At 42.6% G+C, this 72,089-nt stretch overlaps 2 protein-coding genes across 2 annotated transcripts; both read right to left on the bottom strand.

Moving 5' to 3' along the window:
* Positions 1 to 19,927: 19,927 nt before the first annotated feature.
* LOC139549166 (zinc finger protein 436-like) lies at positions 19,928 to 36,278 on the bottom strand. Its single transcript, XM_071359331.1, has 2 exons — positions 35,557 to 36,278; positions 19,928 to 25,118 (listed from the first exon to the last, which is right to left on the bottom strand). Exons 1-2 carry the CDS (start codon positions 35,951 to 35,953, stop codon positions 24,331 to 24,333), a joined length of 1,185 nt encoding a protein of 394 aa, XP_071215432.1. The 5' UTR covers positions 35,954 to 36,278; the 3' UTR covers positions 19,928 to 24,330.
* Positions 36,279 to 39,839: 3,561 nt separating this feature from the next.
* LOC139542256 (zinc finger protein 585A-like) lies at positions 39,840 to 62,262 on the bottom strand. Its single transcript, XM_071347467.1, has 4 exons — positions 61,689 to 62,262; positions 51,049 to 52,294; positions 47,281 to 47,549; positions 39,840 to 44,664 (listed from the first exon to the last, which is right to left on the bottom strand). The coding sequence occupies exons 1-4, from the start codon at positions 62,014 to 62,016 to the stop codon at positions 43,631 to 43,633; spliced, it is 2,877 nt and encodes a 958-aa protein (XP_071203568.1). The 5' UTR covers positions 62,017 to 62,262; the 3' UTR covers positions 39,840 to 43,630.
* Between the last annotated feature and the right edge of the window lie 9,827 nt (positions 62,263 to 72,089).

Genomic DNA, 72,089 nt, shown 5'->3' with positions numbered 1-72,089 from the left:
TTGAATAACAGATAGTCCTTACTGCTATTAGCCAATAGAAACACATTAAATAACAGATAGTCCTTACTGCTATTAGCCAATAGCAACACATTGAATAACAGATAGTCCTTACTGCTATTAGCCAATAGAAACACATTGAATAACAGATAGTCCTTACTGCTATTAGCCAATAGAAACACATTGAATAACAGTCCTTACTGCTATTAGCCAATAGAAACACATTGAATAACAGATAGTCCTTACTGCTATTAGCCAATAGAAACACATTGAATAACAGACAGTCCTTACTGCTCTTAGCCAATAGAAACACATTGAATAACAGTCCTTACTGCTATTAGCCAATAGAAACACATTGAATAACAGATAGTCCTTACTGCTATTAGCCAATAGAAACACATCGAATAACAGACCTTCCTGCTATTAGCCAATAGAAACACATTGAATAACAGATAGTCCTTACTGCTATTAGCCAATAGAAACACATTAAATAACAGATAGTCCTTACTGCTATTAGCCAATAGAAACACATTGAATAACAGATAGTCCTTACTGCTATTAGCCAATAGAAACACATTGAATAACAGATAGTCCTTACTGCTATTAGCCAATAGAAACACATTGAATAACAGTCCTTACTGCTATTAGCCAATAGAAACACACTGAATAACAGATAGTCCTTACTGCTATTAGCCAATAGAAACACATTGAATAACAGATAGTCCTTACTGCTATTAGCCAATAGAAACACATTGAATAACAGATAGTCCTTACTGCTATTAGCCAATAGAAACACATTGAATAACAGATAGTCCTTACTGCTATTAGCCAATAGAAACACATTGCATAACAGATAGTCCTTACTGCTATTAGCCAATAGAAACACATTGAATAACAGATAGTCCTTACTGCTATTAGCCAATAGAAACACATTGAATAACAGACCTTCCTGCTATTAGCCAATAGAAACACATTGAATAACAGATAGTCCTTACTGCTATTAGCCAATAGAAACACATTAAATAACAGATAGTCCTTACTGCTATTAGCCAATAGAAACACATTGAATAACAGATAGTCCTTACTGCTATTAGCCAATAGAAACACATTGAATAACAGATAGTCCTTACTGCTATTAGCCAATAGAAACACATTGAATAACAGACAGTCCTTACTGCTATTAGCCAATAGAAACACATTGAATAACAGATAGTCCTTACTGCTATTAGCCAATAGAAACACATTGAATAACAGTCCTTACTGCTATTAGCCAATAGAAACACATTGAATAACAGTCCTTACTGCTATTAGCCAATAGAAACACATTGAATAACAGATAGTCCTTACTGCTATTAGCCAATAGAAACACATTGAATAACAGATATTCCTTACTGCTATTAGCCAATAGAAACACATTGAATAACAGACAGTCCTTACTGCTCTTAGCCAATAGAAACACATTGAATAACAGTCCTTACTGCTATTAGCCAATATAAACACATTGAATAACAGATAGTCCTTACTGCTATTAGCCAATAGAAACACATTGAATAACAGATAGTCCTTACTGCTATTAGCCAATAGAAACACATTGAATAACAGTCCTTACTGCTATTAGCCAATAGAAACACATTGAATAACAGACAGTCCTTACTGCTATTAGCCAATAGAAACACATTGAATAACAGATAGTCCTTACTGCTATTAGCCAATAGAAACACATTGAATAACAGATAGTCCTTACTGCTATTAGCCAATAGAAACACATTGAATAACAGTCCTTACTGCTATTAGCCAATATAAACACATTGAATAACAGATAGTCCTTACTGCTATTAGCCAATAGAAACACATTGAATAACAGACAGTCCTTACTGCTCTTAGCCAATAGAAACACATTGAATAACAGACAGTCCTTACTGCTCTTAGCCAATAGAAACACATTGAATAACAGTCCTTAATGCTATTAGCCAATAGAAACACATTGAATAACAGATAGTCCTTACTGCTATTAGCCAATAGAAACACATTGAATAACAGATAGTTCTTACTGCTATTAGCCAATAGAAACACATTGAATAACAGTCCTTACTGCTATTAGCCAATAGAAACACATTGAATAACAGATAGTCCTTCCTGCTATTAGCCAATAGAAACACATTGAATAACAGATAGTCCTTACTGCTATTAGCCAATAGAAACACATTCAATAACAGTCCTTACTGCTATTAGCCAATAGAAACACATTCAATAACAGTCCTTACTGCTATTAGCCAATAGAAACACATTGAATAACAGATAGTCCTTACTGCTATTAGCCAATAGAAACACATTGAATAACAGATAGTCCTTACTGCTATTAGCCAATAGAAACACATTGAATAACAGATAGTCCTTCCTGCTGTTAGCCAATAGAAACACATTGAATAACAGATAGTCCTTACTGCTATTAGCCAATAGAAACACATTGAATAACAGACAGTCCTTCCTGCTATTAGCCAATAGAAACACATTGAATAACAGATAGTCCTTACTGCTATTAGCCAATAGAAACACATTGAATAACAGATAGTCCTTACTGCTATTAGCCAATAGAAACACATTGAATAACAGATAGTCCTTACTGCTATTAGCCAATAGAAACACATTGAATAACAGACAGTCCTTACTGCTATTAGCCAATAGAAACACATTGAATAACAGTCCTTACTGCTATTAGCCAATAGAAACACATTGAATAACAGATAGTCCTTCCTGCTGTTAGCCAATAGAAACACATTGAATAACAGTCCTTACTGCTATTAGCCAATAGAAACACATTGAATAACAGTCCTTACTGCTATTAGCCAATAGAAACACATTGAATAACAGATAGTCCTTCCTGCTGTTAGCCAATAGAAACACATTGAATAACAGATAGTCCTTACTGCTATTAGCCAATAGAAACACATTGAATAACAGATAGTCCTTACTGCTATTAGCCAATAGAAACACATTGAATAACAGATAGTCCTTTCTGCTATTAGCCAATAGAAACACATTGAATAACAGATAGTCCTTCCTGCTGTTAGCCAATAGAAACACATTGAATAACAGATAGTACTTACTGCTATTAGCCAATAGAAACACATTGAATAACAGATAGTCCTTACTGCTATTAGCCAATAGAAACACATTGAATAACAGATAGTCCTTACTGCTATTAGCCAATAGAAACACATTGAATAACAGACAGTCCTTACTGCTATTAGCCAATAGAAACACATTGAATAACAGATAGTCCTTACTGCTATTAGCCAATAGAAACACATTGAATAACAGATAGTCCTTACTGCTATTAGCCAATAGAAACACATTGAATAACAGATAGTCCTTACTGCTGTTAGCCAATAGAAACACATTGAATAACAGATAGGCCTTACTGCTATTAGCCAATAGAAACACATTGAATAACAGTCCTTACTGCTATTAGCCAATAGAAACACATTGAATAACAGACAGTCCTTACTGCTATTAGCCAATAGAAACACATTGAATAACAGATAGTCCTTACTGCTATTAGCCAATAGAAACACATTGAATAACAGTCCTTACTGCTATTAGCCAATAGAAACACATTGAATAACAGTCCTTACTGCTATTAGCCAATAGAAACACATTGAATAACAGACAGTCCTTACTGCTATTAGCCAATAGAAACACATTGAATAACAGATAGTCCTTACTGCTATTAGCCAATAGAAACACATTGAATAACAGATAGTCCTTCCTGCTATTAGCCAAGAGAAACACATTGAATAACAGATAGTCCTTACTGCTATTAGCCAATAGAAACACATTGAATAACAGATAGTCCTTACTGCTATTAGCCAATAGAAACACATTGAATAACAGACAGTCCTTACTGCTATTAGCCAATAGAAACACATTGAATAACAGATAGTCCTTACTGCTATTAGCCAATAGAAACACATTGAATAACAGATAGTCCTTACTGCTATTAGCCAATAGAAACACATTGAATAACAGATAGTCCTTCCTGCTATTAGCCAATAGGAACACATTGAATAACAGATAGTCCTTCCTGCTATTAGCCAACAGAAACACACTGAATAACAGATAGTCCTTACTGCTATTAGCCAATAAAAACACATTGAATAACAGATAGTCCCTACTGCTATTAGCCAATAGAAACACATTGAATAACAGACAGTCCTTACTGCTATTAGCCAATAGAAACACATGAATAACAGACAGTCCTTACTGCTATTAGCCAATAGAAACACATTGAATAACAGATAGTCCTTCCTGCTGTTAGCCAATAGAAACACATTGAATAACAGTCCTTACTGCTATTAGCCAATAGAAACACATTGAATAACAGATAGTCCTTACTGCTATTAGCCAATAGAAACACATTGAATAACAGATGGTCCTTACTGCTATTAGCCAATAGAAACACATTGAATAACAGTCCTTACTGCTATTAGCCAATAGAAACACATTGAATAACAGACAGTCCTTACTGCTATTAGCCAATAGAAACACATTGAATAACAGACCTTACTGCTATTAGCCAATAGAAACACATTGAATAACAGATAGTCCTTCCTGCTATTAGCCAATAGAAACACATTAAATAACAGATAGTCCTTACTGCTATTAGCCAATAGAAACACATTGAATAACAGATAGTCCTTACTGCTATTAGCCAATAGAAACACATTGAATAACAGTCCTTACTGCTATTAGCCAATAGAAACACATTGAATAACAGATAGTCCTTACTGCTATTAGCCAATAGAAACACATTGAATAACAGACAGTCCTTACTGCTCTTAGCCAATAGAAACACATTGAATAACAGTCCTTACTGCTATTAGCCAATAGAAACACATTGAATAACAGATAGTCCTTACTGCTATTAGCCAATAGAAACACATTCAATAACAGTCCTTACTGCTATTAGCCAATAGAAACACATTGAATAACAGATAGTCCTTACTGCTATTAGCCAATAGAAACACATTGAATAACAGATAGTCCTTACTGCTATTAGCCAATAGAAACACATTGAATAACAGATAGTCCTTCCTGCTGTTAGCCAATAGAAACACATTGAATAACAGATAGTCCTTACTGCTATTAGCCAATAGAAACACATTGAATAACAGACAGTCCTTCCTGCTATTAGCCAATAGAAACACATTGAATAACAGATAGTCCTTACTGCTATTAGCCAATAGAAACACATTGAATAACAGATAGTCCTTACTGCTATTAGCCAATAGAAACACATTGAATAACAGATAGTCCTTACTGCTATTAGCCAATAGAAACACATTGAATAACAGACAGTCCTTACTGCTATTAGCCAATAGAAACACATTGAATAACAGATAGTCCTTACTGCTATTAGCCAATAGAAACACATTGAATAACAGTCCTTACTGCTATTAGCCAATAGAAACACATTGAATAACAGATAGTCCTTACTGCTATTAGCCAATAGAAACACATTGAATAACAGATAGTCCTTACTGCTATTAGCCAATAGAAACACATTGAATAACAGATAGTCCTTACTGCTATTAGCCAATAGAAACACATTGAATAACAGACAGTCCTTACTGCTCTTAGCCAATAGAAACACATTGAATAACAGTCCTTACTGCTATTAGCCAATATAAACACATTGAATAACAGATAGTCCTTACTGCTATTAGCCAATAGAAACACATTGAATAACAGATAGTCCTTACTGCTATTAGCCAATAGAAACACATTGAATAACAGATAGTCCTTCCTGCTATTAGCCAATAGAAACACATTGAATAACAGATAGTCCTTACTGCTATTAGCCAATAGAAACACATTGAACAACAGTCCTTACTGCTATTAGCCAATAGAAACACATTGAATAACAGACAGTCCTTACTGCTATTAGCCAATAGAAACACATTGAATAACAGATAGTCCTTACTGCTATTAGCCAATAGAAACACATTGAATAACAGATAGTCCTTACTGCTATTAGCCAATAGAAACACATTCAATAACAGTCCTTACTGCTATTAGCCAATAGAAACACATTGAATAACAGATAGTCCTTACTGCTATTAGCCAATAGAAACACATTGAATAACAGATAGTCCTTACTGCTATTAGCCAATAGAAACACATTGAATAACAGATAGTCCTTCCTGCTGTTAGCCAATAGAAACACATTGAATAACAGATAGTCCTTACTGCTATTAGCCAATAGAAACACATTGAATAACAGACAGTCCTTCCTGCTATTAGCCAATAGAAACACATTGAATAACAGATAGTCCTTACTGCTATTAGCCAATAGAAACACATTGAATAACAGATAGTCCTTACTGCTATTAGCCAATAGAAACACATTGAATAACAGATAGTCCTTACTGTTATTAGCCAATAGAAACACATTGAATAACAGACAGTCCTTACTGCTATTAGCCAATAGAAACACATTGAATAACAGACAGTCCTTACTGCTCTTAGCCAATAGAAACACATTGAATAACAGTCCTTACTGCTATTAGCCAATATAAACACATTGAATAACAGATAGTCCTTACTGCTATTAGCCAATAGAAACACATTGAATAACAGATAGTCCTTACTGCTATTAGCCAATAGAAACACATTGAATAACAGTCCTTACTGCTATTAGCCAATAGAAACACATTGAATAACAGACAGTCCTTACTGCTATTAGCCAATAGAAACACATTGAATAACAGATAGTCCTTACTGCTATTAGCCAATAGAAACACATTGAATAACAGATAGTCCTTACTGCTATTAGCCAATAGAAACACATTCAATAACAGTCCTTACTGCTATTAGCCAATAGAAACACATTGAATAACAGATAGTCCTTACTGCTATTAGCCAATAGAAACACATTGAATAACAGATAGTCCTTACTGCTATTAGCCAATAGAAACACATTGAATAACAGATAGTCCTTCCTGCTGTTAGCCAATAGAAACACATTGAATAACAGATAGTCCTTACTGCTATTAGCCAATAGAAACACATTGAATAACAGACAGTCCTTCCTGCTATTAGCCAATAGAAACACATTGAATAACAGATAGTCCTTACTGCTATTAGCCAATAGAAACACATTGAATAACAGATAGTCCTTACTGCTATTAGCCAATAGAAACACATTGAATAACAGATAGTCCTTACTGTTATTAGCCAATAGAAACACATTGAATAACAGACAGTCCTTACTGCTATTAGCCAATAGAAACACATTGAATAACAGTCCTTACTGCTATTAGCCAATAGAAACACATTGAATAACAGATAGTCCTTCCTGCTGTTAGCCAATAGAAACACATTGAATAACAGTCCTTACTGCTATTAGCCAATAGAAACACATTGAATAACAGATAGTCCTTACTGCTATTAGCCAATAGAAACACATTGAATAACAGATAGTCCTTCCTGCTGTTAGCCAATAGAAACACATTGAATAACAGATAGTACTTACTGCTATTAGCCAATAGAAACACATTGAATAACAGATAGTCCTTACTGCTATTAGCCAATAGAAACACATTGAATAACAGATAGTCCTTACTGCTATTAGCCAATAGAAACACATTGAATAACAGACAGTCCTTACTGCTATTAGCCAATAGAAACACATTGAATAACAGATAGTCCTTACTGCTATTAGCCAATAGAAACACATTGAATAACAGATAGTCCTTACTGCTATTAGCCAATAGAAACACATTGAATAACAGATAGTCCTTACTGCTGTTAGCCAATAGAAACACATTGAATAACAGATAGGCCTTACTGCTATTAGCCAATAGAAACACATTGAATAACAGTCCTTACTGCTATTAGCCAATAGAAACACATTGAATAACAGACAGTCCTTACTGCTATTAGCCAATAGAAACACATTGAATAACAGATAGTCCTTACTGCTATTGGCCAATAGAAACACATTGAATAACAGTCCTTACTGCTATTAGCCAATAGAAACACATTGAATAACAGATAGTCCTTACTGCTATTAGCCAATAGAAACACATTGAATAACAGATAGTCCTTACTGCTATTAGCCAATAGAAACACATTGAATAACAGATAGTCCTTACTGCTATTAGCCAATAGAAACACATTGAATAACAGATAGTCCTTACTGCTATTAGCCAATAGAAACACATTGAATAACAGATAGTCCTTCCTGCTATTAGCCAATAGAAACACATTGAATAACAGAGAGTCCTTACTGCTATTAGCCAATAGAAACACATTGAATAACAGATAGTCCTTCCTGCTGTTAGCCAATAGAAACACATTGAATAACAGATAGTCCTTACTGCTATTAGCCAATAGAAACACATTGAATAACAGACAGTCCTTCCTGCTATTAGCCAATAGAAACACATTGAATAACAGATAGTCCTTACTGCTATTAGCCAATAGAAACACATTGAATAACAGATAGTCCTTACTGCTATTAGCCAATAGAAACACATTGAATAACAGATAGTCCTTACTGCTATTAGCCAATAGAAACACATTGAATAACAGACAGTCCTTACTGCTATTAGCCAATAGAAACACATTGAATAACAGATAGTCCTTACTGCTATTAGCCAATAGAAACACATTGAATAACAGTCCTTACTGCTATTAGCCAATAGAAACACATTGAATAACAGATAGTCCTTACTGCTATTAGCCAATAGAAACACATTGAATAACAGATAGTCCTTACTGCTATTAGCCAATAGAAACACATTGAATAACAGATAGTCCTTACTGCTATTAGCCAATAGAAACACATTGAATAACAGACAGTCCTTACTGCTCTTAGCCAATAGAAACACATTGAATAACAGTCCTTACTGCTATTAGCCAATATAAACACATTGAATAACAGATAGTCCTTACTGCTATTAGCCAATAGAAACACATTGAATAACAGATAGTCCTTACTGCTATTAGCCAATAGAAACACATTGAATAACAGTCCTTACTGCTATTAGCCAATAGAAACACATTGAATAACAGACAGTCCTTACTGCTATTAGCCAATAGAAACACATTGAATAACAGATAGTCCTTACTGCTATTAGCCAATAGAAACACATTGAATAACAGATAGTCCTTACTGCTATTAGCCAATAGAAACACATTCAATAACAGTCCTTACTGCTATTAGCCAATAGAAACACATTGAATAACAGATAGTCCTTACTGCTATTAGCCAATAGAAACACATTGAATAACAGATAGTCCTTACTGCTATTAGCCAATAGAAACACATTGAATAACAGATAGTCCTTCCTGCTGTTAGCCAATAGAAACACATTGAATAACAGATAGTCCTTACTGCTATTAGCCAATAGAAACACATTGAATAACAGACAGTCCTTCCTGCTATTAGCCAATAGAAACACATTGAATAACAGATAGTCCTTACTGCTATTAGCCAATAGAAACACATTGAATAACAGATAGTCCTTACTGCTATTAGCCAATAGAAACACATTGAATAACAGATAGTCCTTACTGTTATTAGCCAATAGAAACACATTGAATAACAGACAGTCCTTACTGCTATTAGCCAATAGAAACACATTGAATAACAGTCCTTACTGCTATTAGCCAATAGAAACACATTGAATAACAGATAGTCCTTCCTGCTGTTAGCCAATAGAAACACATTGAATAACAGTCCTTACTGCTATTAGCCAATAGAAACACATTGAATAACAGATAGTCCTTACTGCTATTAGCCAATAGAAACACATTGAATAACAGATAGTCCTTCCTGCTGTTAGCCAATAGAAACACATTGAATAACAGATAGTACTTACTGCTATTAGCCAATAGAAACACATTGAATAACAGATAGTCCTTACTGCTATTAGCCAATAGAAACACATTGAATAACAGATAGTCCTTACTGCTATTAGCCAATAGAAACACATTGAATAACAGACAGTCCTTACTGCTATTAGCCAATAGAAACACATTGAATAACAGATAGTCCTTACTGCTATTAGCCAATAGAAACACATTGAATAACAGATAGTCCTTACTGCTATTAGCCAATAGAAACACATTGAATAACAGATAGTCCTTACTGCTGTTAGCCAATAGAAACACATTGAATAACAGATAGGCCTTACTGCTATTAGCCAATAGAAACACATTGAATAACAGTCCTTACTGCTATTAGCCAATAGAAACACATTGAATAACAGACAGTCCTTACTGCTATTAGCCAATAGAAACACATTGAATAACAGATAGTCCTTACTGCTATTGGCCAATAGAAACACATTGAATAACAGTCCTTACTGCTATTAGCCAATAGAAACACATTGAATAACAGATAGTCCTTACTGCTATTAGCCAATAGAAACACATTGAATAACAGATAGTCCTTACTGCTATTAGCCAATAGAAACACATTGAATAACAGATAGTCCTTACTGCTATTAGCCAATAGAAACACATTGAATAACAGATAGTCCTTACTGCTATTAGCCAATAGAAACACATTGAATAACAGATAGTCCTTCCTGCTATTAGCCAATAGAAACACATTGAATAACAGAGAGTCCTTACTGCTATTAGCCAATAGAAACACATTGAATAACAGATAGTCCTTACTGCTATTAGCCAATAGAAACACATTGAATAACAGACAGTCCTTACTGCTATTAGCCAATAGAAACACATTGAATAACAGATAGTCCTTACTGCTATTAGCCAATAGAAACACATTGAATAACAGATAGTCCTTACTGCTATTAGCCAATAGAAACACATTGAATAACAGATAGTCCTTACTGCTATTAGCCAATAGAAACACATTGAATAACAGATAGTCCTTACTGCTATTAGCCAATAAAAACACATTGAATAATAGATAGTCCCTACTGCTATTAGCCAATAGAAACACATTGAATAACAGACAGTCCTTACTGCTATTAGCCAATAGAAACACATTGAATAACAGATAGTCCTTACTGCTATTAGCCAATAGAAACACATGAATAACAGACAGTCCTTACTGCTATTAGCCAATAGAAACACATTGAATAACAGATAGTCCTTCCTGCTGTTAGCCATTAGAAACACATTGAATAACAGTCCTTACTGCTATTAGCCAATAGAAACACATTGAATAACAGATAGTCCTTACTGCTATTAGCCAATAGAAACACATTGAATAACAGATGGTCCTTACTGCTATTAGCCAATAGAAACACATTGAATAACAGTCCTTACTGCTATTAGCCAATAGAAACACATTGAATAACAGACAGTCCTTACTGCTATTAGCCAATAGAAACACATTGAATAACAGACCTTACTGCTATTAGCCAATAGAAACACATTGAATAACAGATAGTCCTTACTGCTATTAGCCAATAGAAACACATTGAATAACAGATAGTCCTTACTGCTATTAGCCAATAGAAACACATTCAATAACAGTCCTTACTGCTATTAGCCAATAGAAACACATTGAATAACAGATAGTCCTTACTGCTATTAGCCAATAGAAACACATTGAATAACAGATAGTCCTTACTGCTATTAGCCAATAGAAACACATTGAATAACAGATAGTCCTTCCTGCTGTTAGCCAATAGAAACACATTGAATAACAGATAGTCCTTACTGCTATTAGCCAATAGAAACACATTGAATAACAGACAGTCCTTCCTGCTATTAGCCAATAGAAACACATTGAATAACAGATAGTCCTTACTGCTATTAGCCAATAGAAACACATTGAATAACAGATAGTCCTTACTGCTATTAGCCAATAGAAACACATTGAATAACAGATAGTCCTTACTGCTATTAGCCAATAGAAACACATTGAATAACAGACAGTCCTTACTGCTATTAGCCAATAGAAACACATTGAATAACAGATAGTCCTTACTGCTATTAGCCAATAGAAACACATTGAATAACAGTCCTTACTGCTATTAGCCAATAGAAACACATTGAATAACAGATAGTCCTTACTGCTATTAGCCAATAGAAACACATTGAATAACAGATAGTCCTTACTGCTATTAGCCAATAGAAACACATTGAATAACAGACAGTCCTTACTGCTATTAGCCAATAGAAACACATTGAATAACAGACAGTCCTTACTGCTCTTAGCCAATAGAAACACATTGAATAACAGTCCTTACTGCTATTAGCCAATATAAACACATTGAATAACAGATAGTCCTTACTGCTATTAGCCAATAGAAACACATTGAATAACAGATAGTCCTTACTGCTATTAGCCAATAGAAACACATTGAATAACAGTCCTTACTGCTATTAGCCAATAGAAACACATTGAATAACAGACAGTCCTTACTGCTATTAGCCAATAGAAACACATTGAATAACAGATAGTCCTTACTGCTATTAGCCAATAGAAACACATTGAATAACAGATAGTCCTTACTGCTATTAGCCAATAGAAACACATTCAATAACAGTCCTTACTGCTATTAGCCAATAGAAACACATTGAATAACAGATAGTCCTTACTGCTATTAGCCAATAGAAACACATTGAATAACAGATAGTCCTTACTGCTATTAGCCAATAGAAACACATTGAATAACAGATAGTCCTTCCTGCTGTTAGCCAATAGAAACACATTGAATAACAGATAGTCCTTACTGCTATTAGCCAATAGAAACACATTGAATAACAGACAGTCCTTCCTGCTATTAGCCAATAGAAACACATTGAATAACAGATAGTCCTTACTGCTATTAGCCAATAGAAACACATTGAATAACAGATAGTCCTTACTGCTATTAGCCAATAGAAACACATTGAATAACAGATAGTCCTTACTGTTATTAGCCAATAGAAACACATTGAATAACAGACAGTCCTTACTGCTATTAGCCAATAGAAACACATTGAATAACAGTCCTTACTGCTATTAGCCAATAGAAACACATTGAATAACAGATAGTCCTTCCTGCTGTTAGCCAATAGAAACACATTGAATAACAGTCCTTACTGCTATTAGCCAATAGAAACACATTGAATAACAGATAGTCCTTACTGCTATTAGCCAATAGAAACACATTGAATAACAGATAGTCCTTCCTGCTGTTAGCCAATAGAAACACATTGAATAACAGATAGTACTTACTGCTATTAGCCAATAGAAACACATTGAATAACAGATAGTCCTTACTGCTATTAGCCAATAGAAACACATTGAATAACAGATAGTCCTTACTGCTATTAGCCAATAGAAACACATTGAATAACAGACAGTCCTTACTGCTATTAGCCAATAGAAACACATTGAATAACAGATAGTCCTTACTGCTATTAGCCAATAGAAACACATTGAATAACAGATAGTCCTTACTGCTATTAGCCAATAGAAACACATTGAATAACAGATAGTCCTTACTGCTGTTAGCCAATAGAAACACATTGAATAACAGATAGGCCTTACTGCTATTAGCCAATAGAAACACATTGAATAACAGTCCTTACTGCTATTAGCCAATAGAAACACATTGAATAACAGACAGTCCTTACTGCTATTAGCCAATAGAAACACATTGAATAACAGATAGTCCTTACTGCTATTGGCCAATAGAAACACATTGAATAACAGTCCTTACTGCTATTAGCCAATAGAAACACATTGAATAACAGATAGTCCTTACTGCTATTAGCCAATAGAAACACATTGAATAACAGATAGTCCTTACTGCTATTAGCCAATAGAAACACATTGAATAACAGATAGTCCTTCCTGCTATTAGCCAATAGAAACACATTGAATAACAGAGAGTCCTTACTGCTATTAGCCAATAGAAACACATTGAATAACAGATAGTCCTTACTGCTATTAGCCAATAGAAACACATTGAATAACAGACAGTCCTTACTGCTATTAGCCAATAGAAACACATTGAATAACAGATAGTCCTTACTGCTATTAGCCAATAGAAACACATTGAATAACAGATAGTCCTTACTGCTATTAGCCAATAGAAACACATTGAATAACAGATAGTCCTTACTGCTATTAGCCAATAGAAACACATTGAATAACAGATAGTCCTTACTGCTATTAGCCAATAAAAACACATTGAATAATAGATAGTCCCTACTGCTATTAGCCAATAGAAACACATTGAATAACAGACAGTCCTTACTGCTATTAGCCAATAGAAACACATTGAATAACAGATAGTCCTTACTGCTATTAGCCAATAGAAACACATGAATAACAGACAGTCCTTACTGCTATTAACCAATAGAAACACATTGAATAACAGATAGTCCTTCCTGCTGTTAGCCAATAGAAACACATTGAATAACAGTCCTTACTGCTATTAGCCAATAGAAACACATTGAATAACAGATAGTCCTTACTGCTATTAGCCAATAGAAACACATTGAATAACAGATAGTCCTTACTGCTATTAGCCAATAGAAACACATTGAATAACAGTCCTTACTGCTATTAGCCAATAGAAACACATTGAATAACAGACAGTCCTTACTGCTATTAGCCAATAGAAACACATTGAATAACAGACCTTACTGCTATTAGCCAATAGAAACACATTGAATAACAGATAGTCCTTCCTGCTATTAGCCAATAGAAACACATTAAATAACAGATAGTCCTTACTGCTATTAGCCAATAGAAACACATTGAATAACAGATAGTCCTTACTGCTATTAGCCAATAGAAACACATTGAATAACAGATAGTCCTTACTGCTATTAGCCAATAGAAACACATTGAATAACAGACAGTCCCCCCAAAAAAATAAAATAAAAAAAAATATCAAAAGGAAGTCTGTCCTTTATCTGAGAGATATCAGAAAGATCCGGTAACATTTATTTTAGAATTGTTTTTTTACATGCATTTCATTATACAGTACTTCTTCATGTTTCCAACAGGTACCGGGGGAACTTCAGGCAAGTCTTGTGAGGCCTGTGGGCATCCTAGAGCAAAACAACCCACAAGTACGTGTTTGGGAGAGTCTCACTTTTAGTGTAGGTTGGCCAAACTGCCAAGTCTTTCCACAGAGGGGTCATAGTAGTTTGTAGACCAAACCGTTCAGTCTTTCCACAGAGGGGTCATAGTAGTTTATAGACCAAACCGTTCAGTCTTTCCACAGAGGGGTCGTAGTAGTTTGTAGACCAAACTGTTCAGTCTTTCCACAGAGGGGTCATAGTAGTTTATAGACCAAACCGTTCAGTCTTTCCACAGAGGGGTCATAGTAGTTTGTAGACCAAACCGTTCAGTCTTTCCACAGAGGGGTCATAGTAGTTTGTAGACCAAACCGTTCAGTCTTTCCACAGAGGGGTCATAGTAGTTTATAGACCAAACCGTTCAGTCTTTCCACAGAGGGGTCATAGTAGTTTGTAGACCAAACCGTTCAGTCTTTCCACAGAGGGGTCATAGTAGTTTGTAGACCAAACCGTTCAGTCTTTCCACAGAGGGGTCATAGTAGTTTGTAGACCAAACCGTTCAGTCTTTCCACAGAGGGGTCATAGTAGTTTGTAGACCAAACCGTTCAGTCTTTCCACAGAGGGGTCATAGTAGTTTGTAGACCAAACCGTTCAGTCTTTCCACAGAGGGGTCATAGTAGTTTATAGACCAAACCGTTCAGTCTTTCCACAGAGGGGTCGTAGTAGTTTGTAGACCAAACCGTTCAGTCTTTCCACAGAGGGGTCATAGTAGTTTGTAGACCAAACCGTTCAGTCTTTCCACAGAGGGGTCATAGTAGTTTGTAGACCAAACCGTTCAGTCTTTCCACAGAGGGGTCATAGTAGTTTGTAGACCAAACCGTTCAGTCTTTCCACAGAGGGGTCATAGTAGTTTGTAGACCAAACCGTTCAGTCTTTCCACAGAGGGGTCATAGTAGTTTGTAGACCAAACCGTTCAGTCTTTCCACAGAGGGGTCATAGTAGTTTGTAGACCAAACCGTTCAGTCTTTCCACAGAGGGGTCAAAGTAGTTTTGTAGACCAAACCGTTCAGTCTTTCCACAGAGGGGTCAAAGTAGTTTTGTAGACCAAACCGTTCAGTCTTTCCACAGAGGGGTCAAAGTAGTTTTGTAGACCAAACCGTTCAGTCTTTCCACAGAGGGGTCATAGTAGTTTGTAGACCAAACCTGTTCGGACACTACAGAAGATTTTGTGATAAGACCGATTTTCGGCTTGTCTCATGGTCTGACAAACACCGCACTGGCTCCTGTGACCTTTCACCCTACTACTGACCCTCTATCACTCCAGTGTTAATCTGCTAAATTGTAACTACTTAGCTACTATGGCCTATTTATTGCCTTACCTCCTCATGCCATTTGCACACACTGTATATAGACTTTCTTTTTTATCTACTGTATTATTGACTGTATGTTTGTTTATTCCATGTGTAACTCTGTGTTGTTGTCTGTGTCACGCTGCTTTGCTTTATGTTGACCAGGTCGCAGTTGTAAATGAGAACTTGTTCTCAACTAGCCTACCTGGTTAAATAAAGGTGAAATAAATAAAAAAGAATAAAATAAACCACAGATGCGGAAGTGCGACATCGGCGGATGCGGTTGATTAATGATTAATACAAATGTAAATACTGATTTATATTATGCTAATTATATTTACTCAGGGGGCACGGACGTCGACTCTTTAGGTTTAACTCTTTAACAGCCAGTTATTTAGAGCGCGGGGGCGCCATCCCGAGAAGGAGGGTCGATGCGCTGTCGCCTTGACTGCCTCAGCCACACGTCATCATTTCTGCCTGCGATGCTGCGTCTCTACGTCTGGGAGTATCCATAGCAACGGCTCTGTTTTGGGAGCTGCCCTGCACATTGTAAAAAAATATATTTAAAAATGGCCACTGGAACTGACTGACACCGTGTATATATATAGTATGATGATTTACTTTATGCTGTTGTACGGCATACTAAAACAAATAAAGAACTGTTTGTTGTTGTCTGTGTTGTTGTTACTACTAGCCACCTAGTGATTTGATGAAGTCTTTAGCCCAGAGAGGTTCCCATCTCCCAACATTATAACTCTCTACCCACGATGCCATTTGTTGTTGTCTGTGTTGTTACTACTAGCCACCTAGTGATTTGATGAAGTCTTTAGTCCAGAGAGGTTCCCATCTCCCAACATTATAACTCTCTACCCACGATGCCATTTGTTGTTGTCTGTGTTGTTGTTACTACTAGCCACCTAGTGATGTGATGAAGTCTTTAGCCCAGAGAGGTTCCCATCTCCCAACATTATAACTCTCTACCGGCGATGCCATTTGTTGTTGTCTGTGTTGTTGTTACTACTAGCCACCTAGTGATTTGATGAAGTCTTTAGCCCAGAGAGGTTCCCATCTCCCAACATTATAACTCTCTACCCACGATGCCATTTGTTGTTGTCTGTGTTGTTGTTACTACTAGCCACCTAGTGATTTGATGAAGTCTTTAGCCCAGAGAGGTCCCCCATCTCCCAACATTATAACTCTCTACCCACGATGCCATTTGTTGTTGTCTGTGTTGTTGTTACTACTAGCCACCTAGTGATTTGATGAAGTCTTTAGCCCAGAGAGGTCCCCATCTCCCAACATTATAACTCTCTACCCACGATGCCATTTGTTGTTGTCTGTGTTGTTGTTACTACTAGCCACCTAGTGATTTGATGAAGTCTTTAGCCCAGAGAGGTTCCCATCTCCCAACATTATAACTCTCTACCCACGATGCCATTTGTTGTTGTCTGTGTTGTTGTTACTACTAGCCACCTAGTGATTTGATGAAGTCTTTAGTCCAGAGAGGTTCCCATCTCCCAACATTATAACTCTCTACCCACGATGCCATTTGTTGTTGTCTGTGTTGTTGTTACTACTAGCCACCTAGTGATTTGATGAAGTCTTTAGTCCAGAGAGGTTCCCATCTCCCAACATTATAACTCTCTACAGACGATGCCATTTGTTGTTGTCTGTGTTGTTGTTACTACTAGCCACCTGGTGATTTGATGAAGTCTTTAGCCCAGAGAGGTTCCCATCTCCCAACATTATAACTCTCTACCCACGATGCCATTTGTTGTTGTCTGTGTTGTTGTTACTACTAGCCACCTAGTGATTTGATGAAGTCTTTAGCCCAGAGAGGTTCCCATCTCCCAACATTATAACTCTCTACCCACGATGCCATTTGTTGTTGTCTGTGTTGTTGTTACTACTAGCCACCTAGTGATTTGATGAAGTCTTTAGCCCAGAGAGATTCCCATCTCCCAACATTATAACTCTCTACCCACGATGCCATTTGTTGTTGTCTGTGTTGTTGTTACTACTAGCCACCTAGTGATGTGATGAAGTCTTTAGCCCAGAGAGATTCCCATCTCCCAACATTATAACTCTCTACCCACGATGCCATTTGTTGTTGTCTGTGTTGTTACTACTAGCCACCTAGTGATTTGATGAAGTCTTTAGCCCAGAGAGATTCCCATCTCCCAACATTATAACTCTCTACCCACGATGCCATTTGTTGTTGTCTGTGTTGTTGTTACTACTAGCCACCTAGTGATTTGATGAAGTCTTTAGCCCAGAGAGGTTCCCATCTCCCAACATTATAACTTTCTACCCACGATGCCATTTGTTGTTGTCTGTGTTGTTGTTACTACTAGCCACCTAGTGATTTGATGAAGTCTTTAGCCCAGAGAGGTTCCCATCTCCCAACATTATAACTCTCTACCGACGATGCCATTTGTTGTTGTCTGTGTTGTTGTTACTACTAGCCACCTGGTGATTTGATGAAGTCTTTAGCCCAGAGAGGTTCCCATCTCCCAACATTATAACTCTCTACCCACGATGCCATTTGTTGTTGTCTGTGTTGTTGTTACTACTAGCCACCTAGTGATTTGATGAAGTCTTTAGCCCAGAGAGGTTCCCATCTCCCAACATTATAACTCTCTACCCACGATGCCATTTGTTGTTCTCTGTGTTGTTGTTACTACTAGCCACCTAGTGATTTGATGAAGTCTTTAGCCCAGAGAGGTTCCCATCTCCCAACATTATAACTCTCTACGGACGATGCCATTTGTTGTTGTCTGTGTTGTTGTTACTACTAGCCACCTAGTGATTTGATGAAGTCTTTAGCCCAGAGAGGTTCCCATCTCCCAACATTATAACTCTCTACCCACGATGCCATTTGTTGTTGTCTGTGTTGTTACTACTAGCCACCTAGTGATGTGATGAAGTCTTTAGTCCAGAGAGGTTCCCATCTCCCAACATTATAACTCTCTACCCACGATGCCATTTGTTGTTGTCTGTGTTGTTGTTACTACTAGCCACCTAGTGATGTGATGAAGTCTTTAGCCCAGAGAGGTTCCCATCTCCCAACATTATAACTCTCTACCCACGATGCCATTTGTTGTTGTCTGTGTTGTTGTTACTACTAGCCACCTAGTGATTTGATGAAGTCTTTAGCCCAGAGAGGTTCCCATCTCCCAACATTATAACTCTCTACCCACGATGCCATTTGTTGTTGTCTGTGTTGTTGTTACTACTAGCCACCTAGTGATTTGATGAAGTCTTTAGCCCAGAGAGGTTCCCATCTCCCAACATTATAACTCTCTACCCACGATGCCATTTGTTGTTGTCTGTGTTGTTGTTACTACTAGCCACCTAGTGATTTGATGAAGTCTTTAGCCCAGAGAGGTCCCCATCTCCCAACATTATAACTCTCTACCCACGATGCCATTTCAGGCTATCAAGATAGAGTAGCTAGCTTGTCTAACTGTCTTGGCTGACATGCCTGCTGGTAAGGTTGGTCGACTTTTTTAGAAAAGCAAACAATAACTAAATGTACTGAATAAGACTCACACATTTCAATCTTTTACCCAGATTTTAGCAGCGATGCATATTTATTTTCTTTAACTAAAAGAGCCACCAGTCAGGAGGATACAGACCGATCAAGAGGTATGGTGAGATATGCAGAAAAATAAACATATTTTTGACATAGAATTAAGCATAATGATAATGGCTCTAGATTACCCCCCTCTCTCGCTCTCTCCCTCTGTCTCCCCTTCCTCCCTCTCCATCTGTCTATTTCTCTCCTACCACCTCTCTCTTCTCATTCTCAAACACATTTGCTTTTTATTTTTTTTATTTGTTACAATACTCAATTGAATAAAATAAAAATGATCACCCTCAGGTTACATGGTGTGATTTGTATAAAACAAATACAGATTAAACTAAACTATAAGATAACTACATATTTATCAACAATATGACATTTGAAACACTGTACATGTTAAGGGATATGTAGACCTGGTTCAATGTTCTGTTACCTGACTCAATGTTCTGTTACCTGGTTCAATGTTCTGTAACCTGACTCAATGTTCTGTTACCTGACTCAATGTTCTGTTACCTGGTTCAACGTTCTGTTACCTGACTCAATGTTCTGTTAACCGGTTCAATGTTCTGTCAGCTGACTCAATGTTCTGTTACCTGGTTCAATGTTCCGTTAACCGGTTCAATGTTCCGTTAACCGGTTCAATGTTCTGTTAGCTGACTCAATGTTCTGTTACCTGGTTCAATGTTCCGTTAACCGGTTCAATGTTCTGTTAGCTGACTCAATGTTCTGTTACCTGACTCAATGTTCTGTTACCTGGTTCAATGTTCCGTTAACCGGTTCAATGTTCCGTTACCTGGTCCAATGTTCTGTTACCTGACTCAATGTTCTGTTAGCCGGTTCAATGTTCCTTTAACCGGTTCAATGTTCCGTTAGCCGGTTCAATGTTCCGTTAACCGGTTCAATGTTCCGTTAGCTGACTCAATGTTCTGTTACCTGGTTCAATGTTCCGTTAACCGGTTCTATGTTCTGTTACCTGGTTCAATGTTCCGTTAGCCGTTTCAATGTTCTGTTAGCTGACTCAATGTTCTGTTAGCTGACTCAATGTTCTGTTACCTGGTTCAATGTTCCGTTAGCCGTTTCAATGTTCTGTTAGCTGACTCAATGTTCTGTTAGCTGACTCAATGTTCTGTTACCTGGTTCAATGTTCTGTTACCTGACTCAATGTTCTGTTAGCTGGTTCAACGTTCTGTTAGCTGACTCAACGTTCTGTTACCTGACTCAATGTTCTGTTACCTGACTCAATGTTCTGTTAGCTGACTCAACGTTCTGTTAGCTGGTTCAACGTTCTGTTAGCTGACTCAACGTTCTGTTAGCTGACTCAATGTTCTGTTACCTGACTCAATGTTCTGTTAGCTGGTTCAACGTTCTGTTAGCTGACTCAACGTTCTGTTACCTGACTCAATGTTCTGTTAGCTGACTCAATGTTCTGTTACCTGGTTCAATGTTCCGTTAGTCGGTTCATTGTTCCGTTAGTTGGTTGGTTCAATGTTCCGTTAGTTATTCGGTTCAATGTTCCGTTAGTCGGTTCAATGTTCCGTTAGTCGGTTCAACGTTCCGTTAGTTAGTCGGTTCAACGTTCCGTTAGTCGGTTCAACGTTCCGTTAGTCGGTTCAACGTTCCGTTAGTCGGTTCAACGTTCCGTTAGTCGGTTCAACGTTCCGTTAGTCGGTTCAACGTTCCGTTAGTCGGTTCAATGTTCCGTTAGCCGGTTCAACGTTCCGTTAGTCGGTTCAATGTTTACGTTAGTCGGTTCAATGTTCCGTTAGTCGGTTCAATGTTCCGTTAGTCGGTTCAACGTTCCGTTAGTTAGTCGGTTCAACGTTCCGTTAGTTAGTCGGTTCAACGTTCCGTTAGTCGGTTCAACGTTCCGTTAGTCGGTTCAACGTTCCGTTAGTTAGTCGGTTCAACGTTCCGTTAGTCGGTTCAACGTTCCGTTAGTCGGTTCAACGATCCGTTAGTCGGTTCAACGTTCCGTTAGTCGGTTCAACGTTTCGTTAGTCGGTTCAACGTTCCGTTAGTCGGTTCAACGATCCGTTAGTCGGTTCAACGTTCCGTTAGTCGGTTCAACGTTCCGTTAGTCGGTTCAACGTTCCGTTAGCCGGTTCAACGTTCCGTTAGTCGGTTCAATGTTCCGTTAGCCGGTTCAACGTTCCGTTAGCCGGTTCAACGTTCCGTTAGCCGGTTCAATGTTCTGTTAGTCGGTTCAACGTTCCGTTAGTTAGTCGGTTCAACGTTCCGTTAGTCGGTTCAACGTTCCGTTAGCCGGTTCAATGTTCTGTTAGTCGGTTCAACGTTCCGTTAGTTAGTCGGTTCAACGTTCCGTTAGTCGGTTCAACGTTCCGTTAGTCGGTTCAATGTTCCGTTAGTCGGTTCAATGTTTCGTTAGTTAGTCGGTTCAATGTTCCGTTAGTCGGTTCAATGTTCCGTTAGCCGGTTCAATGTTCCGTTAGCCGGTTCAATGTTCCGTTAGCCGGTTCAATGTTCCGTTAGCCGGTTCAATGTTCCGTTAGTCGGTTCAATGTTCCGTTAGCCGGTTCAATGTTCCGTTAGCCGGTTCAATGTTCCGTTAGCCGGTTCAATGTTCCGTTAGCCGGTTCAATGTTCCGTTAGCCGGTTCAATGTTCCGTTAGTCGGTTCAATGTTCTGTTAGTCGGTTCAATGTTCCGTTAGTCGGTTCAATGTTCTGTTAGTCGGTTCAATGTTCCGTTAGTTGGTTGGTTCAATGTTCCGTAAGTCGGTTCAATGTTCCGTTAGTCGGTTCAATGTTCTGTTAGTCGGTTCAATGTTCCGTTAGTAGGTTCAATGTTCCGTTAGTCGGTTCAATGTTCTGTTAGTCGGTTCAATGTTCCGTTAGTTGGTTGGTTCAATGTTCCGTTAGTCGGTTCAATGTTCTGTTAGTCGGTTCAATGTTCCGTTAGTCGGTTCAATGTTCCGTTAGTCGGTTCAATGTTCCGTTAGTCAGTTCAATGTTCCGTTAGTCGGTTCAATGTTCCGTTAGTCGGTTCAATGTTCCGTTAGTTGGTTGGTTCAATGTTCCATGAGGCGTCATTACAGACACCCTGGTTTGAATCCAGGCTGTATCACAGCCGGCTGTGATTGGGAGTCCCATAGGGCGGCACACAATTGGCCCAGCATCGTCCGGGTTTGGCCTTTCGTTTTAAATTTAGAATATGTTCTTAACTGACTTTCCTAGTTAAATAAAGGTTAATTAACATTTTGGCCTAAATTAAAAACTACAGTTTGGGTCAAAATCCAATACAGTACAACACTGAGTAAAACCCTCTGTATTTTTCAGATCTAGTGGTGGCAGCATCATGTTATGGGAATTGTTGCTGGGGCAACCTAGAAGAGTTCACATTTCACAGATGTTGTCATATGTTCCTGATGTTTATTCTATAAAATGTCTCTATAAACGTTTGATCATTTACAAACTAGGAAATCTGATCATTTGACATTAGAGATGTCAAGAGTATGATTGAAGAAATACTGAAGGGTGAATCAAGTTGAACACATCAACAGTTATTCACAAAGATATCATTCAACACTCTGTGTTCTACTACCCAGGTCTGGTGTTGGTCATTCCACACTCTGTGTTCTACTACCCAGGTCTGGTCATTCTACACTCTGTGTTCTACTACCCAGGTCTGGTGTTGGTCATTCCACACTCTGTGTTCTACTACCCAGGTCTGGTCATTCTACACTCTGTGTTCTACTACCCAGGTCTGGTGTTGGTCATTCCCCACTCTGTGTTCTACTACCCAGGTCTGGTGTTGGTCATTCCACACTCTGTGTTCTACTACCCAGGTCTGGTGTTGGTCATTCAACACTCTGTGTTCTACTACCCAGGTCTGGTGTTGGTCATTCCACACTCTATGTTCTACTACCCAGGTCTGGTGTTGGTCATTCCACACTCTGTGTTCTACTACCCAGGTCTGGTCATTCAACACTCTGTGTTTTACTACCCAGGTCTGGTCATTCCACACTCTGTGTTTTACTACCCAGGTCTGGTCATTCAACACTCTGTGTTCTACTACCCAGGTCTGGTGTTGGTCATTCCACACTCTATGTTCTACTACCCAGGTCTGGTGTTGGTCATTCCACACTCTGTGTTCTACTACCCAGGTCTGGTCATTCAACACTCTGTGTTTTACTACCCAGGTCTGGTCATTCCACACTCTGTGTTCTACTACCCAGGTCTGGTGTTGCAGATCATTCTACACTCTGTGTTCTACTACCCAGGTCTGGTGTTGGAGATCATTCAACACTCTGTGTTCTACTACCCAGGTCTGGTGTTGCAGATCATTCTACACTCTGTGTTCTACTACCCAGGTCTGGTGTTGGTCATTCAACACTCTGTGTCCTACCACCCAGGTCTGGTGTTGCAGATCATTCCACACTCTGTGTTCTACTACCCAGGTCTGGATCTTCATGTATTTTCTGATGTTTAATCAGAGACATTAGATGGGAGTATCTCTTCCCACATTGATCACAGCTATGAGGCTGTCCTACTGTGTGTGTTCGCTGGTGTTGTGTCAAGTTGCTTAAAGTAGCAAAACTTTTCCCGCAATCAGAGCAGTGGTAATGCTTCTCTCCTGTGTGTGTTCGCTGGTGTGTTATCAGTGCACTTGAGGTGGTACAGCTCTTTCCACAGTCAGAGCAGTGGTAAGGCTTCTCTCCTGTGTGTGTTCGCTTGTGTGTTATCAATCCACTTGAGGTAGAAAAGCTCTTGGCGCAGTTGGAGCAGTGGTACGGTTTCTCACCCGTGTGTATTCTCTTGTGTACAGTCAGGTTAGCTGATTGACTGAATCTCTTCCCACACTGATCACAGCAATAAGGCTTTTCTCCTGTGTGTGTTTTCTGATGTCTTATCAGCTGGCTTGAGGTAGCAAAGCTCATTCCACAGTCAGAGCAGTGGTACGGTTTTTCTCCAGTGTGTATTCTGTGGTGTGTAGCCAGGCCTCCTGCCTTAGCAAAACTCTTCCCACATTGATCACAGCTATGAGGTTTTTCTCCTGTATTGATTCTCTGATGACTTTTAAGTTCAGTTGAATAGATGAATCTCTGCTGGTGTTTCTTCTTGATGTGTTCTGATGTGGAGAGACTCTTCTCAGCCTCTTCAGCATCATGATGTTGTTGAGGCTCCCCAGAGGATCCACGATAGTCACGTCTCTCTCCTGTTTGAACGACAAAGTCACACAAGTCAATGTAGTGAATATTTAAATTATTTTACAAACTTTTTTTTTGTTGACAATTTTCTTCTAACATTGAATGGATTGTCTCATTCCACAGTCAGAGCAGTGGTACGGTTTTTCTCCAGTGTGTATTCTGTGATGTGTTGAAACAAGCATTGAATGGATTGTCTTTGGGTATTTTGGACAAGGAGAACCCTTTTACCTACTTCCCCAGTCAGATAAACTCACGGATACCATTTTGGTCTCTCTGTGTCCAGTATTGAAGTACGTTAGCGGTAGTTTAGCGAGCTAATGCGTTAGCACAATGACTGGAAGTCTATGGGGTATCTGCTAGCATTCTGCTAGCATTCTAATAACTAATAAACTGAACTAATAAGACAGTAAGGTGAAGAACAATAGTCATATTTCATCATTTCACATAGTAGTAATGTCTATTTTTATTTATTTATTTATTTCACCTTTATTTAACCAGGTAGGCCAGTTGAGAACAAGTTCTCATTTACAACTGCGACCTGGCCAAGATAAAGCAAAGCAGTTCGACACAAACAACAACACAGAGTTACACATGGGATAAACAAACGTACAGTCAAAAACACAATAGAAAAAGTCGATATGCAGTGTGTGGTAAATGAGGTAGGATAAGAGAGGTAAGGCAACAATTACAATATAGCCATTAAACACTGGAATGATAGATGTGCAGAAGATGAGTGTGCAAGTAGAGATACTGGGGTGAAAAGGAGAAAAATAAATCAAATAAATAACAGTATGGGGATGAGGTAGTTGGATGGCCTATTTACAGATGGGCTATGTACAGGTACAGTGATCTGTGAGCTGCTCTGACAGCTGATGCTTAAAGCTAGTGAGGGAGATATGAGTCTCCAGCTTCAGAGATTTTTTGCAGTTCGTTCCAGTCATTGGCAGCAGAGAACTGGAAGGAAAGGCGGCCGAAGGAGGAATTGGCTTTGAGGGTGACCAGAGATATACCTGCTGGAGCGCGTGCTACGGGTGGGTGTTATGCTATGCTTCACCGTAGGGATGGTGTTTCCTCCAGATGTGAAGCTTAGCATTCTGGCCAAAATGTTCAATCTTGGTTTCATCAGAACAGAGAATCTTGTTTCTCATGGTCAGAGTCATTTAGGTGCCTTTTGGCAAACTCCAAGTGGGCTGTCATGTGCCTTTTACTGAGGAGTGGCTTCTGTCTGGCCACTCTACCATAAAGGACTGATTGGTGGAGTGCTGCAGAGATGGTTGTCCTTCTGGAAGGTTCTCCCATCTCCACAGAGGAACTGTGGAGCTCTGTCAGAGTGACCATCGGGTTCTTGGCCACCTCCCTGACCAAGGCCCTTCTCCACAGATTGCTCAGTTTGGCCAGGGGTCCAGCTCTAGGAAGAGTCTTGGTGGTTGTAAACTTCTTACTTTTAAGAATGATGGAGGCCACTGTGTTCTTGGGGACCTTCAATGCTGCAGAATGTTTTTGGCTACCCTTCCTCAGATCTGTGCCTCAACACAATCCTGTCTTAGAGCTCTACGGACAATTCCTTTGACCTCATGGCTTTGTTTTCTGCTCTGACATGCACTGTCAACTGTGGGACCTTAAATAGACAGGTGTGTGCCTTTCCAAATCATGTTCAATCAATTGAATTTACCACAGGTGGACTCAAATTAAGTTGTAGAAACATCTCAAGGATGATCAATGGAAACAGGATGCACCTGAGCTCAATTTAGAGGTCTGTCACAGACTGTTGAAGAACTATGAGGAAGTCAAGGCAGGTCTGTCACAGAGCCTTTGTTGTAGAACTATGAGGAAGTCAAGGCAGGTCTGTCACAGAGCCTTTGTTGTAGAACTATGAGGAAGTCAAGGCAGGTCTGTCACAAAGCCTTTGTTGTAGAACTATGAGGAAGTCAAGGCAGTTCTTTTATACGTCTATTGTTGCCTGGAGACGGCTATTGTTGGCTTCTGGGTCAAATTACAACGAGTATACACCTGGGTCTCACCCAAACTAGCCAGAAGGCTGGAGGGTATACCACCTGGGTCTCACCCAAACTACCCAGAAGGCTGGAGGGTATACCACCTGGGTCTCACCCAAACTACCCAGAAGGCTGGAGGGTATACCACCTGGGTCTCACCCAAACTACCCAGAAGGCTGGAGGGTATACACCTGGGTCTCACCCAAACTAGCCAGAAGGCTGGAGGGTATACAACCTGGGTCTCACCCAAACTACCCAGAAGGCTGGAGCATATACCACCTGGGTCTCACCCAAACTACCCAGAAGGCTGGAGCGTATACCACCTGGGTCTCACACAAACTACCCAGAAGGCTGGAGGGTATACATCTGGGTCTCACCCAAACTACCCAGAAGGCTGGAGGGTTTACCACCTGGGTCTCACCCAAACTACCCAGAAGGCTGGAGGGTATACCACCTGGGTCTCACCCAAACTACCCAGAAGGCTGGAGGGTATACCACCTGGGTCTCAACCAAACTACCCAGAAGGCTGGAGGGTATACACCTGGGTCTCACCCAAACTACCCAGAAGGCTGGAGGGTATACCACCTGGGTCTCACCCAAACTAGCCAGAAGGCATACCACCTGGGTCTCACCCAAACTACCCAGAAGGCTGGAGCGTATACCACCTGGGTCTCACCCAAACTACCCAGAAGGCTGGAGGGTATACCACCTGGGTCTCACCCAAACTACCCAGAAGGCTGGAGGGTATACCACCTGGGTCTCACCCAAACTACCCAGAAGGCTGGAGGGTTTACCACCTGGGTCTCACCCAAACTACCCAGAAGGCTGGAGGGTATACCACCTGGGTCTCACCCAAACTACCCAGAAGGCTGGAGGGTATACCACCTGGGTCTCACCCAAACTACCCAGAAGGCTGGAGGGTATACCACCTGGGTCTCACCCAAACTACCCAGAAGGCTGGAGGGTATACACCTGGGTCTCAACCCAAGCTACCCAGAAGGCTGGAGGGTCTACCACCTGGGTCTCACCCAAACTACCCAGAAGGCTGGAGGGTTTACCACCTGGGTCTCACCCAAACTACCCAGAAGGCTGGAGGGTATACCACCTGGGTCTCACCCAAACTACCCAGAAGTATTTATAAACAACAACAAAAATCTGATCTCTTAAACATTTAGGTAATTTTTTGTTTAATTATCTATACTATAGGACATAATTGATTTTTGGGCATATTCCCACGTTCAAGGAGCGCTTTCCGTTTTGATTCGGCTATTTTGCCTAAAAACCTTTCGGTTTATCTATAGAATCTGCCCAGCCTGTCAAGAGGGGCCAAATGGGTGTTTAGCTTCCCCAGTGGCTCTACGTCTCTGCCCAGCCTGTCAAGAGGGGCCAAATGGGTGTTTAGCTTCCCCAGTGGCTCTACGTCTCTGTCCAGCCTGTCAAGAGGGGCCAAATGGGTGTTTAGCTTCCCCAGTGGCTCTACGTCTCTGTCCAGCCTGTCAAGAGGGGCCAAATGGGTGTTTAGCTTCCCCAGTGGCTATACGTCTCTGCCCAGCCTGTCAAGAGGGGCCAAATGGGTGTTTAGCTTCCCCAGTGGCTCTACGTCTCTGCCTGTCAAGAGGGGCCAAATGGGTGTTTAGCTTCCCCAGTGGCTCTACGTCTCTGCCCAGCCTGTCAAGAGGGGCCAAATGGGTGTTTAGCTTCCCCAGTGGCTCTACGTCTCTGCCCAGCCTGTCAAGAGGGGCCAAATGGGTGTTTAGCTTCCCCAGTGGCTCTACGTCTCTGTCCAGCCTGTCAAGAGGGGCCAAATGGGTGTTTAGCTTCCCCAGTGGCTCTACGTCTCTGTCCAGCCTGTCAAGAGGGGCCAAATGGGTGTTTAGCTTCCCCAGTGGCTCTACGTCTCTGTCCAGCCTGTCAAGAGGGGCCAAATGGGTGTTTAGCTTCCCCAGTGGCTCTACGTCTCTGTCCAGCCTGTCAAGAGGGGCCAAATGGGTGTTTAGTTTCCCCAGTGGCTATACGTCTCTGCCCAGCCTGTCAAGAGGGGCCAAATGGGTGTTTAGCTTCCCCAGTGGCTCTACGTCTCTGCCTGTCAAGAGGGGCCAAATGGGTGTTTAGCTTCCCCAGTGGCTCTACGTCTCTGCCCAGCCTGTCAAGAGGGGCCAAATGGGTGTTTAGCTTCCCCAGTGGCTCTACGTCTCTGCCCAGCCTGTCAAGAGGGGCCAAATGGGTGTTTAGCTTCCCCAGTGGCTCTACGTCTCTGTCCAGCCTGTCAAGAGGGGCCAAATGGGTGTTTAGCTTCCCCAGTGGCTCTACGTCTCTGTCCAGCCTGTCAAGAGGGGCCAAATGGGTGTTTAGCTTCCCCAGTGGCTCTACGTCTCTGTCCAGCCTGTCAAGAGGGGCCAAATGGGTGTTTAGCTTCCCCAGTGGCTCTACGTCTCTGTCCAGCCTGTCAAGAGGGGCCAAATGGGTGTTTAGCTTCCCCAGTGGCTATACGTCTCTGCCCAGCCTGTCAAGAGGGGCCAAATGGGTGTTTAGCTTCCCCAGTGGCTCTACGTCTCTGCCTGTCAAGAGGTGCCAAATGGGTGTTTAGCTTCCCCAGTGGCTCTACGTCTCTGCCCAGCCTGTCAAGAGGGGCCAAATGGGTGTTTAGCTTCCCCAGTGGCTCTACGTCTCTGCCCAGCCTGTCAAGAGGGGCCAAATGGGTGTTTAACTTCCCCAGTGGCTCTACGTCTCTGCCCAGCCTGTCAAGAGGGGCCAAATGGGTGTTTAGCTTCCCCAGTGGCTCTACGTCTCTGTCCAGCCTGTCAAGAGGGGCCAAATGGGTGTTTAGCTTCCCCAGTGGCTCTACGTCTCTGCCCAGCCTGTCAAGAGGGGCCAAATGGGTGTTTAGCTTCCCCAGTGGCTCTACGTCTCTGCCCAGCCTGTCAAGAGGGGCCAAATGGGTGTTTAGCTTCCCCAGTGGCTCTACGTCTCTGCCCAGCCTGTCAAGAGGGGCCAAATGGGTGTTTAGCTTCCCCAGTCGCTCTACGTCTCTGCCCAGCCTGTCAAGAGGGGCCAAATGGGTGTTTAGCTTCCCCAGTGGCTCTACGTCTCTGCCCAGCCTGTCAAGAGGGGCCAAATGGGTGTTTAGCTTCCCCAGTGGCTCTACGTCTCTGTCCAGCCTGTCAAGAGGGGCCAAATGGGTGTTTAGCTTCCCCAGTGGCTCTACGTCTCTGCCCAGCCTGTCAAGAGGGGCCAAATGGGTGTTTAGCTTCCCCAGTGGCTCTACGTCTCTGTCCAGCCTGTCAAGAGGGGCCAAATGGGTGTTTAGCTTCCCCAGTGGCTCTACGTCTCTGCCTGTCAAGAGGGGCCAAATGGGTGTTTAGCTTCCCCAGTGGCTCTACGTCTCTGCCCAGCCTGTCAAGAGGGGCCAAATGGGTGTTTAGCTTCCCCAGTGGCTCTACGTCTCTGCCCAGCCTGTCAAGAGGGGCCAAATGGGTGTTTAGCTTCCCCAGTGGCTCTACGTCTCTGCCCAGCCTGTCAAGAGGGGCCAAATGGGTGTTTAGCTTCCCCAGTGGCTCTACGTCTCTGTCCAGCCTGTCAAGAGGGGCCAAATGGGTGTTTAGCTTCCCCAGTGGCTCTACGTCTCTGCCCAGCCTGTCAAGAGGGGCCAATTGGGTGTTTAGCTTCCCCAGTGGCTCTACGTCTCTGCCCAGCCTGTCAAGAGGGGCCAAATGGGTGTTTAGCTTCCCCAGTGGCTCTACGTCTCTGTCCAGCCTGTCAAGAGGGGCCAAATGGGTGTTTAGCTTCCCCAGTGGCTCTACGTCTCTGCCCAGCCTGTCAAGAGGGGCCAATTGGGTGTTTAGCTTCCCCAGTGGCTCTACGTCTCTGCCCAGCCTGTCAAGAGGGGCCAAATGGGTGTTTAGCTTCCCCAGTCGCTCTACGTCTCTGCCCAGCCTGTCAAGAGGGGCCAAATGGGTGTTTAGCTTCCCCAGTGGCTCTACGTCTCTGCCTGTCAAGAGGGGCCAAATGGGTGTTTAGCTTCCCCAGTGGCTCTACGTCTCTGCCCAGCCTGTCAAGAGGGGCCAAATGGGTGTTTAGCTTCCCCAGTGGCTCTACGTCTCTGCCCAGCCTGTCAAGAGGGGCCAAATGGGTGTTTAGCTTCCCCAGTGGCTCTACGTCTCTGTCCAGCCTGTCAAGAGGGGCCAAATGGGTGTTTAGCTTCCCCAGTGGCTCTACGTCTCTGCCCAGCCTGTCAAGAGGGGCCAAATGGGTGTTTAGCTTCCCCAGTGGCTCTACGTCTCTGCCCAGCCTGTCAAGAGGGGCCAAATGGGTGTTTAGCTTCCCCAGTCGCTCTACGTCTCTGCCCAGCCTGTCAAGAGGGGCCAGATGGGTGTTTAGCTTCCCCAGTGGCTCTACGTCTCTGCCCAGCCTGTCAAGAGGGGCCAAATGGGTGTTTAGCTTCCCCAGTGGCTCTACGTCTCTGTCCAGCCTGTCAAGAGGGGCCAAATGGGTGTTTAGCTTCCCCAGTGGCTCTACGTCTCTGTCCAGCCTGTCAAGAGGGGCCAAATGGGTGTTTAGCTTCCCCAGTGGCTCTACGTCTCTGTCCAGCCTGTCAAGAGGGGCCAAATGGGTGTTTAGCTTCCCCAGTGGCTATACGTCTCTGCCCAGCCTGTCAAGAGGGGCCAAATGGGTGTTTAGCTTCCCCAGTGGCTCTACGTCTCTGCCTGTCAAGAGGGGCCAAATGGGTGTTTAGCTTCCCCAGTGGCTCTACGTCTCTGCCCAGCCTGTCAAGAGGGGCCAAATGGGTGTTTAGCTTCCCCAGTGGCTCTACGTCTCTGCCCAGCCTGTCAAGAGGGGCCAAATGGGTGTTTAGCTTCCCCAGTGGCTCTACGTCTCTGTCCAGCCTGTCAAGAGGGGCCAAATGGGTGTTTAGCTTCCCCAGTGGCTCTACGTCTCTGTCCAGCCTGTCAAGAGGGGCCAAATGGGTGTTTAGCTTCCCCAGTGGCTCTACGTCTCTGTCCAGCCTGTCAAGAGGGGCCAAATGGGTGTTTAGCTTCCCCAGTGGCTCTACGTCTCTGTCCAGCCTGTCAAGAGGGGCCAAATGGGTGTTTAGCTTCCCCAGTGGCTATACGTCTCTGCCCAGCCTGTCAAGAGGGGCCAAATGGGTGTTTAGCTTCCCCAGTGGCTCTACGTCTCTGCCTGTCAAGAGGGGCCAAATGGGTGTTTAGCTTCCCCAGTGGCTCTACGTCTCTGCCCAGCCTGTCAAGAGGGGCCAAATGGGTGTTTAGCTTCCCCAGTGGCTCTACGTCTCTGCCCAGCCTGTCAAGAGGGGCCAAATGGGTGTTTAACTTCCCCAGTGGCTCTACGTCTCTGCCCAGCCTGTCAAGAGGGGCCAAATGGGTGTTTAGCTTCCCCAGTGGCTCTACGTCTCTGTCCAGCCTGTCAAGAGGGGCCAAATGGGTGTTTAGCTTCCCCAGTGGCTCTACGTCTCTGCCCAGCCTGTCAAGAGGGGCCAAATGGGTGTTTAGCTTCCCCAGTGGCTCTACGTCTCTGCCCAGCCTGTCAAGAGGGGCCAAATGGGTGTTTAGCTTCCCCAGTCGCTCTACGTCTCTGCCCAGCCTGTCAAGAGGGGCCAAATGGGTGTTTAGCTTCCCCAGTGGCTCTACGTCTCTGCCCAGCCTGTCAAGAGGGGCCAAATGGGTGTTTAGCTTCCCCAGTGGCTCTACGTCTCTGTCCAGCCTGTCAAGAGGGGCCAAATGGGTGTTTAGCTTCCCCAGTGGCTCTACGTCTCTGCCCAGCCTGTCAAGAGGGGCCAAATGGGTGTTTAGCTTCCCCAGTGGCTCTACGTCTCTGTCCAGCCTGTCAAGAGGGGCCAAATGGGTGTTTAGCTTCCCCAGTGGCTCTACGTCTCTGCCTGTCAAGAGGGGCCAAATGGGTGTTTAGCTTCCCCAGTGGCTCTACGTCTCTACCCAGCCTGTCAAGAGGGGCCAAATGGGTGTTTAGCTTCCCCAGTGGCTCTACGTCTCTGCCCAGCCTGTCAAGATGGGCCAAATGGGTGTTTAGCTTCCCCAGTGGCTCTACGTCTCTGCCCAGCCTGTCAAGAGGGGCCAAATGGGTGTTTAACTTCCCCAGTGGCTCTACGTCTCTGCCCAGCCTGTCAAGAGGGGCCAAATGGGTGTTTAGCTTCCCCAGTGGCTCTACGTCTCTGTCCAGCCTGTCAAGAGGGGCCAAATGGGTGTTTAGCTTCCCCAGTGGCTCTACGTCTCTGCCCAGCCTGTCAAGAGGGGCCAAATGGGTGTTTAGCTTCCCCAGTGGCTCTACGTCTCTGCCCAGCCTGTCAAGAGGGGCCAAATGGGTGTTTAGCTTCCCCAGTCGCTCTACGTCTCTGCCCAGCCTGTCAAGAGGGGCCAAATGGGTGTTTAGCTTCCCCAGTGGCTCTACGTCTCTGCCCAGCCTGTCAAGAGGGGCCAAATGGGTGTTTAGCTTCCCCAGTGGCTCTACGTCTCTGTCCAGCCTGTCAAGAGGGGCCAAATGGGTGTTTAGCTTCCCCAGTGGCTCTACGTCTCTGCCCAGCCTGTCAAGAGGGGCCAAATGGGTGTTTAGCTTCCCCAGTGGCTCTACGTCTCTGTCCAGCCTGTCAAGAGGGGCCAAATGGGTGTTTAGCTTCCCCAGTGGCTCTACGTCTCTGCCTGTCAAGAGGGGCCAAATGGGTGTTTAGCTTCCCCAGTGGCTCTACGTCTCTGCCCAGCCTGTCAAGAGGGGCCAAATGGGTGTTTAGCTTCCCCAGTGGCTCTACGTCTCTGCCTGTCAAGAGGGGCCAAATGGGTGTTTAGCTTCCCCAGTGGCTCTACGTCTCTGACCAGCCTGTCAAGAGGGGCCAAATGGGTGTTTAGCTTCCCCAGTGGCTCTACGTCTCTGCCCAGCCTGTCAAGAGGGGCCAAATGGGTGTTTAGCTTCCCCAGTGGCTCTACGTCTCTGTCCAGCCTGTCAAGAGGGGCCAAATGGGTGTTTAGCTTCCCCAGTGGCTCTACGTCTCTGCCCAGCCTGTCAAGAGGGGCCAAATGGGTGTTTAGCTTCCCCAGTGGCTCTACGTCTCTGCCCAGCCTGTCAAGAGGGGCCAAATGGGTGTTTAGCTTCCCCAGTCGCTCTACGTCTCTGCCCAGCCTGTCAAGAGGGGCCAGATGGGTGTTTAGCTTCCCCAGTGGCTCTACGTCTCTGCCCAGCCTGTCAAGAGGGGCCAAATGGGTGTTTAGCTTCCCCAGTGGCTCTACGTCTCTGTCCAGCCTGTCAAGAGGGGCCAAATGGGTGTTTAGCTTCCCCAGTGGCTCTACGTCTCTGCCCAGCCTGTCAAGAGGGGCCAAATGGGTGTTTAGCTTCCCCAGTGGCTCTACGTCTCTGCCCAGCCTGTCAAGAGGGGCCAAATGGGTGTTTAGCTTCCCCAGTGGCTCTACGTCTCTGCCCAGCCTGTCAAGAGGGTCCAAATGGGTGTTTAGCTTCCCCAGTGGCTCTACGTCTGTCCAGCCTGTCAAGAGGGGCCAAATGGGTGTTTAGCTTCCCCGGTGGCTCTACGTCTCTGTCCAACCTGTCAAGAGGGGCCAAATGGGTGTTTAGCTTCCCCGGTGGCTCTACGTCTCTGTCCAACCTGTCAAGAGGGGCCAAATGGGTGTTTAGCTTCCCCAGTGGCTCTGTAATTCTGCCCAGCCTGTCAAGAGGGGCCAAATGGGTGTTTAGCTTCCCCAGTGGCTCTACGTCTCTGCCCAGCCTGTCAAGAGGGGCCAAATGGGTGTTTAGCTTCCCCAGTGGCTCTACGTCTCTGTCCAACCTGTCAAGAGGGGCCAAATGGGTGTTTAGCTTCCCCAGTGGCTCTACGTCTCTGTCCAGCCTGTCAAGAGGGGCCAAATGGGTGTTTAGCTTCCCCAGTGGCTCTACGTCTCTGCCCAGCCTGTCAAGAGAGGCCAACTGGGTGTTTAGCTTCCCCAGTCGCTCTGTAATTCTGCCAAGCCTGTCAAGAGGGGCCAAATGGGTGTTTAGCTTCCCCAGTGGCTCTGCATGTGTCGAGAGGATATTCTCCAGGCACCATCACATGAGCCTGAAGCCTCAGACTGGCCAAACTCGTTTTTCTAGAAAAAGGCACTAAGTCATTTTTTTGTTTAATTTGTATTTAACTCTAAATAAGTCACAGGCTACAGGCTACACAGTTCAGACTGTAATGATTTAATAGAATGAAATGTTGTTTAAATGCTGAGTGTATTTCTTTTGTAGGCCTTGAAATTATTTAAATGATATAGCCTACATTATTTTAAAAAAAATTTAAAGAAAGTTTAGCTCATGAGGCATTTATAAGTTCTATTCTTCAAGAATCAACGGCTATATATAGTCCAAAAACAGATGTCGGAATTGAAGACTGACCCTTTAAAATCACACATCAGTTCAACGGCAGACTAAGTGCCCCTGTTCTTATGACGGTACTTACTGCTGTTAATCAGGTCTCCTGTCTCCTCCTCCTCTTCTTCCTCCAATGTGACCGTTATCTCTCCCTCTTTCTCCTCTTTCACTCCAAAAACCTCATCCTCCTCTTTCTCTTCCTCCTCTTCTTTCACTGTAACATCCTCCTCTTTCTCTTCCTCCTCTCCTTTCACTGTAACATCCTCCTCTTCCTCTTTCACTCTGAACGCGTCTTCCTCTTCTTTCACTGAAACGTCTTTCTCTTCTTCTTTCACTGTAACAGCCTCACCCTCTACCTTTTGTTTTACTGTGACATCCTCTTCTTCCTTCTCCTCTTTCACGACAACGTTCAGCCACAGACCCTCTTTCTCCGTCCAGCAGACCTCCTCTTCTTCAACAGGAGACGAGTAGCTTGGTGAACTCATGGTCGGGGATGATAGCTAACAGCTAGCTAGCATTAGCGAGTGGTAGGCCAATTTATCAAGCAAGCTACCTGATTAATAACAACAGAGTAAATATGAACTTAAACGGGATAACTAAGGTAGACGACAGAAGTGTGTTTAAAATGGCGATGGCTAATATACACCGAAACATGTGTAAAGAGCATCAATATTTCGTTTTTATTTTGGCTAGCAAGCTACCGAGGCAGTTATATGCATAGACCCAGTAGCCGTGTTGTTGTTGTGGACGCGTCCCGTCCACTAGATTATGCGTCACACCAGCGACACCAAAGGAATGATCCACATCGCCATCCGTTGAATGGAGTGGGAGACCGTTTATTTTATTTTCAGACAAAAAAAAAGTGAATCACTTTCAATTATTTTCAAGATTTTTTTTTTTTTTTTAACATTACAACATACAGTATAATGGTAATGAGTTGATTAATCAACATACCAGTAAACACATACGGTAGGAAACGGTAGGAAAACACACTGTGTGTTCTGATTGGATAAGGAGTTGATTAATGCAACATACCAGTACAAACACACACGATCCTCCACTCTGCCCCCCCCCCCCCCAGAGGAGGGCCCTCCTAGTGGACTGATTCTGCCCCCCCCCCAGTACTAAACACATGTAGTGGACTGATTCTGTTCCCCCCCCCCCCCCCAGTACTAAACACATGTAGTGGACTGATTCTGTCCCCCCCCCCCCCAGTACTAAACATATGTAGTGGACTGATTCTGTCCCCCCCCCCCAGTACTAAACACATGTAGTGGACTGATTCTGTCCCCCCCCCCAGTACTAAACACATGTAGTGGACTGATTCTGTCCCCCCCCCCCAGTACTAAACACATGTAGTGGACTGATTCTGTCCCCCCCCCAGTACTAAACACATGTAGTGGACTGATTCTGCCCCCCCCCCAGTACTAAACACATGTAGTGGACTGATTCTGTCCCCCCCCCCCCCAGTACTAAACACATGTAGTGGACTGATTCTGTCCCCCCCCCAGTACTAAACACATGTAGTGGACTGATTATGTCCCCCCCCCCAGTACTAAACACATGTAGTGGACTGATTCTGCCCCTCCCCCCCAGTACTAAACACATGTAGTGGACTGATTCTGCCCCCCCCCCCCCCAGTACTAAACACATGTAGTGGACTGATTCTGTCCCCCCCCCAGTACTAAACACATGTAGTGGACTGATTATGTCCCCCCCCCCAGTACTAAACACATGTAGTGGACTGATTCTGCCCCTCCCCCCCAGTACTAAACACATGTAGTGGACTGATTCTGCCCCCCCCCCCCCCCCCCAGTACTAAACACATGTAGTGGACTGATTCTGTCCCCCCCCCCAGTACTAAACACATGTAGTGGACTGATTCTGTCCCCCCCCCAGTACTAAACACATGTAGTGGACTGATTCTGTCCCCCCCCCCCCAGTACTAAACACATGTAGTGGACTGATTCTGTCCCCCCCCCCAGTACTAAACACATGTAGTGGACTGATTCTGTCCCCCCCCCCCCAGTACTAAACACATGTAGTGGACTGATTCTGCCCCCCCCCAGTACTAAACACATGTAGTGGACTGATTCTGTCCCCCCCCCCAGTACTAAACACATGTAGTGGACTGATTCTGTCCCCCCCCCCCCCCAGTACTAAACACATGTAGTGGACTGATTCTGTCCCCCCCCCCCCCAGTACTAAACATATGTAGTGGACTGATTCTGTCCCCCCCCCCCAGTACTAAACACATGTAGTGGACTGATTCTGTCCCCCCCCCAGTACTAAACACATGTAGTGGACTGATTCTGTCCCCCCCCCCCCAGTACTAAACACATGTAGTGGACTGATTCTGTCCCCCCCCCCAGTACTAAACACATGTAGTGGACTGATTCTGTCCCCCCCCCCCCAGTACTAAACACATGTAGTGGACTGATTCTGCCCCCCCCCAGTACTAAACACATGTAGTGGACTGATTCTGTCCCCCCCCCCAGTACTAAACACATGTAGTGGACTGATTCTGTCCCCCCCCCCCCCCCAGTACTAAACACATGTAGTGGACTGATTCTGTCCCCCCCCCCCAGTACTAAACATATGTAGTGGACTGATTCTGTCCCCCCCCCCAGTACTAAACACATGTAGTGGACTGATTCTGTCCCCCCCCCCCCCCAGTACTAAACACATGTAGTGGACTGATTCTGCCCCCCCCCCCCCCCCAGTACTAAACACATGTAGTGGACTGATTCTGCCCCCCCCCCCCAGTACTAAACACATGTAGTGGACTGATTCTGCCCCCCCCAGTACTAAACACATGTAGTGGACTGATTCTGCCCCCCCCCCAGTACTAAACACATGTAGTGGACTGATTCTGCCCCCCCCCCCCCCCCAGTACTAAACACATGTAGTGGACTGATTCTGTCCCCCCCCCCCAGTACTAAACACATGTAGTGGACTGATTCTGCCCCCCCCCCCAGTACTAAACACATGTAGTGGACTGATTCTGTCCCCCCCCCCCCCCAGTACTAAACACATGTAGTGGACTGATTCTGTCCCCCCCCCCCAGTACTAAACACATGTAGTGGACTGATTATGTTCCCCCCCCCCCCCCCAGTACTAAACACATGTAGTGGACTGATTCTGTCCCCCCCCCCCCCCAGTACTAAACACATGTAGTGTGTAGTGGACTGATTCTGTCCCCCCCCCCCCCCCCAGTACTAAACACATGTAGTGGACTGATTCTGTCCCCCCCCAGTACTAAACACATGTAGTGGACTGATTCTGTCCCCCCCCCCAGTACTAAACACATGTAGTGGACTGATTCTGTCCCCCCCCCCCCCCCCCCAGTACTAAACACATGTAGTGGACTGATTCTGCCCCCCCCCCCCCCAGTACTAAACACATGTAGTGGACTGATTCTGTCCCCCCCCCCCCCCAGTACTAAACACATGTAGTGGACTGATTCTGTCCCCCCCCCCCAGTACTAAACACATGTAGTGGACTGATTCTGTCCCCCCCCCCCCCCCAGTACTAAACACATGTAGTGGACTGATTCTGTCCCCCCCCCCAGTACTAAACACATGTAGTGGACTGATTCTGTCCCCCCCCCCCAGTACTAAACACATGTAGTGGACTGATTCTGTCCCCCCCCCCCAGTACTAAACACATGTATTGGACTGATTATGTTCCCCCCCCCGCAGTACTAAACACATGTAGTGGACTGATTCTGTCCCCCCCCCCCCCAGTACTAAACACATGTATTGGACTGATTATGTTCCCCCCCCCCCCCCCCGCAGTACTAAACACATGTAGTGGACTGATTCTGTCCCCCCCCCAGTACTAAACACATGTAGTGGACTGATTCTGCCCCCCCCCCAGTACTAAACACATGTAGTGGACTGATTCTGCCCCCCCCCCCCCAGTACTAAACACATGTAGTGGACTGATTCTGCCCCCCCCCAGTACTAAACACATGTAGTGGACTGATTCTGTCCCGTCCCCCCCCCCCCCAGTACTAAACACATGTAGTGGACTGATTCTGCCCCCCCCCCCCCAGTACTAAACACATGTAGTGGACTGATTCTGCCCCCCCCCCCCCCCCAGTACTAAACACATGAGGTGGACTGATTCTGTCGTCGTCGTCCCCCCCACCCCCCCAGGACTGATTCTGTCCCCCCCCCCCCCCCAGGACTGATTCTGCCCCCCAGGACTGATTTTGTCTCCCCCCCCCCAGTACTAAACACATGTAGTGGACTGATTCTAGCAGAGTCTGGGGGTTATGCAAAATATTTACACACAGAAAATAATCCCGTAAAGCACTGCGTTATTTTTGAGTTAGCTCAATTTAACGAAAAAGAATGGAAAGGTGTATCTAATTATATTTCACGTGCATTTTATTTATGGCAGATTTTTTGACTTGACACTTGTAACAGATAAAATACTTTCCAAATGAAATGTTTACCTGTTATTTGGGTTTATATCTTGTAAAACAACAGGGGGGATTTAGCAATTTGAATGTCATGCTTATTTTTTTTATTTAAAAGTGGAACATGAATTGAATCGTTCAAGTTACAATTGTGTCCCTGAAGTTGATGGGCGTGTCCCTGAAGTTGATGGGCGTGTCCCTGAAGTTGATGGGCGTGTCCCGATGGGCGTGTCCCGAAGTTGATGGGCGTGTCCCTGGAGTTGATGGGCGTGTCCCTGAAGTTGATGGGCGTGTCCATGAAGTTGGAGAGGTTGAAAATGTCAGTGAACACTTGCCAGTTGGTCAGTGCATGCTTGCAGTACACATCCTGGTAATCCGTCTGGTCCTGCGGCCTTGTGAATGTTGACCTGTTTAAAGGTCTTATCGGCTGCGGCACAGTCTTCCAGAACAACCGGTGCTCTCAGTATTTATGCTGCAGTAGTTTGTGTCGGGGGGCTAGGGTCAGTTGGTTATATCTGGAGTACTTCTCCTGTCTTATCCAGTGTCCTGTGTGAATTTAAGTATGCTCTCTCTAATTCTCTCCTTCTCTCTTTCTTTCTCTCTCTCGGAGGACCTGAGCCCTAGGACCATGCGTCAGGACTACCGGGCATGATGACTCCTTCCTCTCCCCAGTCCACCTGGCCTTGCTGCTGTTCCAGTTTCAACTGTTCTGCCTGCGGCTATGGAACCCTGACCTGTCCACCGGACGTGCTACCTGTCCCAGACCTGCTGTTTTCAACTCTCTAGAGACCGCAGGAGCGGTAGAGATACTCTTAATGATCGGCTATGAAAAGCCAACTGACATTTACTCCTGATTATTATTTGACCATGCTTGTCATTTATGAACATTTTGAACATCTTGGCCATGTTCTGTTATAATCTCCACCCGGCACAGCCAGAAGAGGACTGGCCACCCCTCATAGCCTGGTTCCTCTCTAGGTTTCTTCCTAGGTTTTTGGCCTTTCTAGGGTGCTTCTACACCTGCATTGCTTGCTGTTTGGGGTTTTAGGCTGGGTTTTTGTACAGCACTTCGAGATATTAGCTGATGTACGAAGGGCTATTTAAACTTGATTTGATGCATGTTTCAGTGTTAATTGCCTTGAAGAGAGCATAGAAGTAGTTTAGCTCGTCTGGTAGGCTCGTGTCACTGGGCAGCTCTCGGCTGTGCTTCCCTTTGTAGTCTGTAATAGTTGTCAAGCCCTGCCACATCCGACGAGCGTCAGAGCCGGTGTAGTGCGATTCGATGTTAGTCCTGTATTGATGCTTTGCCTGTTTGATGGTTCGTCGGAGGGCATAGCGGGATTTCTTATAAGCTTCCGGGTTAGAGTCCCGCTCCTTGAAAGCGGCAGCTCTAGCCTTTAGCTCAATGCGGATGTTGCCTGTAATCCATGGCTTCTGGTTGGGGTATGTACGTACAGTCAATGTGGGGACAACGTCATCAATGCACTTATTGATAAAGCTAGTGACTGATGTGGTGTACTCCTCGATGCCATCGGAGGAATCTCAGAACATATTCCAGTTTGTGCTAGCAAACCAGTCCTGTAGCTTAGCATCCGACCACTTTTTTATTAATCTAGTCACTGGTGCTTCCTGCTTTCATTTTTGCTTGTAAGCAGAAATCAGATTTGCCAACTGGAGGGTGAGGGAGAGCTTTGTACGCGTCTCTGTGTGTGGAGTAAAGGTGGTCTAGAATTTTTTCTCCCTCTGGTTGCACATTTAACATGCTGGTAAAAATGAGGTAAAACTGATTTAAGTTTCCCTGCATTAAAGTCCCCCGGCCACTAGGAGCGCTGCTTCTGGATGAGCATGTTCTTGTTTGCTTGTGGCCTTATAGAGCTGGTTGAGTGCGGTATTAGTGGCAGCATCGGTCTGTGGTGGTAAACAGCTACGAATAATATAGATGAGAACTCTCTTGGTAGATAGAGTATCTCATGATAAGCTGTAGACTACCTCAGGCGAGCAAAACCTCGAGACTTCTTTAATATTAGACATCAGCTGATAGAAATGTTGTAAAGCTGATTTATGTTTCCCTTCATTAAAGTCCCCCGGCCACTAGGAGCGCTGCCTCTGGGTGAGCGTTTCTTGTTTGCTTATGGCGGAATACAGCTCATTCAATGCTGTCTTAATGCCTCTAGCTGTTTACATACCACCACAGTCAAAGAATACAGATGAAAATTCTCTCGGTAGATAGTGTGGTCTACAGCTTATCATGAGATACTCTACCTCAGGTGAGCAATAGCTCGAGATATCCAGCTGTTATTTTTGTCCGCCGCACTATCCTGCCGGTACAGCATATAACCAGCTGTATGTTGATAATGTCGTCGTTCAGCCACGACTCTGTGAAGCATAAGATATTACAGTTTTGAATGTCCCGTTGGTAGTTTAACCTTCCGCGTAGGTCGTCTATTTTATTCTCCAAAGATTGCACGTTTGCTAGCAGAATGGAAGGAAGTGGGGGTTTATTCGATCGCCTACGAATTATCAGCCCGGCCTTTTGGCCCCTTTTTCTTCCCCCTCTTCACGCAAATCACGGGGATCTGGGCCTGTTCCCGAGAAAGCAGTATATCGTCGCTAGTCTATTCTGCTAGTCCGTGGTGAGTAATAGCAGTCCTGATGTCAAGAAGTTATTTTATGTCATAAGAGAGCAACATTATGTACAAAATAAGTTTTTTTTAAATAAGTTACAAACACAATCGGTTGGAGGCATGTAAAATATCTGCCGCATTCTCTGTGTTCTACCCAGGTCTGGTTTTGGAGATCATTCTACACTCTGTGTTCTACTACCCAGGTCTGGTTTTGGAGGTCATTCCACACTCTGTGTTCTACTACCCAGGTCTGGTTTTGGAGGTCATTCCACACTCTGTTCTACTACCCAGGTCTGGTTTTGGAGGTCATTCTACACTGTGTTCTACTACCCAGGTCTGGTGTTGGAGGTCATTCTACACTCTGTGTTCTACTACCCAGGTCTGGTGTTGGAGATCATTCTACACTCTGTGTTCTACTACCCAGGTCTGGTTTTGGAGGTCATTCTACACTGTGTTCTACTACCCAGGTATGGTGTTGGAGGTCATTCTACACTCTGTGTTCTACTACCCAGGTCTGGTTTTGGAGATCATTCTACACTCTGTGTTCTACTACCCAGGTCTGGTGTTGGAGATCATTCTACACTCTGTGTTCTACTACCCAGGTCTGGTGTTGGAGATCATTCTACACTCTGTGTTCTACTACCCAGGTCTGGTTTTGGAGATCATTCTACACTCTGTGTTCTACTACCCAGGTCTGGTGTTGGAGATCATTCTACACTCTGTGTTCTACTACCCAGGTCTGGTGTTGGAGATCATTCTACACTCTGTGTTCTACTACCCAGGTCTGGTGTTGGAGATCATTCCACACTCTGTGTTCTACTACCCAGGTCTGGTGTTGGAGATCATTCCACACTCTGTGTTCTACTACTCAGGTCTGGTGTTGGAGGTCGTTCTACACTCTGTGTTCTACTACCCAGGTCTGGTTTTGGAGATCATTCTACACTCTGTGTTCTACTACCCAGGTCTGGTGTTGGAGATCATTCTACACTCTGTGTTCTACTACCCAGGTCTGGTGTTGGAGATCATTCTACACTCTGTGTTCTACTACCCAGGTCTGGTGTTGGAGATCATTCCACACTCTGTGTTCTACTACCCAGGTCTGGTGTTGGAGATCATTCCACACTCTGTGTTCTACTACTCAGGTCTGGTGTTGGAGGTCGTTCTACACTCTGTGGATCTCCTGTATGTATTTTCTGATGTTTAATCAGGTATCTTTTATCAGAGTATCTCTTGTCACACTGATCACAGCTATGAGGTTTCTCTCCTGTGTGTGTTCTCTGGTGTGATATCAAGTTGCCTGATGTAGTAAAACTCTTCCCACATACAGCACAGCTATAAGGTTTCTCTCCTGTGTGGTTTCGCTTGTGACGTGTTAAAGTCCCAATAAAAGGGAAACTCTTGCCACAGTCAGAGCAGTGGTGAGGCCTCTCTTGAGTGTGTGTTAGCTTGTGTATAGTCAGGCTTCCTGACTGCGTGAATTTCTTCCCACACTGATCACAGCTATAAGGCTTCTCTCCGGTGTGAGTTCGCTGGTGTGAAGCCAGAGTGCCGATTTGAGTGAATCCCTTCCCACACTGATCACAGACATATGGCTTGGCTCTTGTGTGTGTTCTCTGGTGTGATTTTAAATGTTCTGACCTAACAAAACTCTTGCCACAGTCAGAGCAGTGGTAAGGTCTTTCTCCAGTGTGGGTTCGCTGGTGTACAGCCAGAGATGCTGACGTAACACAATAATTCCCACATACATCACAGTTATAAGGTTTCTCTCCTGTGCATTCTCTCTGGTGTTGTTGTAGGCTGCTTGATGAAACAAATCTCTTCCCACGGTCAGAGCAGTGGTATGGCTCTCTGGAATGCGTGTGGTGTGTTCTCTGGTGTAAAATCAGTTCACTCGAGGAAGTAAAGGTCATTCCACATACATCACAGCCATAGGTTCCCTCTCCAGTGTGAATTGCTTGGTGATATTGTAATGACTGTGATGTTGAAAAACTCTTCCCACAGTCAGAGCAGCAGTGAGGTTTCTTTCCTGTGGGTCTCCGCAGGTGTTTCTTGAGGAGTTCTGATGTGGAGAGACTCTTCTCTGCCTCGTCAGCATCATGAGGTTGTTGAGGCTCCCCAGAGGATCCACGATAGTCACGTCTCTCTCCTGTGTGAACAACAAAGTCAGACAAATTGCCATGTAAAATGTTATTGCCACAGTAAAATCAACAATTTTGTCTATCTAGCGTCTGTGACAGCCATCACAAAATCCTACAGGGACTAAACAACTAGTCTTGTGAATCAAGTTGACTATTTCGGTTAGAAGCATTCGATTTTTTGCTAAAATAATTATTTTGGATTTGTGTGCCCATGAAAACTGTTTTCACAGAGTAACATAAAGGAAACACTAAACGTGACATAGTCACAGTGCATTCCCCAGATCTTCATACCAAATACTTCAAGATCCAGGAGTCAATATCTAAGCCTAATTTAACTTTTAAAAGCTTCATGATACAATGACAACACTGCCATAAAAGCAATGAAAGTCAAGTAGTGTTTTATGTCACAACATTGTTGTCAAATTCATCAAGACACCAACCATGATAAAGGGTTTAGGTATTAAATTAAAATGTGTGAATTTGATTGAATTGTAGCTGTCTTTGTATCTTAAAGCCTCATGCAGTCTATTCTAATTTGGTTTATAAATAGATTGCCTAAATATATTTGTAATTCTTTTTTACCCCCCCTGATCTTCCTTGGGCCACTGTTGTGAGTTCTGAGTTCCCGAGTTCCGAGTTGTGGGTTCCCGAGTTCCGAGTTGTGGGTTCCCGAGTTCTGAGTTCCCGAGTTCCCGAGTTCTGAGTTCCCGAGTTCCCGAGTTCTGGGTTCCCGAGTTCCCGAGTTCTGAGTTCCCGAGTTCCCGAGTTCCCGAGTTCTGGGTTCTGGGTTCTGGGTTCCCGAGTTCTGAGTTCCCGAGTTCCCGAGTTCCGAGTTCCGAGTTGTGGGTTCCCGAGTTCCGAGTTGTGAATGACCATGTGACTAATACAATTATCACCAACTGTTACTCAAAGAGTTCTGACGAGGTCACTAGGTTTTGGGTTAAGGTTGCTACAATAGCTTTCTCTATGAACTTGAGAGAGTGGTTACATTTCTCCAGCCTCCACAAGCTCAGTTGTTTACCAAAACATGTGACAGGGCGGCCATTTTGTTTCTGTTCTAATCCTCGGTTTCCCCTTTGAAAAAAGCCACATCAATCACTCCGCAGTTCAAACAATAAAGCAGTGCCACTGTAGCAGGGCAATGGATTTACAGACTGTGGTTTTCTACTGATTTGATTTACACAGAGACTGTGGTTTTCTACTGTAAAATGTATACCAAACATAAACCATTGATTTACACTGAAACTCTAATTTAAAAGTTTAACAAACCACACAAGTCTGAACAGTAGATACATAAAAAAAACATTTACTGTAAAAACTACAGATTAACAATTTGTTAACAGAACTACAGTAAAGTCTCCCTCAGTTGAATTCTGTTACCAAACGTCGTATCTGCACAGTTCTTCCTGTAAATGTGTTTTTGTTCAAACTAGTCTTTATAGTCGTTACATTTAGCATGGGATTGCCCGTTCGTAATAACCTGACGGATGTGGCTGGAGAAATGTACCCATACCAATTCATAGACAGAGCTACGGATGACGCAAGGGCCTGACCATCCATGACATCAAACATTATAGTGTTAACCATATTGAGGTGATACAGTCATAGACAGAGCTACGGATGGAAGGGACTGACCATCACATCAAACATTACAGTGTTAACCATGTTGAGGTGATACAGTGTTTGGGATACGACAGTTGAACTAAGGCATGTGTTTTATTCTTCAAGTATCAATAGCTATATAAGTCCAAATGTGGATGTAACAACTGCAGACCGCCCCTTTAAAACCCACACATCAGTTCAACAACTGCAGATCGCCCCTTTAAAACCCCACACATCAGTTCAACAACTGCAGATCGCCCCTTTAAAAACCCACACATCAGTTCCACAACTGCAGATCGCCCCTTTAAAAACCCACACATCAGTTCCACAACTGCAGATCGCCCCTTTAAAAACCCCACACATCAGTTCAACAACTGCAGATCTCCCCTTTAAAAACCCCACACATCAGTTCCACAACTGCAGATCTCCCCTTTAAAAACCCCACACATCAGTTCAACAACTGCAGATCTCCCCTTTAAAAACCCACACATCAGTTCAACAACTGCAGATCTCCCCTTTAAAAACCCCACACATCAGTTCCACAACTGCAGATCTCCCCTTTAAAAACCCCACACATCAGTTCAACAACTGCAGATCTCCCCTTTAAAAACCCACACATCAGTTCAACAACTGCAGAACTCCCCTTTAAAAACCCACACATCAGTTCAACAACTGCAGACCTCCCCTTTAAAAACCCACACATCAGTTCAACAACTGCAGATCGCCCCTTTAAAAACCCCACACATCAGTTCAACAACTGCAGATCGCCCCTTTAAAAACCCACACATCAGTTCAACAACTGCAGAACTCCCCTTTAAAAACCCACACATCAGTTCAACAACTGCAGACCTCCCCTTTAAAAACCCACACATCAGTTCAACAACTGCAGATCGCCCCTTTAAAAACCCACACATCAGTTCAACAACTGCAGATCGCCCCTTTAAAAACCCACACATCAGTTCAACAACTGCAGTTTGTGCCCCTGTTTTTAAGATTAGTATTTACTGGTGTGTTAATCTTACCTCCCGTTTCCTCCTGCTCTGTTTTCGATGTGACAGCTACTTCCCCCTCCTCTGCAAACACTGCTTCCCCCTCTTTCACTCTGAACGCGTCTTCCTCTTCTTTCACTAAAACGTCTTTCTCTTCTTCTTTCACTGTAACAGCCTCACCCTCTACCTCTTGTTTTACTGTGACATCCTCTTCTTCGTCCTCCTCTTTCACGACCACGTTCAGCCACAGACCCTCTTTCTCCGTCCAGCAGACCTCCTCTTCTTCAACAGGAGGCGAGTAGCTTGGTGAACTCATGGTCGGGGATGTTAGCTAGCTAGGCTAATGCTAACTTAACAAGCTAGCTAGCTGACTAACAACAACACCGTAAATATTAAATTAAATCGGATAACTAACTAGACGACAGAAGTGGGTTTAAAACACAGTGGCTATTATACACGAAAGCGTCTAAAGAGCTTTATTGTTTCGGTTAAACCGAGGTGGCCGACTAGCTAGCTAGCTAACTAACTTCTTCTTCTTCTGTAGTATAATACACTTGCCAGTTGGTCAGCGCATCTTGTAAGCAGGAATCAGGAGGATAGAATTATGGTCATATTTGCCAAATGGAGGGTGAGGGAGAGCTTTGTATGCATCTCTGTGTGTGGAGTAAATGTGGTCCAGAGTTTTTTCCCCCTCTGGTTGCACATTTAACATGCTGGTAGAAATGAGGTAAAACTGATTTAAGTTTCCCTGCATTAAAGTCCCCCGGGCCACTAGGAGCGCTGCTTCTGGATGAGCATGTTCTTGTTTGCTTGTGGCCTTATAGAGCTGGTTGAGTGCGGTCTTAGCGCCAGCATCGGTTTGTGGTGGTAAACAGCTACGAAAAATATATGAGAACTCCCTTGGTAGATAGTGTGGTCTACAGCTTATGATGAGGTACTCTACCTCAGGCGAGCAAAACCTCGAGACTTCTTTAATATTAGACATTGCTCACCAGCTGACCCCTTATACTCTGACCCTCTCTCTCATAGAGGTCCTTTAACATACTGTATTAGAGGTCGACCGATTAATCGGAATGGCCGATTAATTAGGGCCGATTTCAAGTTTTCATAACAATCGGAAATCGGTATTTTTTTTTTATTTTTTTACACCTTTATTTAATCTTTATTTAACTAGGCAAGTCAGTTAAGAACACATTCTTATTTTCAATGACGGCCTAGGAACGTTCTGACTCAGATTTTTAACCTTGTCAGCTCGGGGATCCAATCTTGCAACCGTACAGTTAACTATCCAATGCTCTAACACCTGATTACATTGCACTCCACGAGGAGCCTGCCTGTTGGTGAATGCAGTAAGCTAAGGTAAGTTGCTAGCTAGCATTAAACTTATCTTATAAAAAACAATCAATCAATGACTGTCATTGCTCCAATGTGTACTTAACCATAAACATCAATGCCTTTCTTAAAATCAATACACAAGTATATATTTTTAAACCTGCATATTTAGCTAAAAGAAATCCAGGTTAGCAGGCAATATTAACCAGGTGAAATTGTGTCATTTCTCTTGCGTTCATTGCACGCAGAGTCAGGGTATATGCAACAGTTTGGGCCGCCTGGCTCTTTGCGAACTAATTTGCCAGAATTTTACGTAATTATGACAACATTGAAGGTTGTGCAATGTAACAGGAATATTTAGACTCATGGATGCCACCCGTTAGATAAAATACGGAACGGAATAAACGTTTTGTTTTCGAGGTGATAGTTTCCGGATTAGTCAAAGGTATATGGTTTAGAGAGAAATAGTCGACGCGTTATAATTCCTGTAACAACTTGCGGCTGAATTTGAAAGGGGTTCCTTCGTTATTTTACCGTTCATGTCTTCCATGGAGAATGTCTTGATCTACTTCAAATAAGGTCTGTGTTTCGTGCAGGCTTAAACCGCCTCGACGTTTTGATACCCGTGTAAATCTCACTAGGATAAGGTAACGTTTGTCAACATATTTTCATAAATCCACTCTACAATTTTTTTTATCTTTGCTTATATTTAGCCAATATTGATCAGAGTTACCTTGTCCTATGGATATCTACAGTTATAAAAGTGGCACGGTGATGTCAGCCTACACGAAACACAGACCTTATCTTAAGTGAATCTAAAAATATCCTATGGAATAAATGAAGGAACCGCTTTTCAGATTTTGCTAAAAGGTGTCATGGGAATTATGACTCGCAATTCTTACCAAGCCCATTATTAAAATAGGATTTCCTGCATATAGCAATTAAAGTTTTTGTTTTCAACATTCATCACAGGTAACTTAAACTCTATTTTTATTCAAACAGTTGAGAGTATTTTTCTCCTAAGCAGACTCTTCAGTATCATTGTCACTTCAGAGCTGTGTGTGTGTGTATTTATGTATTATATTAAGTTAAAATAAAAGTGTTCATTGTTCATTCAGTATATTTGCAATTGTCATTATTACAAAAATGTGTGTGTGTGTGTATGATATATATTTAAATCTTTTTTTAATTTTAAATAAATCGGCCGATTAATCGGTATCTGCCTTTTTTGTCCTCCAATAATCGGTTTCGGTATCAGCATTGATAAATCATAATCGGTCGACCTCTATACTGTATGCTTTAAAAAATTATTTGTCACAACAATCAATAATTCATTGATCCATGACGGATATATGGTGTTAATTTAAAACAGACAATAAGACAAGAGATCCTAACATGATGAATATATGGTGTTAATTTAAAGCAGACAAAAAGACAAGAGATTCTAACATGATGAATATATGACATTTAGTGGCAGAAAGTATACAACCAAACCACGTCTTTTCAACATCTTGTAGGGATGTTTGGGAGGGGCGTTATTCCGATATAAAAACAAATAAAGATTCAAAAGAAATATAACCATATGACGTGTGTTGTTTAAATATATTTGATGATGTCGTTTACCCCCAACGCCGCATTGGAGGGTTTTAATATAATCCATCATGGATCAAAAGCATTCTGAAAATCAACGAAACATGACAATACTTTGACAATTTTTTTTCTCCTACAGATATGAAATATAATTTGACTTAAGTCTCCACCCCCTTAGTTAATACTTGGCAGCCATTAAAACATAATTTGGAATAAGATTCTACCAACCTTGAACAACTCATATATTGTCACAATTTGCTCAAACTTAAAATAAAATTTGGTTGGGAATCATTGATGGGCAGCAATATGTAAACCTTTTCAGGTAGATATAAGCCAGGACTGAGACTGGACCAGTCAGGAACACACAACACTTCTTGGAAAAGACATGCTGGTGTGTGTTTGGCATTTAACTGTGTGTCATTGTCCACACTGGAAAATAAGGCTCAATCCCAGGGTCCCAGGGTTTCTAGGAGACTGAAATGGGTTTTCTTAGCTTAACTCTGTTTCTGAAGAGGGATGGAAGAGGTGGTTTGTTTTGGAAAAATGGCGTATACTCTCAGCCAATCAGCCACAGGTAATCAGGATGCTCTCATGTCAAAAGTTGTAGGATTTTACAATATTATAAATTATATTATTATTATTATTATTATGAAACAAGTTGAACACAAAAACTACCACATCAACAGTTAGATTACAAATAGTTCATTACTCTGTGTTCTACTACCCAGGTCTGGTGTTGGAGATCATTCTACACTCTGTGTTCTACTACCCAGGTCTGGTGTTGGAGATCATTCCACACTCTGTGTTCTACTACCCAGGTCTGGTGTTGGAGATCATTCCACACTCTGTGTTCTACTACCCAGGTCTGGTGTTGGAGATCATTCTACACTCTGTGGCTCTCCTGCATGTATTTTCTTGTGTTTTGCCAGGGAGTCTGATCGAATAAAGCTCTTCCCACACTGATCACAGCGATAAGGTTTCTCTCCTGTGTGTTTTCTCTGGTGTCTTTTCAGGTCGCTTGAGGAAGTAAAGCTCATTCCACAGTCGGAGCAGTGGTACGGTTTCTCACCCGTGTGGATTCGTTTGTGTGTAGCCAGGGCTGTCCAGGTGGCAAAACTATCCTCACATACGTCACAGCTGTAAGGCTTTTCTCCGGTGTGTGTTCTCTTGTGTACAGTCAGGTTTCCTGGCAAAGCAAAATGTTTCCCACATTGATCGCAGCTATAAGGCTGCTCTCCTGTGTGTGTTCTCTGGTGTACAGTCAGGTGTGCTGACTGAGTGAATCTCTTCCCACATTCATCACAGCAATAAGGCCTCTCTCCTGTGTGTGTTCTCTGGTGAACTATCAGGTTTGTTGCCGCAGCAAAGTTTTTCCCACATTGATCACAGCTATAAGTCCTCTCTGTGTGTAATCGCTGATGTATAGTCAGTTTGTCTAATCCAGTAAAACTCATCCCACAATCTGAGCAGTTGTATAGTTTCTCTCCGGTGTGGATTCTCTGGTGTGATATCAGTCCACTTGATGTAGTAAAACTCATTCCACAGTCTGAGCAGTGGTATGGTTTCACTCCGGTGTAGCTTCTCTGGTGTGTAGTCAGAGCAGCTGTGTGTTCTCTCTGGTGAACTATAAGGTTTCTTGCGGCAGCAAAGCTCTTCCCACACTGATCTCCTGTGTGTGTTCTCTGGTGTGATATCAGTCCACCTGAGGTAGTAAAACTCATTCCACAGTCAGAGCAGTGGTAAGGCTTCTCACCCGTGTGTGTTCTCTGGTGAATTGTCAGGTTGCCTGACTGAGCAAAACTCTTCCCACATCGATCACAGCTGAAAGGCTTTTCTCCTGTGTGTGTTCTCCGATGAGATATCATCTGACTTCGTGTAGTAAAACTCCTTGCACAGTCGGAGCAGCTATACGGTTTCTCTCCTGTATGGATTCTCTGGTGTATTTTAAGATCTGATGACGAGGTGAAACTCTTCCCACAGTCAGAGCAGCGGTTAGATTTCTTCCCTGTGGGTCTCTGCAGGTGTTTCTTGAGGTGTTCTGATCTGGAGAGACTCTTCTCTGCCTCGTCAGCATCATGAGGTTGTTGAGGCTCCCCAAAAGATCCACGATAGTCATGTCTCTCTCCTGTGTGAAAAACAAAGTCAGACAGATGGTTAAAGGCTCACAACAGCAGAAATCCACTGTTTATTTGAGGTAAAAGGTGATGCCCAGAGCATACCCATGAAGTTGTACAATAATGTACGCTAGCGTCCCACCTGGCCAACATCCAGTGAAATTGCAGAGCGTCAAATTCAAAAACATAAATACTCACTGTAAAAATTCATAAAACATACAAGTGTTATACATCGGTTTAAAGATGAACTTCTTGTTAATCCAACCGCGGTTTCAGATTTCAAAAAGGCTTTACGGCGAAAGCATACCATGCGATTATCTGAGAACAGCGCCCAGCAGACAAATCATTACAAACAGTTACCAGCCAAGTAGAGGAGTTACACAAGTCAAAAATAGCAATAAAATTAATAACTTACCTTTGATGATCTTCATATGGTTGCACTCACAAGACTCCCATTTACTCAATAAATGTTTGTTTTGTTCGATAAAGTCGTAGTAGTAGGTTATATCCAAAAACCTCAGTTTTGTTCGCATGTTTTCTTCAGTAATCCACAGGCTCAAACGCAGTCACAACAGGCAGACGAAGAATCCAAATAGTATCCGTAAAGTTCGTAGAAACATTTCAAACGATGTTTATAATCAATCCTCAGGTTGTTTTTAGCCTAAATAATCTATAATATTTCAACCGGACAATAACATCGTCAATATAAAAGGTAAACAAGAAATGCACACTCGGTCGGGCGCATGAAAAATCTCTGGGGCACTTTAGGGTCCACTCATTCAGAGTGGTCTTACACTCATTTTTCAGAATACAAGCCTGAAAGAATTTCTAAAGACTGTTGACATCTAGTGGAAGCCATAGGAACTGCAATTTGAGTCCTAAGTCAATGGATACTGTAATGGCATTCAAAAGAAAACTACAAACATTAAAAAATCCCACTTCCTGGATGGATTTTTCTCAGGTTTTTGCCTGCCAAATCAGTTCTGTTATATTCATAGACATTATTTTAACAGTTTTGGAAACTTTAGAGTGTTTTCTATTCAAATCTACCAATGATATGCATATCATCCTAGCTTCTGGGCCTGAGTAGCAGGCAGTTTACTTTGGGCACGCTTTTCATCCGGAAAAGAAAATACTGCCCCCTAGTTAAATGCTTTTAATTACTTATTTGACAGTTGATTTGATTAGACAGTCAAGTGAGCAACAATAGTGATATTTTGTCTTGTTTTCACATTAGTAGTAACATCTAAGATTGTAGGCTAGAAATAAGTTATTCATGTTGTTGAAACTCTAAGCAGTGTGCCAGACGACTTTTGGTCTCCAATATAGGCCCCTTTCTGTTTGCTAAAATTTCAGCGATGCCCACACAATTTGATTGCAGAAACTCCTCCCTGCTAATAAGGAAACCGCTAGTTATGGATGTACTATGGAACAAAAATGGCCTGGAACAAAAATGGTGAGCGAAGATTTTAGTTTTCCACAATGTATTCTGAATATTACAGCAAAAGATCAGGAGTGCTACTGAAGGAAACTCACATTAAGCTCTGTGTCTATTTACTAATTCACCACCATGGGGGAAAACTCAGGGGAGTTCTCATAGGCTGACAGCAATAATAGCCTCCATTTCCAGGTTGCTTATGAGTGAATTTCACATTACTTTTGGATTATAATTGTAAAGGCTCGTTTGAATCTCCTGCTTAATATAAGGTTTGTGTTGTCGCAAATCAACTGCTTTATACGTAACACTTCAAACAGTCAAATGTGCTTTGGCTAGCTTTGCTACCAGCCTATGTCAATAAGCGTTAGCATTCAAGCTAACAGCTTTGCTACCAGCCTACGTCAATAAGCGTTAGCATTCAAGCTAACAGCTTTGCTACCAGCCTATGTCAATAAGCGTTAGCATTCTAGCTAACAGCTTTGCTACCAGCCTATGTCAATAAGCGTTAGCATTCAAGCTAACAGCTTTGCTACCAGGCTTCAATGGTATTAAATAGTCTCCCCCATTCTGTCCTACAGAGTTCAATGGTATTCAATAGTCTACTCCATTCTGTCCTACAGGGTCCAATGGTATTCAATAGTCTAATCCATCAGCAACTGCTTGTAATCCTGGTCTAGTCTCTATATTAGTGTAAACTGCTTGTAATCCTAGTCTAGATGTTAGTGTAAACTGCTTTTAATCCTAGTCTCTATATTAGTGTAAACTGCTTGTAATCCTAGTCTCTATATTAGTGTAAACTGCTTGTAATCCTAGTCTAGTCTCTATATTAGTGTAAACTGCTTGTAATCCTAGTCTCTATATTAGTGTAAACTGCTTGTAATCCTAGTCTAGGCTCTATAGTAGTGTAAACTGCTTGTAATCCTAGTCTAGTCTCTATATTAGTGTAAACTGCTTGTAATCCTAGTCTCTATATTAGTGTAAACTTCTTGTAATCCTAGTCTAGTCTCTATATTAGTGTAAACTGTTTATAATCCTAGTCTCTATATTAGTGTAAACTGCTTGTAATCCTAGTCTAGTCTCTATATTAGTGTAAACTGCTTGTAATCCTAGTCTAGTCTCTATATTAGTGTAAACTGCTTGTAATCCTAGTCTAGTCTCTATATTAGTGTAAACTGCTTGTAATCCTAGTCTAGTCTCTATATTAGTGTAAAGAGAAACGATATCAATAGAAAAGGGAAAATGTATTCTTGGATATTTTCATTTCCTTCCGTTTGTTGAGGAATTCCTAAGTATCTTCAACATAACTAGAATATTTCTGAGATAGAGGGTTTAAATGTAAGAGTCTATATACTCTCTGCTATTTTATAGGACTCTGAGCCACAATCACATGTCCGCGTGGAACACCGAAAAGGGACTGTCCAAGTTTCCGGGGCTTTGTGGATTTTAGGTAACAAGTAAAACTGTCTGGGTCTAGGGAAATCTAGCCCAGAAAGATGAGCCATTTGTTTGTTCTGTATTATAATCTAGTTCATTAAGTAAACTGTCTGGGTCCTGGGGAATCTGGCCCAGAAAGATGAGCCATTTGTTTGTTCTGTAATATAATTTAGTTCATTAAGTAAACTGTCTGGGTCCTGGGGAATCTGGCCCAGAAAGATGAGCCATTTGTTTGTTCTGTAATATAATTTAGTTCATTAAGTAAACTGTCTGGGTCCTGGGGAATCTGGCCCAGAAAGATGAGCCATTTGTTTGTTCTGTAATATAATTTAGTTCATTAAGTAAACTGTCTGGGTCCTGGGGAATCTGGCCCAGAAAGATGAGCCATTTGTTTGTTCTGTAATATAATTTAGTTCATTAAGTAAACTGTCTGGGTCCTGGGGAATCTGGCCCAGAAAGATGAGCCATTTGTTTGTTCTGTAATATAATTTAGTTCATTAAGTAAACTGTCTGGGTCTGGGGGAATCTGGCCCAGAAAGATGAGCCATTTGTTTGTTCTGTAATATAATTTAGTTCATTCAGTAAACTGTCTGGGTCCTGGGGAATCTGGCCCAGAAAGATGAGCCATTTGTTTGTTCTGTAATATAATTTAGTTCATAAAGTATTACTATTTTCTCTCAGATTAGGTTTTGTGTTTCCAAATGTATTGCGTGAGGCAAATGGGGAATAATGTTTGTCTATTGGTCAATTGTCCTCTAGGAGGTACTGTACTTTATCCCTATTAAAACAATCTGTTATCATTCATCTTTAATTTATTTGAATTTTATTTATTTTAGAATACTAAAACTCATTAGCTTCTAGAACTCTCATCTTCCTAAAACTCACTAGCTTCTAGAACTCTCATCTTCCTAAAACTCACTAGCTTCTAGAACTCTCATCTTCCTAAAACTCACTAGCTTCTAGAACTCTCGTCTTCCTAAAACTCACTAGCTTCTAGAACTCTCATCTTCCTAAAACTCACTAGCTTCTAGAACTCTAGTCCACTTTTGATTTAACTAGGCAAGTCAGTTAAGAACAAATTCTTATTTTCAATGACGGCCTACCGGGGAACGGTGGGTTAACTGCCTTGTTCAGGGGCAGAATGACAGATTTTTAGGGATTCGATCTTGAAACCTTTCTGTTACTAGTCCAATGCTCTAACCACTAGGCTACCTGCCGCCCCAAATGGTTTGATAACAATATTCATAACAATAATCTGATTACTGCAATTGCTGAATTGGAAGAATAGATTTGCCTGTAAGTCTCGGTCTAAATTGGGAAAAATGTCAAATCCTCCTGTATCAGAGTCTGTTTCTGGTTTATGAAACCGATTCAAATTGAGGGTTCCCAAGTTGATGGGTTGTGTAAATGATGTGAAAGGAAAATCAGTCTCATAATTAAAGTGATGTAATAATTCTAGTCTCCTACGGTACCACCTGTAAATCCCTAGTCTCCTACGGTACCACCTGTAAATCCCTAGTCTCCTACGGTACCACCTGTAAATCCCTAGTCTCCTACGGTACCACCTGTAAATCCCTAGTCTCCTACGGTACCACCTGTAAATCCCTAGTCTCCTACGGTACCACCTGTAAATCCCTAGTCTCCTACGGTACCACCTGTAAATCCCTAGTCTCCTACGGTACCACCTGTAAATCCCTAGTCTCCTACGGTACCACCTGTAAATCCCAAGTCTCCTACGGTACCACCTGTAAATCCCTAGTCTCCTACGGTACCACCTGTAAATCCCTAGTCTCCTACGGTACCACCTGTAAATCCCTAGTCTCCTACGGTACCACCTGTAAATCCCTAGTCTCCTACGGTACCACCTGTAAATCCCTACAAAGATCCAACGCGGTCGATCGGTCTGGGGATCTAACGGTTAGACCCCTTTCTGCAACCTCCTTTCTGGGCTTGGTTAAGCCTATAGGAGGAAGGTTTGTGATGCTTGAATGCTGGGGAGCTGCCAAGGAGCAGCTCCTCCCCACCTCCTTTCTGGGCTTGGTTAAGCCTATAGGAGGAAGGTTTGTGATGTTTGAATGCTGGGGAGCTGCCAAGGAGCAGCTCCTCCCCACCTCCTTTCTGGGCTTGGTTAAGCCTATAGGAGGAAGGTTTGTGATGTTTGAATGCTGGGGAGCTGCCAAGGAGCAGCTCCTCCCCACCTCCTTTCTGGGCTTGGTTAAGCCTATAGGAGGAAGGTTTGTGATGTTTGAATGCCGGGGAGCTGCCAAGGAGCAGCTCCTCCCCACCTCCTTTCTGGGTTAAGCCTATAGGAGAAAGGTTTGTGATGTTTGAATGCCGGGGAGCTGCCAAGGAGCAGCTCCTCCCCACCTCCTTTCTGGGCTTGGTTAAGCCTATAGGAGGAAGGTTTGTGATGTTTGAATGCTGGGGAGCTGCCAAGGAGCAGCTCCTCCCCACCTCCTTTCTGGGCTTGGTTAAGCCTATAGGAGGAAGGTTTGTGATATTTGAATGCTGGGGAGCAGCTCCTCCCCACCTCCTTTCTGGGCTTGGTTAAGCCTATAGGAGGAAGGTTTGTGATGTTTGAATGCTGGGGAGCAGCTCCTCCCCACCTACATGTTTAATTGGTCCAACCAGAACTCCCAAAAATTGCAACCGCTGCCCCCCCCCCCCACCCGTGTCCAATAGAAAGGGGATCCTTTGGTTCAACCTGGAATCAGAGCTTGTTAAGGTCAAGTAAGAATTGAAATGTCTCTTCTATGGTATTGTTTAGTTGTAGTAATACTATGGTATTGTTTAGTTGTAGTAATACTATGGTATTGTTTAGTTGTAGTAATACTATGGTATTGTTTAGTTGTTGTAATACTATGGTATTGTTTAGTTGTTGTAATACTATGGTATTGTTTAGTTGTAGTAATACTATGGTATTGTTTAGTTGTTGTAATACTATGGTATTGTTTAGTTGTAGTAATACTATGGTATTGTTTAGTTGTAGTAATACTATGGTATTGTTTAGTTGTAGTAATACTATGGTATTGTTTAGTTGTAGTAATACTATGGTATTGTTTAGATGTTGTAATACTATGGTATTGTTTAGTTGTAGTAATACTATGGTATTGTTTAGTTGTTGTAATACTATGGTATTGTTTAGTTGTTGTAATACTATGGTATTGTTTAGTTGTTGTAATACTATGGTATTGTTTAGTTGTTGTAATACTATGGTATTGTTTAGTTGTTGTAATACTATGGTATTGTTTAGTTGTAGTAATACTATGGTATTGTTTAGTTGTTGTAATACTATGGTATTGTTTAGTTGTTGTAATACTATGGTATTGTTTAGTTATTGTTTAGTTGTAGTAATACTATGGTATTGTTTAGTTGTTGTAATACTATGGTATTGTTTAGTTGTTGTAATACTATGGTATTGTTTAGTTGTTGTAATACTATGGTATTGTTTAGTTGTTGTAATACTATGGTATTGTTTAGTTGTTGTAATACTATGGTATTGTTTAGTTGTTGTAATACTATGGTATTGTTTAGTTGTTGTAATACTATGGTATTGTTTAGTTGTTGTAATACTATGGTATTGTTTAGTTGTAGTAATACTATGGTATTGTTTAGTTGTTGTAATACTATGGTATTGTTTAGTTGTTGTAATACTATGGTATTGTTTAGTTGTTGTAATACTATGGTATTGTTTAGTTGTTGTAATACTATGGTATTGTTTAGTTGTAGTAATACTATGGTATTGTTTAGTTGTTGTAATACTATGGTATTGTTTAGTTGTTGTAATACTATGGTATTGTTTAGTTGTAGTAATACTATGGTATTGTTTAGTTATTGTTTAGTTGTTGTAATACTATGGTATTGTTTAGTTATTGTTTAGTTGTTGTAATACTATGGTATTGTTTAGTTATTGTTTAGTTGTTGTAATACTATGGTATTGTTTAGTTATTGTTTAGTTGTTGTAATACTATGGTATTGTTTAGTTATTGTTTAGTTGTTGTAATACTATGGTATTGTTTAGTTATTGTTTAGTTGTTGTAATACTATGGTATTGTTTAGTTATTGTTTAGTTGTTGTAATACTATGGTATTGTTTAGTTATTGTTTAGTTGTTGTAATACTATGGTATTGTTTAGTTGTTGTAATACTATGGTATTGTTTAGTTGTTGTAATACTATGGTATTGTTTAGTTGTAGTAATACTATGGTATTGTTTAGTTGTTGTAATACTATGGTATTGTTTAGTTGTTGTAATACTATGGTATTGTTTAGTTGTTGTAATACTATGGTATTGTTTAGTTGTTGTAATACTATGGTATTGTTTAGTTGTAGTAATACTATGGTATTGTTTAGTTGTTGTAATACTATGGTATTGTTTAGTTGTTGTAATACTATGGTATTGTTTAGTTGTTGTAATACTATGGTATTGTTTAGTTGTTGTAATACTATGGTATTGTTTAGTTGTTGTAAATACAGTCTGGTGATCCTTTGTTAATATCAGAGTAGTACAGTAATACTATGGTATTGTTTAGTTGTTGTAATACTATGGTATTGTTTAGTTGTTGTAAATACAGCCTGGTGATCCTTTGTTAATATCAGAGAGGGTGATGAGTAATACTATGGTATTGTTTAGTTGTTGTAATAGAGCCTGGTGATCCTTTGTTAATATCAGAGAGGGTGATGAGTAATACTATGGTATTGTTTAGTTGTTGTAATACTATGGTATTGTTTAGTTGTTGTAAATAGAGCCTGGTGATCCTTTGTTAATATCAGAGTAGTACAGTAATACTATGGTATTGTTTAGTTGTTGTAATACTATGGTATTGTTTAGTTGTTGTAATACAGTCTGGTAATCCTTTGTTAATATCAGAGTAGTACAGTAATACTATGGTATTGTTTAGTTGTAGTAATACTATGGTATTGTTTAGTTGTTGTAATACTATGGTATTGTTTAGTTGTAGTAATACTATGGTATTGTTTAGTTGTTGTAAATACAGTCTGGTGATCCTTTGTTAATATCAGAGTAGTACAGTAATACTATGGTATTGTTTAGTTGTTGTAAATACAGTCTGGTGATCCTTTGTTAATATCAGAGTAGTACAGTAATACTATGGTATTGTTTAGTTGTTGTAATACTATGGTATTGTTTAGTTGTTGTAATACTATGGTATTGTTTAGTTGTAGTAATACTATGGTATTGTTTAGTTGTTGTAATACTATGGTATTGTTTAGTTGTAGTAATACTATGGTATTGTTTAGTTGTTGTAAATACAGTCTGGTGATCCTTTGTTAATATCAGAGTAGTACAGTAATACTATGGTATTGTTTAGTTGTTGTAATACAGTCTGGTGATCCTTTGTTAATATCAGAGTAGTACAGTAATACTATGGTATTGTTTAGTTGTAGTAATACTATGGTATTGTTTAGTTGTTGTAATACTATGGTATTGTTTAGTTGTTGTAATACTATGGTATTGTTTAGTTGTAGTAATACTATGGTATTGTTTAGTTGTTGTAATACTATGGTATTGTTTAGTTGTAGTAATACTATGGTATTGTTTAGTTGTTGTAATACTATGGTATTGTTTAGTTGTTGTAATACTATGGTATTGTTTAGTTGTTGTAATACTATGGTATTGTTTAGTTGTTGTAATACTATGGTATTGTTTAGATGTTGTAATACTATGGTATTGTTTAGTTGTTGTAATACTATGGTATTGTTTAGTTGTTGTAATACTATGGTATTGTTTAGTTGTTGTAATACTATGGTATTGTTTAGTTGTTGTAATACTATGGTATTGTTTAGTTGTTGTAATACAGTCTGGTGATCCTTTGTTAATATCAGAGTAGTACAGTAATACTATGGTATTGTTTAGTTGTTGTAATACAGTCTGGTGATCCTTTGTTAATATCAGATTAGTTGATGAGTGATACAAACACCTCTGCATTTGGGACAACAACTTCAAAATGTTTTCAACAGTTGCTGCAGTTGCTTCCATCGATGTGGATGACGTTTGTTCAATTCAGACATTTGTTAAGTCCTAAGGCTAATGTCACTTTCTCCGGTCATAGGATTTGGTTGGAGTTTCATATAACTCCCCTCCCCCCTGAGATTATAAAAACTGGCTCCTGAAAAAACGATCTACCTGCATCCTAGAATCTGAGAAATATGGAATACATTGGAATCTCCCACTATAACAAATAGGCTTTTCTATTCTTAATTCCCACTCTTTCTCATTGTGTGTGTGTGTGTGTGTGTGTGTGTGTGTGTGTGTGTGTGTGTGTGTGTGTGTGTCTTTGTGGTGTGTAAATGATTTTATAACTGCCGGGTGAAAAATGACCCTAAGACAATCTTTGTATCCTGGTGGTGTACAGCTTTCATGGAAATATGAACAAAGGCGACGTTTCACTGTTTCTAATGTTGGGGTCATTCTAGGAAAAGTAATCAAATCATTTAGGGGGTTTTCTCTGTTGTTAAACATAGTGGAGGATAATTTTTTCCCTTAAGACAACACAAGGGGTAAGACAGTACTTACCGGTGTTAATCAGATTTCCTGTCTCCTCTTCCAATGTGACAGTAATCTCTCCTTCCTCCTTCACTCCAAAAACCACATCATCCCCCTCTTCTTTTACTGTAACAACCTCCTCTTCCTCTTTCACTCTGAACGCGTCTTCCTCTTCTTTCACTGAAACGTCTTTCTCTTCTTCTTTCACTGTAACAGCCTCACTCTCAATTTCTTGTTTTACTGTGACATCCTCTTCTTCCTTCTCCTCTTTCACGACAACGTTCAGCCACAGACCTTCTTTCTCCGTCCAGCAGACCTCCTCTTCTTCAACAGGAGACGAGTGGCTTGGTGAACTCATGGTCGGAGATGTTAGCTAACAGCTAGCTAGCGAGGCTAATGCTAACTTAACAAGCCAGCTAGCTGAACGTAAATAGGAAATTAAATGGGATAATTAGCTAAACGACATAAATGTGTTCAAAACACAGTGGCTCATATATCAGAAAGGGTCTAAAGAGCTTGAACGTTTCCGCTATGTTGGCTAGCAAGCTACCGAGATGGCTGACAAGCTGTTGTTGGTTTTCTTCTTTGAGTTTTTATCGGCGGATCGCAACTGACCGAGAGGTGTAAACACCGCCCCCTACTGTACTGGAGTGTGAGGCCGGGCATTAATACCGCTATATTCTTCTCTTATCTAACGCTGCATTGACCTATCAATACCACTATATTCTTCTCTTATCTAAACCTGCATTTCTAACTAAATAACTAATAACTAAATAAAATAATTCCCTACAAACTAAACTACTCCCATCACCATCACCACCACCCAATCCCATTCCCAGTCCAAACGTCTCTGACCCTGTCGTACAACCTCTCCCTGTCTACATCATTACATTTCCCAAAACCATTTCCTCTTCCATACAGCCATTACACATTTCAATGCCCCTGTTTGACCTATCAATTCCAAAGAGGAATTCAGTTCCGCCCTCATCTCATCCTAGACCACATAACTCCCTCCCTTCTGTTACCATGACACTATCGCCCATACAGATTTCCTTGTATTGCCGGGGGGGACCAGTACGAAAATGAATGCACTCACTACTGTTAGTCGCTCTGTCTGATAAATGACTCATATGTAAAATGTAAAATAAAATGTTTTGCTCTGACTAATTTCATCCCATTATCTCTGCCAACAATCTAACCCATTTTACAGAATCAAGGTTTTAATTTCCCCTCTAAACAACTCCACCTGTATATCCACAATGTTATTTTCCACTGCTCTTGTTGCTAATTATATCTATGATATAATGTCCATTAACTCCTGTATGGAGCCCGGAAATCCAACAAAACAGAACATCAATACCATCTCTCTGTAAGCCAATCAACAGCATCATTATTTCTACCCATAAATCCTCACGTTCCGACTCTCCAGATCTTAAACTACACTAAACTGATGCAGTCCCAACATATTACTAGTCTTCCTGGTTGCACCTCCTCTATCCACTACTAAACTGATGCAGTCCCAACATATTACTAGTCTTCCTGGTTGCACCTCCTCTATCCACTACTAAACTGATGCGGTCCCAACATATTACTAGTCTTCCTGGTTGCACCTCCTCTATCCACTACTAAACTGATGCAGTCCCAACATATTACTAGTCTTCCTGGTTGCACCTCCTCTATCCACTACTAAACTGATGCAGTCCCAACATATTACTAGTCTTCCTGGTTGCACCTCCTCTATCCACTACTAAACTGATGCAGTCCCAACATATTACTAGTCTTCCTGGTTGCACCTCCTCTATCCACTACTAAACTGATGCAGTCCCTACATATCACTAGTCTTCCTGGTTGCACCTCCTCTATCCACTACTAAACTGATGCAGTCCCTACATATCACTAGTCTTCCTGGTTGCACCTCCTCTATCCACTACTAAACTGATGCAGTCCCAACATATCACTAGTCTTCCTGGTTGCACCTCCTCTATCCACTACTAAACTGATGCAGTCCCAACATATTACTAGTCTTCCTGGTTGCACCTCCTCTATCCACTACTAAACTGATGCGGTCCCAACATATTACTAGTCTTCCTGGTTGCACCTCCTCTATCCACTACTAAACTGATGCAGTCCCAACATATTACTAGTCTTCCTGGTTGCACCTCCTCTATCCACTACTAAACTGATGCGGTCCCAACATATCACTAGTCTTCCTGGTTGCACCTCCTCTATCCACTACTAAACTGATGCGGTCCCTACATATTACTAGTCTTCCTGGTTGCACCTCCTCTATCCACTACTAAACTGATGCGGTCCCAACATATTACTAGTCTTCCTGGTTGCACCTCCTCTATCCACTACTAAACTGATGCGGTCCCAACATATTACTAGTCTTCCTGGTTGCACCTCCTCTATCCACTACTAAACTGATGCGGTCCCAACATATTACTAGTCTTCCTGGTTGCACCTCCTCTATCCACTACTAAACTGATGCGGTCCCACCATAATACTAGTCTTCCTGGTTGCACCTCCTCTATCCACTACTAAACTGATGCAGTCCCAACATATCACTAGTCTTCCTGGTTGCACCTCCTCTATCCACTACTAAACTGATGCGGTCCCTCCATATTACTAGTCTTCCTGGTTGCACCTCCTCTATCCACTACTAAACTGATGCTGTCCCAACATATTACTAGTCTTCCTGGTTGCACCTCCTCTATCCACTACTAAACTGATGCAGTCCCAACATATCACTAGTCTTCCTGGTTGCACCTCCTCTATCCACTACTAAACTGATGCGGTCCCCAACATATTACTAGTCTTCCTGGTTGCACCTCCTCTATCCACTACTAAACTGATGCAGTCCCAACATATCACTAGTCTTCCTGGTTGCACCTCCTCTATCCACTACTAAACTGATCCGGTCCCCAACATATTACTAGTCTTCCTGGTTGCACCTCCTCTATCCACTACTAAACTGATGCAGTCCCAACATATTACTAGTCTTCCTGGTTGCACCTCCTCTATCCACTACTAAACTGATGCAGTCACAACATATTACTAGTCTTCCTGGTTGCACCTCCTCTATCCACTACTAAACTGATGCAGTCCCCAACATATTACTAGTCTTCCTGGTTGCACCTCCTCTATCCACTACTAAACTGATGCGGTCCCAACATATTACTAGTCTTCCTGGTTGCACCTCCTCTATCCACTACTAAACTGATGCAGTCCCCAACATATCACTAGTCTTCCTGGTTGCACCTCCTCTATCCACTACTAAACTGATGCGGTCCCTACATATTACTAGTCTTCCTGGTTGCACCTCCTCTATCCACTACTAAACTGATGCAGTCCCCAACATATTACTAGTCTTCCTGGTTGCACCTCCTCTATCCACTACTAAACTGATGCGGTCCCAACATAATACTAGTCTTCCTGGTTGCACCTCCTCTATCCACTACTAAACTGATGCAGTCCCAACATATTACTAGTCTTCCTGGTTGCACCTCCTCTATCCACTACTAAACTGATGCGGTCCCAACATATCACTAGTCTTCCTGGTTGCACCTCCTCTATCCACTACTAAACTGATGCGGTCCCAACATATTACTAGTCTTCCTGGTTGCACCTCCTCTATCCACTACTAAACTGATGCTGTCCCAACATATTACTAGTCTTCCTGGTTGCACCTCCTCTATCCACTACTAAACTGATGCAGTCCCAACATATTACTAGTCTTCCTGGTTGCACCTCCTCTATCCACTACTAAACTGATGCAGTCCCAACATATTACTAGTCTTCCTGGTTGCACCTCCTCTATCCACTACTAAACTGATGCAGTCCCAACATATCACTAGTCTACCTGGTTGCACCTCCTCTATCCACTACTAAACTGATGCAGTCCCAACATATTACTAGTCTTCCTGGTTGCACCTCCTCTATCCACTACTAAACTGATGCAGTCCCAACATATTACTAGTCTTCCTGGTTGCACCTCCTCTATCCACTACTAAACTGATGCGGTCCCAACATATTCACTAGTCTTCCTGGTTGCACCACCTCTATCCACTACTAAACTGATGCGGTCCCAACATATTACTAGTCTTCCTGGTTGCACCTCCTCTATCCACTACTAAACTGATGCGGTCCCAACATATTACTAGTCTTCCTGGTTGCACCTCCTCTATCCACTACTAAACTGATGCGGTCCCAACATATTACTAGTCTTCCTGGTTGCACCTCCTCTATCCACTACTAAACTGATGCAGTCCCCAACATATCACTAGTCTTCCTGGTTGCACCTCCTCTATCCACTACTAAACTGATGCAGTCCCAACATATCACTAGTCTTCCTGGTTGCACCTCCTCTATCCACTACTAAACTGATGCGGTCCCAACATATTACTAGTCTTCCTGGTTGCACCTCCTCTATCCACTACTAAACTGATGCTGTCCCAACATATTACTAGTCTTCCTGGTTGCACCTCCTCTATCCACTACTAAACTGATGCAGTCCCAACATATTACTAGTCTTCCTGGTTGCACCTCCTCTATCCACTACTAAACTGATGCAGTCCCAACATATCACTAGTCTACCTGGTTGCACCTCCTCTATCCACTACTAAACTGATGCAGTCCCAACATATTACTAGTCTTCCTGGTTGCACCTCCTCTATCCACTACTAAACTGATGCAGTCCCAACATATCACTAGTCTTCCTGGTTGCACCTCCTCTATCCACTACTAAACTGATGCAGTCCCAACATATCACTAGTCTTCCTGGTTGCACCTCCTCTATCCACTACTAAACTGATGCGGTCCCTCCATATTACTAGTCTTCCTGGTTGCACCTCCTCTATCCACTACTAAACTGATGCGGTCCCACCATAATACTAGTCTTCTTGGTTGCACCTCCTCTATCCACTACTAAACTGATGCAGTCCCAACATATTACTAGTCTTCCTGGTTGCACCTCCTCTATCCACTACTAAACTGATGCGGTCCCAACATATTACTAGTCTTCCTGGTTGCACCTCCTCTATCCACTACTAAACTGATGCGGTCCCCAACATATTACTAGTCTTCCTGGTTGCACCTCCTCTATCCACTACTAAACTGATGCAGTCCCAACATATTACTAGTCTTCCTGGTTGCACCTCCTCTATCCACTACTAAACTGATGCGGTCCCACCATAATACTAGTCTTCCTGGTTGCACCTCCTCTATCCACTACTAAACTGATGCAGTCCCCAACATATTACTAGTCTTCTTGGTTGCACCTCCTCTATCCACTACTAAACTGATGCAGTCCCAACATATCACTAGTCTTCCTGGTTGCACCTCCTCTATCCACTACTAAACTGATGCGGTCCCCAACATATTACTAGTCTTCCTGGTTGCACCTCCTCTATCCACTACTAAACTGATGCGGTCCCTACATATTACTAGTCTTCCTGGTTGCACCTCCTCTATCCACTACTAAACTGATGCGGTCCCAACATATTACTAGTCTTCCTGGTTGCACCTCCTCTATCCACTACTAAACTGATGCAGTCCCAACATATTACTAGTCTTCCTGGTTGCACCTCCTCTATCCACTACTAAACTGATGCGGTCCCTACATATTACTAGTCTTCCTGGTTGCACCTCCTCTATCCACTACTAAACTGATGCGGTCCCAACATATTACTAGTCTTCCTGGTTGCACCTCCTCTATCCACTACTAAACTGATGCGGTCCCCTACATATTACTAGTCTTCCTGGTTGCACCTCCTCTATCCACTACTAAACTGATGCAGTCCCCAACATATCACTAGTCTTCCTGGTTGCACCTCCTCTATCCACTACTAAACTGATGCGGTCCCTACATATTACTAGTCTTCCTGGTTGCACCTCCTCTATCCACTACTAAACTGATGCGGTCCCCAACATATTACTAGTCTTCCTGGTTGCACCTCCTCTATCCACTACTAAACTGATGCAGTCCCAACATATTACTAGTCTTCCTGGTTGCACCTCCTCTATCCACTACTAAACTGATGCGGTCCCAACATATTACTAGTCTTCCTGGTTGCACCTCCTCTATCCACTACTAAACTGATGCAGTCCCAACATATTACTAGTCTTCCTGGTTGCACCTCCTCTATCCACTACTAAACTGATGCAGTCCCAACATATTACTAGTCTTCCTGGTTGCACCTCCTCTATCCACTACTAAACTGATGCAGTCCCCAACATATTACTAGTCTTCCTGGTTGCACCTCCTCTATCCACTACTAAACTGATGCAGTCCCCAACATATTACTAGTCTTCCTGGTTGCACCTCCTCTATCCACTACTAAACTGATGCAGTCCCAACATATTACTAGTCTTCCTGGTTGCACCTCCTCTATCCACTACTAAACTGATGCGGTCCCAACATATCACTAGTCTTCCTGGTTGCACCTCCTCTATCCACTACTAAACTGATGCGGTCCCAACATATTACTAGTCTTCCTGGTTGCACCTCCTCTATCCACTACTAAACTGATGCTGTCCCAACATATTACTAGTCTTCCTGGTTGCACCTCCTCTATCCACTACTAAACTGATGCAGTCCCAACATATTACTAGTCTTCCTGGTTGCACCTCCTCTATCCACTACTAAACTGATGCAGTCCCAACATATCACTAGTCTACCTGGTTGCACCTCCTCTATCCACTACTAAACTGATGCAGTCCCAACATATTACTAGTCTTCCTGGTTGCACCTCCTCTATCCACTACTAAACTGATGCAGTCCCAACATATTACTAGTCTTCCTGGTTGCACCTCCTCTATCCACTACTAAACTGATGCGGTCCCAACATATTACTAGTCTTCCTGGTTGCACCTCCTCTATCCACTACTAAACTGATGCGGTCCCAACATATTACTAGTCTTCCTGGTTGCACCTCCTCTATCCACTACTAAACTGATGCGGTCCCAACATATTACTAGTCTTCCTGGTTGCACCTCCTCTATCCACTACTAAACTGATGCAGTCCCCAACATATCACTAGTCTTCCTGGTTGCACCTCCTCTATCCACTACTAAACTGATGCAGTCCCAACATATCACTAGTCTTCCTGGTTGCACCTCCTCTATCCACTACTAAACTGATGCGGTCCCTCCATATTACTAGTCTTCCTGGTTGCACCTCCTCTATCCACTACTAAACTGATGCGGTCCCACCATAATACTAGTCTTCCTGGTTGCACCTCCTCTATCCACTACTAAACTGATGCAGTCCCAACATATTACTAGTCTTCCTGGTTGCACCTCCTCTATCCACTACTAAACTGATGCGGTCCCAACATATTACTAGTCTTCCTGGTTGCACCTCCTCTATCCACTACTAAACTGATGCAGTCCCAACATATTACTAGTCTTCCTGGTTGCACCTCCTCTATCCACTACTAAACTGATGCGGTCCCAACATATTACTAGTCTTCCTGGTTGCACCTCCTCTATCCACTACTAAACTGATGCTGTCCCAACATATTACTAGTCTTCCTGGTTGCACCTCCTCTATCCACTACTAAACTGATGCAGTCCCAACATATTACTAGTCTTCCTGGTTGCACCTCCTCTATCCACTACTAAACTGATGCAGTCCCAACATATCACTAGTCTACCTGGTTGCACCTCCTCTATCCACTACTAAACTGATGCAGTCCCAACATATTACTAGTCTTCCTGGTTGCACCTCCTCTATCCACTACTAAACTGATGCAGTCCCAACATATCACTAGTCTTCCTGGTTGCACCTCCTCTATCCACTACTAAACTGATGCGGTCCCTACATATCACTAGTCTACCTGGTTGCACCCCCTCTATCCACTACTAAACTGATGCGGTCCCAACATATTACTAGTCTTCCTGGTTGCACCTCCTCTATCCACTACTAAACTGATACGGTCCCAACATATTACTAGTCTTCCTGGTTGCACCTCCTCTATCCACTACTAAACTGATGCGGTCCCTACATATTACTAGTCTTCCTGGTTGCACCTCCTCTATCCACTACTAAACTGATGCAGCCCCAACATATTACTAGTCTTCCTGGTTGCACCTCCTCTATCCACTACTAAACTGATGCGGTCCCAACATATTACTAGTCTTTCTGGTTGTACCTCCTCTATCCACTACTAAACTGATGCGGTCCCAACATATTACTAGTCTTCCTGGTTGCACCTCCTCTATCCACTACTAAACTGATGCAGTCCCAACATATTACTAGTCTTCCTGGTTGCACCTCCTCTATCCACTACTAAACTGATGCAGTCCCCAACATATCACTAGTCTTCCTGGTTGCACCTCCTCTATCCACTACTAAGCTGATGCGGTCCCAACATATTACTAGTCTTCCTGGTTGCACCTCCTCTATCCACTACTAAACTGATGCAGTCCCCAACATATCACTAGTCTTCCTGGTTGCACCTCCTCTATCCACTACTAAGCTGATGCGGTCCCAACATATTACTAGTCTTCCTGGTTGCACCTCCTCTATCCACTACTAAACTGATGCGTTCCCAACATATTACTAGTCTTCCTGGTTGCACCTCCTCTATCCACTACTAAACTGATGCGGTCCCAACATATTACTAGTCTTCCTGGTTGCACCTCCTCTATCCACTACTAAACTGATGCGGTCACCAACATATCACTAGTCTACCTGGTTGCACCTCCTCTATCCACTACTAAACTGATGCGGTCCCAACATATTACTAGTCTTCCTGGTTGCACCTCCTCTATCCACTACTAAACTGATGCTGTCCCTACATATTACTAGTCTTCCTGGTTGCACCTCCTCTATCCACTACTAAACTGATGCGGTCCCAACATATTACTAGTCTTCCTGGTTGCACCTCCTCTATCCACTACTAAACTGATGCGGTCCCAACATATTACTAGTCTTCCTGGTTGCACCTCCTCTATCCACTACTAAACTGATGCAGTCCCTACATATTACTAGTCTTCCTGGTTGCACCTCCTCTATCCACGACTAAACTGATGCGGTCCCAACATATTACTAGTCTTCCTGGTTGCACCTCCTCTATCCACTACTAAACTGATGCAGTCCCAACATATTACTAGTCTTCCTGGTTGCACCTCCTCTATCCACTACTAAACTGATGCGGTCCCAACATATTACTAGTCTTCCTGGTTGCACCTCCTCTATCCACTACTAAACTGATGCGGTCCCAACATATTACTAGTCTTCCTGGTTGCACCTCCTCTATCCACTACTAAACTGATGCGGTCCCAACATATTACTAGTCTTCCTGGTTGCACCTCCTCTATCCACTACTAAACTGATGCGGTCCCTAACATATTACTAGTCTTCCTGGTTGCACCGCCTCTATCCACTACTAAACTGATGCAGTCCCAACATATTACTAGTCTTCCTGGTTGCACCTCCTCTATCCACTACTAAACTGATGCAGTCCCCAACATATCACTAGTCTTCCTGGTTGCACCTCCTCTATCCACTACTAAGCTGATGCGGTCCCAACATATTACTAGTCTTCCTGGTTGCACCTCCTCTATCCACTACTAAACTGATGCAGTCCCCAACATATTACTAGTCTTCCTGGTTGCACCTCCTCTATCCACTACTAAACTGATGCGGTCCCAACATATTACTAGTCTTCCTGGTTGCACCTCCTCTATCCACTACTAAACTGATGCGGTCCCAACATATTACTAGTCTTCCTGGTTGCACCTCCTCTATCCACTACTAAACTGATGCAGTCCCAACATATTACTAGTCTTCCTGGTTGCACCTCCTCTATCCACTACTAAACTGATGCGGTCCCAACATATTACTAGTCTTCCTGGTTGCACCTCCTCTATCCACTACTAAACTGATGCAGTCCCAACATATCACTAGTCTTCCTGGTTGCACCTCCTCTATCCACTACTAAACTGATGCGGTCCCTACATATCACTAGTCTACCTGGTTGCACCCCCTCTATCCACTACTAAACTGATGCAGTCCCAACATATTACTAGTCTTCCTGGTTGCACCTCCTCTATCCACTACTAAACTGATGCAGTCCCCAACATATTACTAGTCTTCCTGGTTGCACCTCCTCTATCCACTACTAAACTGATGCGGTCCCAACATATTACTAGTCTTCCTGGTTGCACCTCCTCTATCCACTACTAAACTGATGCAGTCCCAACATATTACTAGTCTTCCTGGTTGCACCTCCTCTATCCACTACTAAACTGATGCGGTCCCAACATATCACTAGTCTTCCTGGTTGCACCTCCTCTATCCACTACTAAACTGATGCGGTCCCAACATATTACTAGTCTTCCTGGTTGCACCTCCTCTATCCACTACTAAACTGATGCTGTCCCAACATATTACTAGTCTTCCTGGTTGCACCTCCTCTATCCACT

This window comes from Salvelinus alpinus, chromosome 2 (genome assembly GCF_045679555.1).
Source record: "Salvelinus alpinus chromosome 2, SLU_Salpinus.1, whole genome shotgun sequence".
Lineage (NCBI taxonomy): Eukaryota > Metazoa > Chordata > Actinopteri > Salmoniformes > Salmonidae > Salvelinus > Salvelinus alpinus.
The sequence above is the reverse complement of the archived record's forward strand: the minus strand, read 5'-3'. Positions and strand labels throughout refer to the sequence as shown.

Excerpts from the sequence above, each read along its gene's own strand:
- LOC139549166 (XM_071359331.1), bottom strand. The coding sequence starts at position 35,953 with ATGAGTTCACCAAGCTACTCGTCTCCTGTTGAAGAAGAGGAGGTCTGC. Across the intron at positions 25,119-35,556 it reads AGGAGACCTGATTAACAGCA|GAGAGAGACGTGACTATCGT; the intron begins GTAAGTACCGTC and ends TCGTTCAAACAG.
- LOC139542256 (XM_071347467.1), bottom strand. The coding sequence starts at position 62,016 with ATGAGTTCACCAAGCCACTCGTCTCCTGTTGAAGAAGAGGAGGTCTGC. Across the intron at positions 52,295-61,688 it reads AGGAAATCTGATTAACACCG|GAGAGAGACATGACTATCGT; the intron begins GTAAGTACTGTC and ends TTTTTCACACAG. Across the intron at positions 47,550-51,048 it reads GAGCCACAGAGTGTAGAATG|CTACTCGCCTCCTGTTGAAG; the intron begins ATCTCCAACACC and ends GAGTTCACCAAG.